We start from the raw sequence: 65,359 nt of genomic DNA, 5'->3' as shown, positions 1-65,359 counted from the left end.
GAGGGAAGATAAGGAAGACGGTCCATCTCATAAGATCAACTATGTTGATGGATTAGTTGATAAGAATCCTTCTTGTTTGGTGTCTACTAGACTCACAACTGTTAACCCTAACGTTCGGAAGAATCCTGATTTTACTAAGCAACTTGGTTTTGATGATGGTGAAAAGAGAAATAGGGGTGAAATATCTTGCCCTGATTTGAAAGAAGGAAGCCAGGGAATGTCACCAGATAAAGAACCTCTGGCTTTGTCGGAACCATTGAAGTTACTTGATGATGACACACATGAAGTTCCGGAAGATTCTTTTTCTGAACCAGTTATTGACAATGGTCTGCTTAATCATACATACAACAATGTTACAAACTTTAATGTTGGGTTCCCATTTGGTGCTCCTACTGACAAAGTGAATGTTGATTCGGAAAACCAGGCCCCAAATACCGTTTCCTGGGGTCAAAATGGCGACTTAGTAAGGCCGACACTGCTCAGTAACGGGAAAGTTACCAGTTTTTCAACTAACTTCAATAATTTCAAAAATTCCACAGAAGGTTTCACTAATGATGCGGAGCATTCATGCTCCCAACATAAGAGAAGGAAACTTGAAAAGCTAGTTGATTTTATGGGCCAAAGGCCTGCAAGTGGAACCTCAAGTATCAAAGAAGACAATCTTGAGGCTGTCATTGGAGTTCAACGTTCGGCATTTGATCAAGCAGACGATACAAGACAGGCACGTATGCCAGCAGATGCAATGGTAGACGCCAGGGAAATCCAAGAAAAGGAAGGGCCTTCATGGAAAGTGAGAAAAGAAGAGGTAAATCTATGTTGTTTTCATTCTAAAAATATTTTAATTGATGTGTTTTGAAAATATTTTTAAGCATTCAATAGTAGATACCCATTTTTTGTATATCTTGCACTAACGGAATTTATTAAATTCATTATTTGATGTCAAACTGTACTCCAAGAAGTTATGGTTAAATTGTGTCACAAAATCAATATTTAGTTTGTGTTATGGGATGCAAATGCAATGAGTTGGTTTCTATATGTCCAATATTGTTTCAGGCTTCCAGATCCGAAAAGTATAAAGCTGCAAGTAATTATTATTCCACCACATATACTGTGGATGAGCTTATGCAATCAAAGAGTATGAAGAAGGAATCATGCTCTAAGCTTAAGTGGGACTCAGGCACTAGACAATATGTGGATATGCTAGTTGATGCTATCAAAAAAGATCAGGCACAGAAAGACAAAAAAAAGGAAGGGCCTTCACCTACAGTGAAAAAAGAAGAGGTAAATCTATTTTGTTTTTATTCTAAAAATAATTCAATTCATATAAGGGTAATGACCATTTTACCCTAAATTCATTTTAAGGGTATTTTTGTCATTTCAAGCCATATTAGTGACATGGTAGAGTTTAAGTGGGAGAGAGACGAAATTTTAAATGATTAAATTTTGCAGGAACAAAATATTAGGATTAGCAAATTCATTAACCAAATTTTAAATGACCCATATTTGCAGGGACTAAACACATAAAAGCCTTTATGTAATAAAGGACATTGAAAATGAAGTAAAATCATCTGAGTTAAGTAAAACCGATTCCAATTATTATAAGTGGAAGACAAATTAAATGTTGAATGATGTAAATAATAAAGCAAATTTAGTGACTTTCTTCAAAAAAAGCAAATTTAGTGACAACTTATTATTACGACTTTACAACTTTTTATTAACATATAACTACAACCTTTTTAACGTGAATTGTCTTGTGTTTTTTTTCTTTCTTTCTTCAGGATATGGAGAATACGAGGCCATGAGTCACAAATTTATGATATTTTTTTTATGTTTACATACAAATTTTGAATTTTCTTATTTGGTTAAATACAACTATTTGTCGTTTTTTATGTGTTGATTTGAAATATTCTGGATCATATTTAAATTCAATTGGGATGTTTTTTTTTTTATTGTTTTTCATTGTTAAAGTGCGGGTACGAATATTTTGATGTTCATATGGCATGAGGCCAAACACTAAAATTGTTGTTTGCATGGATATATTTGTTACCGGTATTTTTTACAAATGCGGATATAGGACGTCCATAAGGTGCCCATTGTCATTGATCAAATGACTATATTTCATATATAATAAGTTTGATTAATATTGTTCTATTTTGTGCTCTTTTATTGCTATGATTGTTCTATTTTGTACTCTTGTATTCCTATGTGTGAAGGATTGTTTGATAGAGGGTAATCCAGGTGATGGGTTGGGTATCTCATATTTGTTTCTTTGTTTCAGCCTTTAGTTTGTTAAGATATTGTTGATCATATTAAACGACTTCCTCAATATATATAAATTCAAAACAACTTGAGTATTGACTTTATATAAATTCAATCCTTGTAATGAGATGTCATTTAAAAATTAGCCATTGTAATCGTTAATCCTGACAATTTATCCTTGCATTGTTTAATTATTTAAAATTTTGTTCTTTGACCAACTTAATCACTACCAAGTCATCAAATTCGCAAAATGGCATGGGAATGGACAAAAATATCCTCGTCTTTATTATGAGAAGAAGATGAAGACAGGGGTAAAAATGTCATTTCACGAATGGATGACGAGGATATTTTTGTCCATTACCATGGCATTTTGCTAATTTAATTTAATGACGTGGTAGTGATTAAGTTGGTCAAAGACGAAATTTTAAATGATAAAAGATTAAACAATACAAGGGTAAATTGCCACGAATAACGATTGCAGGGACTAATTTTTAAATGACGCCTAATTGTAAGGACGAAACACATCATTAAGCCTAAATTCAATAACTTCTTCTCATTAGGTTTTTTTAATCTATCAATCATTTTTAAACAACTTTCAATGCAAAAATTACCACTTTTTGTTTCTTAAACAATGCGCATTTCTCAGAAAAATTACCTAATGACAAAATAAATTACACAACGAGAGTAAACAACAAATCTTCAAGATTCCTGAGGCAACCCTTCTTCAAGTTGACTCCACTTGTCACTGTTTGCAGGAAACCTGTCCTTGAGTTTCTCAACCAGCTTTTTAGCATCCTTAACCTTTGAAATAGAAACAAGTCCATTCACAAGGTTTTTTTATTGTAGTACCCAAAAATCCTCACCAATCACGTCCATTGCATAATTCAAAGCAGTTTCAAAGTCCTCAATCCGGCAAAAACAATCAACCAAAGAATAAAAACGATCACTCTCAAATTCCACGTTATGAAACAAATCTTCAAGTGGAGGTGGATTGGTTTCATGACATGATTGAGAGGATAGTGATGCAGCGCGGCAGATATCAACGGGTGTTTGTTGATTGGTTTCAGATTTGATCCGGAGACGGAGAGGATTGCAGTGGCGAGGAGAGGATTGATAAGTGTTGTATTGTTTTTATAGGAACGGGGGTGTAGATGATACAACGAAGAAGATGAGAAGCCATTGATGAAATCAGTGGAACTTGGCTGGTGACGGATTAGGGTTTCGAGGAATGGAGAAGAAGCAGATTTTACCTCTCAGCTTTATATAAACAAGTTAGGGTTTTGATTTTTTAAGGAAAATCAGGATGGGTTTGTTATGGATTAAAATAAAAATAATTTTGACATAAAATATTTTAGAGATTTTTTGAAAAAATCAGAGATTATTTTACGTTTGTTTACCGTAACAAATTCACTTTTTTAAAATAAATAATTTAGTTTGTTTGTATACAACTATATAAAATAGATTTTTTGTTAGAAAACTAGTTCAATCTTTTAAACCATATTTTATGTGCTCGTGAGCTTAGCTCAGTTGGTAGGGACAATGCATAATATATGCAAGGAAGAAGCTGCTCTTAATCGCTTCTTGTATGAAGTTGTTTTTAGATTCTGATTTTTTTTACAAAGTTGTACTAAACGGAAATAAAACTCTTAAAAGTGATTATTTCTTTTAAAAAAGTTAATTTTTTTTCTTAAAAAAGTTATAACAAGCGGGCTCTCAATTTTCTTTTGTGCATTCGTTTTCCGAGTTGCTTAAAATACAATATGATATAATTTTGACTTTAATTAGTATGTTGGTGTCTATTATTTTACACATCAACGTCGTCGTCTCAATTAATGAATATGAAAATTCATGTATTTTCATGTTCACTAATAAAATAATAGTGTATTTTTTAGGGAAAATAAAATAATAGTCACATATGAGTAAAGATTGGTGTAGCTATAGTCACACCAAGCTTTATGGTGCATCTGCCCATGTTATAACCTCTCCAAGGAAGGATGTGATTTGCAAGATACCCATTATCATCACGAACTATTGTCATTGTGCAAAATATGGTGTTCACCGAGGCATTTCGAAAAGGAATAATTCAGGTCATTCTGACACCAGATGCAAAATCTGCACCATTTTAAGTGAACCTTTCTTGCGCGCCACTTCATCTTCAATACGCGCCGTTAGTTTGTCAACATCAAGTTGTTGCATTAAAATGTCCATCCATTGACGTAGCAGTGGTCGATATCTCGAAATCGCGCATTGCAGTGTGGAACAACAATCAACTTCCTATCTATGAGCAAAATCTTGATTATGTAGTAAAGTAATGTCGCAGCAAGACCTTTTCTTCAGCACTGATGTTGAAAAACATGTCTATGAAGCTAAAATTGTGTTTGTATTTGTCAACATGCTGACTAAAACTCACAGTCTTGGAGCTGTCACAGCCGCAGATTTAACATATTGCGAGAGTGCGGCTTGGATGATCGCCAATGTTTCTAAATCTGAAAAAATTGTTGTAAAGAACTCAATTGTTCCTGTCAAATTTTGGGAAATTTCTACATGAAAAAAGGAAGGCCTACACAAACTGATACTTTGTGTGAGGCTTTTACGATTTTATTACTTCCTCTTTATTGATGTTATAGATCCATGTTTGCTGGTATTGGATCATAAATAATATTTTTGATTTCAAGTCATTTTGTTTTGTTATATGAGTAAAGATTTGTGTGGAGACAAAATCAAATTTTTTCTTTGAAGGAAGAGGAGACAAAATCATGTTCCTCTTTTTTTTTCTTTTCGATTCGAACCTCAGACCTTACATATATTATGCATTGTCTATGTCAATTGAATTAAACTCACGAGAACGACCATATTGCTCGTGAGGCCTCAATATGTTTGTAGATAATATTTAAAATAAAATAAATATATCTCAAAGAAGTGCATATCAATTTTTATTTTTTTTAGAATGAAGTTCTTTTAGCAATTTTTGTGACTATCGAACTATCCCTTTTCTTGACTTGTTGGAATGTTGTCATATTAGATTATGATTAAATCTTATATAGACATAAACACAAATAAAATTATTTGAGCACACACAATGATAAATAAATTAGTCACATCATTCAACATCATTAAACCAAAATCAATTTATCTTTTAAGAAATAAATATTTGTGTGAGTGTTTTGCATTTGTGTTTGTCCCTAAGCAAGACTTTCTCTTAAATTAGAGAGTGAACTTATTTTTCTTGATTTTTATATTTTATCGATAGGGTCAGAGGTAATATACTAGTTTATATTATAAAAAGACTAAAATCTAATGCAACCTAGTTTTTATTCTTTTTATAATATTCCAAACTAGAATTTTTAATTTTTAATTTTATTTATTTTTATACTAGTATTTTAGTTTTTGTTGAAAATATCTATTATTTCAGATATTTCAAACAAACAAAAAATGCTCTCAGTTATATATATATATATATATATATATATATATATATATATATATATATATATATATATATATATATATATATATATATATGGGAGTGTTTATGTGGAAGTACCCACTAGTTTTTATGTGGGAGTGTTTTAGCAAAGCTACATCTTAAGGTGTATTTAAACACTTTTTAGTTATTCACTTGCTAAAATACTCCTTCTAAAAACCAAGTGGGTGTATCCTAGCAAATGTCTATAGGATTTGTTAGAACACACCCACTTGTTTTTGTTAGAAGGTGTGTTATAGCAACATACATCTTAAGGTGTATTTATTAACTTTTTAGTTATAACTTGCTAAAACACTCCCACATAAAAACTAGTGTTATATATATATATATATATATATATATATATATATATATATATATATATATATATATTTTGTTTTTGTTGAAAATATCTATTACTTCAGATATTTCAAACAAGATAAATGCTCTCAGTTTAATATTTATATATAGCATAGATATTCATATATATTTTATGGGTAATGCTATCCAGTGTCGGGGTACTGATTAAGGAACAATAAAATCAATAGGCCCCACTTAATTTACTTCAATTAAAATTAAAAGTTGATCAACTTAATTAAAATAGGAAAGAATGTATTAAATACTATTTAAAAGACAACATTAATATACACGCGCTTCACATATGTTACGGATAATGGTACACAAGTGGTATCCCATATGTTACCGTTGCCCTTTTAACCTTCCTTCTCCTTTTTGCTTCTGAATTTCTTTAAGTAAATTCTCTGCCACCACTTTTCAACAAATTCCCATTTTATTCCTTGAGTAAAATTGCACGAAATTTTTTTATTAAAAAATGAAGGCATGAATACAATGAGAGTGGGACATTCCTGAAACTGGAATCACAAGAAGCGCGCGCGTTGTTGCTGTCTAGGTCCTTAAAGAAAAAGGAATTTGCACTATTAAATATAACTATTTCTTATTTTAATTAGTTGATTTATTTCCTATTTTAATTGAGGTAAATCAAGTCAGATCTATTCATTTATTGTCTATTTAATGTTCTTTATTCAACGCTCCAGGGGCACTGGTTAGCAGCACCCATATTATATATACCATAAAATTAAAAAAACTAATCGATATTAAAAAGTAATCATTCCATCAGAACATGATAACACACTCTATGAAGGAAGGAAATACTTTTTAATGACAAGAAGTCTTTTTCTTACTTACAATATAATTGTGTTGTAGGCTTTAATTATAATGTAGTTTGCCTCTCTAAGATTCTCAAATGTCCGATGTGGGACAAGAAGTCTGACAAACACATCAGTTTTCTTCTTTTTTCGAAGAGGCAAAGGAAATCTATATATATTCAAATAAGGCAAGAACCAAACATCCTAAAGCATAAGTTATGCTACAAGGATGCCGAAAACAGTACAGAGGAATACAAATGAAATGCAAAGCCATTATCTCCTAAATACTCCAAAATCCATGTTATTTGCCTTAAATTTCAACCAACTCCATGAATACCTCTTCACCAATTCGATAATATTTTCCATATACACTTCCTTGTTGTTGAAAAGCTTCTCATTCCTTGCCTTCCAAATACTCCAAATGCATGTGAACCAAATCACGTTCAATATGCCAACTGAAACTCTCCCACCGTTAATCAATCCTACAAATTGATCTAGGTGAGTCAAACATCGGACACTCAAAGAAGAGATGAGCTACCGATTCTTCAGCACCACACTCACCAATGAACCTCTGATCGATAACTCCTCTCTTGCTAAGATTGTCTTTTGTAGATATTTTGTTTTGGAGCATTCTCCAAACAAAACAAGATACTTTAGACGGAACAGCTTTATGCCAAGCCTTAGCCAAAGCGAATCAGACATAACTTGAGATCCTGGCATGATCTTCTTGTATGTACCTTTCACCGAGAACTCTTCTTGTATTTATCTTTCACCGAGAACTCATTAGATGCTTCCCTAATCCTAAGATCTAATTGACTAATTTCCTTCCACCATAATGAACAACAATTGACCCTGTCTTTAACTCCGTATCTATTAACAAGAGCTTTGTACCAAAGGCCTACACCCTAAAACTCTAATTTTTCAATTCCATTTGCTTAAAAGTGCACTGTTAAAGGCCCTCAAATAGATTCGAGTTTAGAAATGATACCTGATGGAACCCTAATAAACGAGAGAAAATAGTTGACAGGATGTGAGCCGTGTTGTAACAGATTTTTATGTTGTTAAAACTATATAACGGTTTTTTATGTTGAAACTACAATGCGATCATGATTGATGTGGCATCGGCCGCATTTGATCACAGTTCTCTACAATATACTAAGGATCAAAATGTAATCAAACTATCTTTTTGTTGCATTATTGTATTTACTAATACATTTGAACACCACTATGGATAGGTTAGGAAAGGAAAAATGGTGAGGGGCTCTACAGACTACAGTGATAAGTTTGTTGATGAAAACTTAATTTTTTAATCATTTATCATCAAAACCTTTCTCAAATCTCTCAACCTAACATTCTTCGATATATTTTTTTAAGGTTGGATGGATGCCATGATATAATCAGCAAATCTCTGGTATGGATGTTTTGTACAAGATTAATATCTATCTAATGTTGTCATATTAGATAGTAAACTTATTTTTCTTGATTTTTAAACTTTTACCAAAAGGGTTAGAGGTAGTTAGTATACTATTTTATATTATAAAAAGACTAAAATCTAATGCAATCTAGTTTTTATACTTTTTATAATCTTCCAAACTATAATTTTTATTGATTTTTATACTAAGTAATTTAGTTTTTGTTGAAAATATCTATTATTTCAGATATTTCAAACTAAAAAAACCTTATTGCTCTTAGTTTTACACTGTTATCATGTTTTAGAAATGACTACTTCTTAAAAAAAACTAATCGAAACTAATTAATATTAAGAATTAATCATTTTTCCAAAACATGATAACACATGTAAGACCTACTATGCATAGGAGTCTTTTTTTAACTTTCAATGAGAAAGTGTTGTAGGCATTATTTATAATGTAGTTTGCCTCTCTAAGATTGTTAAACGTCCGATGTGGGACATTTTGTGACAAACACATGTACATATCAGCTTTCTAATTCAATATGGCTTTGTATCCCTTTTGCACCTCTAGGCAAAAAAGTTAAGACTGTCAATTTCTGGAAGAAATTTCTGGAGGTAGTATTCTTCAAAGCATTAAATTTCGAAACACTTCACCAAGATATTAAAAAAGGTCAAAAATTAAACTTAGATGCCTGAATTTTGTAGCTCTTGAATTTTTTTTATTATTTTTAGTTTAACTGTATTGATGTTGAAGTAGTGTCAATTGTACTTTGAGATTAGTCCTTAGTGTAAAGTTTTTAACTTCAGGTCCTTGAATCGACGAAATACGGGTACGGAGGAGGAAGCAAAATCCTAAAACAAACCTCTGTCACCATCCAAGAGGTTAAGGCTTGAAGCACAAAGAGTATTGAAAGAAAGAGTCCAAGACATTGCAAATATGAATTTTGTCCCAGACGGAAAAATGTAGGGATACACTCTTCCTTGCAATTTCATATATTATTAGAGATATATGTTAGATACCAGTTTGTAGTAATATATATACTTGTAATAACCTCATTAGTGGGATAACTTCATCATTTGTAATATTCACTTTTATCATCAATACAAACATTATTTGAGTTTTCTCTCATTCTTTCCTTAACATATATTATTAGTTAGGCAGGGGTTTTGTGGAAGGCGAGGAACGAGAGAATCTTTAGCAATGGTATGGGGAGTGTTGATGATTTGGTGGAGGAAGTTAAGGTTCTTTCGTGGCAGTGGTAGTTGAGAAGAGTATACTTTCAGTCGTGCCTTTTCTATGAATGGTCGTGGAATCCAAGGGATTGTTTGTTACGCTAATTTCAGGTTTGGGCGGTTGGGATAGGTGATCCTGCGCATCTGTTTCTAGCAGTTTTGGTTGTTTTTCAGTTGTTTGGTGGTGTCGTAGTGCTGGCAGAATTTGATCTGTTGCGCGGCTTTGGCAAAATTGTGAATTTGACAGTTGTTGATGCTGCAGTTGTTGGTTTTCCGTTCTGGTCTGGTGGGGAGTTGCTGTTGCTACAGTTCTGCAGTGGCAGATTTCTGTTTCTGTTTTGGCCGATTTCTGTGCTCGGTTGTGATGCAGGGGTATGCTTTTGCCGGCATTTCACTTGTTGTATATTCCGGCATCATGACTGAGTGGTTTTGGTGTTTAGGTGTACCTCCTATATACGGCCCCTTTTGTATTTCTGCTGGTTTTTCGCAAGTAGTGGGTGTGTCTTACACCCTCTCGTCCATGAATAATATTTGCGGTTTTAAAAAAAATTAGTTAGGAAGGGGGCTAGGCATCATAAATAGTTTGTGTTGCAAGGAACTAGATTTCCATCATAACTGATGATACATGGATGCACTTAGTATGTTGCAATCACACAAGAGAGAACATGAGAACTGAAGTAACATGAAAGAAACTTTCTATTGTAAAATTGTGATTGATAAACACATACAGAAGTAGAAGTTGATGTATCATTGGTGACTTTCTCGAAAATCAATTTTGTCTCATTGTTTTGCTTGTTGTACTCGGTAACAGCATAATTACCAATATCAACCTCATGAGGATCATTGATGTCGATGGGGCTAGAATTAGATAATGGTATAGCTTGATTTGTGAGCAATGAGGCAAATAAAACAAAGAGGATAAAAGAAAAGAAAAGAATTAGAACAGAACAATGTAGGGTAGATGCAACGAAGGTTCCCACATAGTTGAGTCAGTTAATGTTGGAGGAAACAAATCACACAGTGAAGTGGAAAGTATTGTTGAGTCCTTAATCAATGTGGCCATTACAGCACCTATCCAATCCCATCTTGATAAGGGCTCTCATACAAAAGCGAAGACGTCTACCAAGGTTGCAAGGAAATGTCCAAGAAATATGAGTGTGTGAAAGGAAAAGTTTAGAACAATAGTAAGAGAAGTCAAGTTTTGCATTGAAAAAAATATTTTTTTTAAACTTTCAAAAAGTAGAATATATAATTCCAAGACAATATTTCTTTTCTTTTTATAATTCGTTAACCACCGTATGGATATCCACGTAAACCTCTGAATTTTCATATGAAAAAGTTTTTTTGCACAAGTCATATGAAAAAGTTGAGTGATGTAGTTGGATGTTGATTAAATTTGATGAATAGTTTATAAAGTCACAATAAGGCCCCCACTTCTAAACCAATTTTATTTTGGGGTTTGGTTTTACGCACATATTTGTTCTTTGTTTTTCTTCTTTATTAATATACTATTGTGGTGTCAACAATAGTTGAAATGTCAATAATTCATAATGATGTATTTGCATCTCAAATTTTTGTTTAAAAAAAAATAAGAAATAAATTATTTTTAAGTAAAAATCTTAAATATAATTAGATTTCATGACATATATTAAATTACGAACATTTGTCCTCAGGCGTTTAACTATGATTAACTGCGTTCAACTACAGAAGAGAAGCAAATGCAGTTACACGGGTTTTTGGTAGGTTTGATGGTTATTTTGGATGGGTTTTGCAACGGTTTGGCACAAGACTTGTTTCTGCCATTGCTCAAGCGTTTAGACTTTGATTTTTGGAGATGACTTTTTGGTTCTGGTGTTTAGTTTTTATTGGTTTTGAGGCCCTCAGTGGAGGGTGTTTTTGGTTTATTTGTAGAAGTTTGTATTTGCTGCATGAGTGTTTGTGTGTGTTCCGCATATATACGGCACACTTTTCCTTTGTACGTTCCTAGTCTCCTAGCCAAGCATTCCTTGTGCTTGCAAGGATATTTTGCGTTTTGAATTAACTTCATTTTAACTTCTTCAAAAAAAAAAAAAAAACTTATCCTCGTGAGTTTAGTTCAGTTGGTAAAGACAATGCATTGATATATGCAAAACCTGAGGTTCAAACCTTGACTGCCACAAAAAAAAATTACGTAAATAGTAAAAACGGTTATAATATAGACTTATACGGCACTATGATAGATTCTTATTCTCATTAATTGTTTTACATCGTCAATGTGTGCATCTCAACCTTCTTTTTTTTTTCAGCAAATGTGTGCATATCTATTAAACATTATGTACTACAATGTTTTGAAAAAGAAAAAAAATATATTTAATAAAACTAATTTTGAATTTGATTCTTAAAATTTTTGAACTGAAAAAAAAAAATAAAAAAAAAACACAACTTTTGAGTGTCCGTCATGTTTGGTCTGAAAAAAAACCGTTATTGATTTTAGTGCTGTTGGGTTACATTAACATTATCCAACTGTTGAGTGTCCGTCATGTTTGGTCTGACTGTTATTTAACTAACATAAAATAAAATAACAACGGTTGTGGGCCCCACTTTCTCACATTGACACAAGTTGTCTCATTTTTTCTTCCTTATTGAAGTTTCCTTCAAAGCCAAGATCTGTCCTCTCTGTCATTGCATTGCACTTGCATTTTGTGGGTCCCTTCTGTTTTGTCACACCAAGTAACTTACTTCAGATTTTTCAGAGATCTAATCTTAGTACCATTCTCATGCAAAGGTATTTTGTTACATTTTTTTCCAATGTTTTACATTTTTTTGACAAATTTTTCTCTTGTTATTTATAGTTTAGTATAGGTTTTCACATTTTAATTTTTCTTTTTTTACTATTTTGGATTTTATTATCTTGGTTCTTCTACATTTCTCCACTGAATATTGTAATTGCATACTAAATTTGCATTCTTTTGTTGTAACTTTAATTTTAGAGATTTTTACTATATGGATTTGATGCACTTTTGGATTATGCTATTTGGTTTCCTCTACATTTTCTCATAGCATAACCAAAAAAATTATTTATTTTCTTGTTATAATTACAAGGTTTCAAAGATTGGAGATTTACATGGTTTTTATCATTGTTGACTTAATTAATTAGTATATTTTCTGAAATTAAGCCACTTTTTTGTGGCCATTATGCTTTTTAATTTCAGTTTCTAATTATTTCATTAATAATGCTGTTACTGATTTTTTAGTAAATAATTTGATTATAGATCTGTTTCTTGTGTTTATGGTTTCTGTATTGAGGCAATATTGCAGTTTTTGTGGCAGTTTCTATTTTACAAAATATATGCATTGATTATGTTTTTTATTAACAGTTACTTGTAGTAACTACAATTTGCATTTGTTGAAATATGAGGTTTTTAAATGTATTAATGCAATTACTTTTAATCTTCTTTTTTTATATTAAGATCTAATTTGCTTGTTCTTGTTTTATCTTCAAAGTAACAGGAATTACAAATGGGAAAGAAAGGGAGTTGGTTTTCTGCAGTGAAGAAAGTTTTTAGTCATGATTCCAGAAAAGACAAGGTTTTTTAATTATTATTTGCTACAAATATATAATTTTTTAGAATTTAATTATTATACACTTTAGAAATTTTGATTTGTTTACACTTTACACTGTCAACCTATGAAGCACGGATACGGACACGACATGGACACTGACACGCCAACACAACTAATAATTTGAAAAAATCACATAATTCAGTGTAATTACAAGTGTCGGTGTCGTGTCAGACACGACACACGTGTCCGATGCCGGGACATGCCTAATCTGAGGAGTGTCCGTGCTTCATAGCTGTCAACGAATTAAATCATTCTTTAAAAGTAATTATGATTAAAGTCAATCAGCTTTTAGGATATGATGGTTATGATTGGTTGATGGTGTAAAAAAAATACACTGACGGTGTATATAAATTAATCTAAATTTTTAATTGATTTTATGTTCAAATCACAGCAGCCTCTAATTCAAACCATTTATGTATGTTCATTGGTAAAAAAAAAACAGAAAAGCAAGAAATCTAAGAAAAAAAGTACTGAAAAGGACTTAGAAGTGGAAACAGAAGAAGTACAAGTTGCTGTTCCACCAATAGAAGATGTTAAATTGACTGAGGCAGAGAATGAACAAAATAAACAAGCAGTGTCTCTTGCTTATGCCACTGCTGCGGCGGCAGGGGCTGCTGTTGCTGCTGCTCAGGCTGCTTTCGAGGTTGTTCGTCTCACGAGTATGCCTCATTACCCTACAAAGACTAAGGAAGAATTGGCGGCTATCAAGATTCAGACAGCGTTCCGCGGATATTTGGTATGATTGTCTTGTTTTTTAATTATTTATTTGGCCTAATGATAGTTAAGCTATTACTTACATTAATCAAATCATGCCCTTTTTCATGTAGCACCGACACTTCATATTGAAGGTGTATCTGGTGTCAGACACACATGGTTAAATTCAATTATATCATCTTTCTGAATTCTTACATGTGACATGACAGTGTAGTGTGTAGTGTTCGTGTCTATGTCAGTTATTCATAGCCTTTTCTGCGTTCATTTTAAGGACTTAGGACTTTCTTTTCAACTTTTGAACCATAGAATCTAATTGTATTATTATCAACAAAATAGAATGTCATGCAGTAATTTTATTCAAAGGTTTCAGAAAATTTCAGAAGGAAGTATATTTTATTCTGAATATAGTTTGTATTTATATATAGTTGTTTCCAATTGCCTGTAAGCATGTATAATGGTTTTCAGGCGAGAAGAGCGTTGCGCGCCTTGAGAGGTTTGGTGAGATTGAAGACAATGGTTCAAGGACAATCTGTAAAACGGCAAGCTGACAGCACCTTAAGATGCATGCAAACTCTAGCAAGATTGCAGTCACAGGTTCGCCAAAGGCGGATTCGAATGTCCGAGGATAATCAGGCTGTTCAACGCCAACTACAACAGAAACACGAAAAAGAACTTGTGAAGCTGCAAGCTGCCGTAAGCATTTTGTGCATATTTTCCTTTTCTACAATACATGATAAGAATTTATTTGATGTTACCTTGGTTAGTTTATGACAATTGTTATTTTTTATTTATATAAATGTGTAATTTGTAATGAAGTGGCGAAAATATTTGTACAACAGGTTGGAGAAGATTGGGATGCTAGCTTGCAGTCGAAGGAACAAATCCAAGCAAAACTATTGCAAAGGCAAGAAGCTGCCTTCAAAAGAGAGAGGGCTTTAGCCTATTCATTCTCACATCAGGTACCAATGCTAGCTCAAATTTTGGTTCAATATAAGTGATTTTGCATGTGTAAATAAATAACTATAATGTGTTACTCTAACAGCAAACATGGAAGAATTCTTCAAAATCTATAAACCAAACATTTATGGATCCAAACAATCCTCACTGGGGATGGAGTTGGTTAGAGAGATGGATGGCGACTCGACCTTGGGAAGCCGAAAACATCATTATGAATCACAATGATCATCCATCTATTAAGAGTTCATCAAAGCCAAATTATATTCTTCCTTATGATAACAAACCTTCCCCAGTTAGCCAAAAATCAAGAAGGCAAACCATTCACAATTCTCCTTCAACTTCCTCAAAGGCAAGACCATCAAACTCAAAGGGTGAAAGTAGTATCGATGACTCGAGAAGCATGTTTAGCGCTCAATCTGAACGGTATCGAAGATATAGTAGCATTGCAGGATCATCGGTAAGAGACGATGCAAGCGTTGAAAGCTCGCCGGTGTTTCCTAGTTACATGGCACTCACTAGTTCAGCAAAGGCAAAGTCTAGAGTAATGCAAAAAACTTCACCATCACCATCTTCAATTTCTGCAAGGAAGAGGCTTTCTTTCCCTGCTTCTCCGGTTGGTTCGAGACGGCACTCTGGTCCACCTAAGGTGGAAATATAAGAGTTAGCAAGTGTAGCAACCGACACTTCAGATTGAAGATGTCTCTGGTGTCAGACACCGACACATGTCAGTTTCGTGTTTGGCGCATGTATCAGTGTCAATACTTCATAGTTGACGATAAGCCTCTTTGAATTATCAATTAAAATTTAGTAAATTATAGGCTTTGATAGTTGTTTTTCATTTTGTTTTTAAGTTTTCATTTTGTTTGTGTATTAAGGAGTAAAGGTATAGAATAATAAAAATTGGCTTCTCACTGTTCATACAGTTAGTTCTCTTCATAATCAATGTACTCACAACTAGTTTAGGAGTTACACTAGTTTGTTTAATGAAAAACTCAGGTTTGTGTTTGATTTGTCATTACCATTTCCATGGTTATGCTCTTTGTATGTTTTTCTAATTTTTAATTTGTAGGTTCAAACTGACTAAATCAGTTGCATTCTATAGTTTTTTTTTAAAAATCACACAAATTGTAATTTTTGTTAGTAAAAAGAGTTAAAATCTAATTTAGAAAATAAATTAATTGGAGGAGTTTTTTTTAATCATATTCATCGTATTATTGAAATTTAAATGAATAGGCTAGTTGTGTTTGATTTTGTGATAATCAATCAACTTATTGTCGATATTTTTTGAAATAGTCAAATCGTTCTTCAATTTGTTGGATGACAACAAATGTGTCTCTCCATCACTTCCATGTGTTAGATACACATTGATGTGATTGTTAAACATTAATATATTCGTCAACATCCTTTTCACTAATACATAGATCAACTTAATAGGAAAGTTTACCAGTGGTTTAAGTGCTTTTCTTGGTTATTCAATTTTATTACTCCAAAATGGTTCTTCTTCTTTCAACTAAGTTCCACTTCTCTCAACACGAAGAAATAAATTTTAAGATTTGTTTAACCCACACTATATTTAAGGTCTTAGATTCTTAGTAGACTCGCCAAAGTAGCTTTGGTTTACGTCTTTTGAACCCGCTTTGAGACTAATCTTTAAGATAGTAGTGAGACGTCTTTTTATATATCATTTGAAAAAGGCACTTCCATTAGGAGCATGAACTTGACGGTTGGCACAAACCACTTTTCTAACTCTTCTTCTTCTTCGCTCCATTAGCAGCGCTTGATTGATCGATAATGAAACAACTAAATGTTTGTCACCAAATTGTTGTGCCGCTACTTTTTTTTTTTTTTTGCTTTAAGGGATATGAAATGAAATTAGGAAAAGGGTAGCACTTTTCAATCAAAATCACGAACACGATGAATGGCGTAAACCCTTTAAGGGATATGAAATGAAATTAGGAAAAGGGTAGCACTTTTCAATCAAAATCACGAACACGATGAATGGCGCAAACCCTTTTTTAACTCTTCTTCTTTGTGCCATTACAAGTAATGAGTGATCGTTGATGAAAATAAACAAAACAAGTAATGAATGTGTGTTTACTTGTTAGTGTGTGGTGAAGTTCCCAATTTGTTGTGTTGTTCAAATGAAATAAGAAAAAGGGTACTAACGTTTCCCATGAACCAAAACCTTCCGTGATCTCAAGTCTTGGGACATAACATAACTTGATGGGACACTTTTGTTTTTTTTTTTGTTTTCGAAAAGAAATTGAGTTAGGGGCACTAATTAAAGATTTTAGATAGTAAATTTTTATGAAATTTCATGTAACTAATGCATTGAAAATTGAAAACTTAACCAGACTAGATGTGACAATGGTCACATGTCCACTACCGTTCTTTATCCTTGGGGTAATTTTAGAACTTCGAGGTGCTTGTGAACAAACCTAGGTGCCTAAAGAGCAATTTCCCAAAAAATGAGATTCTAATACCAAGCCCAATTCAAAAAAAAATTAGTAAACCCAAAAAATAAACATTATTTTTTTCTTTACTAAAAAAAAACATTTTTTTTTCTTTGTAAAATTTTTATTTTATTTGTTTAAAACCCTAAAACCCTGAACAACAAAAATGCATTGTCTTTGGAACACAAGATTGTAGCAGTCACACACTGAACACGACAACATTACCTTGTTCTCTCAGAACTTCAATCAAAACCTTAAAATCACCAAATGGGAAAATTAGGGAAGAACGCACGAAAATTCGCAAAAAAAAATCTTCAATCAGTTGAAAGAAACCAAAGAAAATTAAAATCCAAATTCAAACGAAAAGCTTCTAAAGGTAGTGTTTTTCTCTTCTTCTTCTTCTTATTGCAAATTTTTTAATTATTATTTATTATTTGAAAATGGGTTTGAATTTTTGTTGTTGAATGTAACAACAGGTGATGGTCATGAAGTTGAAGAAATTGAAGAAACTGATGTTGTTGTGACAAATCCTTCAAAAACTGTTGTTGAAGAGATTCAAGATGTTTCACTTGATGCTGTTTTTAGTGATAATGATGAAACTGAGGTTCTTGGTGGTGATGATTCTGATAGTGATGGATTTCTTGAAGAGGTTTGGATTTTTTTTTATTTTGTAGGGTTAAATGTGTTTTTAGTCCAGTAAAAATACCGTTTTTAAGTAGTATTCGTATTAATTTTATTTTTTTAGACATATTTTTATTGATTTAGATATATTATTATTGATTTTATTTTTTTACAAAAAAATGAGTGTTTTTAGTGTTCTTGGATTTAGCCCGGTTAAAATTAGAATTAAAATTGAACAAAATTTATGTTGGAGTTCGGTAAGGCCTAATTGGCTTAGCTCATATTGCAAATGCTAATATTGTTAGGTTGGAAACCTTCACCTGGGTTTGACCTCGGACATTGCAGTTGTGTGTGTGAGTTTCCGGTGGTGATTGTCACTTTATCTATTGACCAAGAAGAAATAGTTAATGTGGGACTGAACTTGTGATGATGCGAAGTTTATAGGGACTAAAATAGATTTGAATGTGCTAGGCGATATCACTATACTCCCTATATTAACCAAAATCAGAAAAACATCATCGTTTGTGTTCTTCGTTAGCCAGTTTGGTTCTCGGATGTATTTTTCGTCAGTTAGCTTGGTCATTGAACGTGTCTTCCATTAGCCAGTTTACTCCATCAAATTACTAACAAAAAGATACACTCGAAGATGTTTTTGTAATTTTGATATATTCAGGGATTATAGTGACACTGACTCAGGCATTTAGGAACCTAAATGAGTGTTTCCTTCACTCTCTAATTTTTCATTAGGTTTAGTTATTCTATATTCAGTATATTGATTTTTGACTATATGGACAGGACTCTAGCTTTGCTGATGTTACCGGAAGTGATGATGAAAATAATATTGAAAGTAAGGACATTTCGAACTTTCCAGTTTAAACTAAATTGCAACATCCCTTTGTTGTATGTGTTTTATTAGATTAGATTCTGATGCAAGGCTTTTGCAGATGACAATGGTGGTAGTTCATTGTCAGCGAAAAACAGTGAAATGTTCGCAGAACTTTTGAAGAAAGAAAAGAAGTTGAACAAATTGAAAGAAAAGGTAGTTCCTTTGTGGCCTATGTTTTCTTGGTTGGTTTCCACCAGAATCTTATTTAGTACATAATGTTATTTTATATTCTTCACCTCGTTTGATTCTAATGAATGAAGTATTGGGTATTTTTTGCCATTCAGTGTTTCTTTCACAAATATCTGACTTCTCCTTTTGAAATCTACAGTTTCCAGGGTTTTCTAAATTCCTGGCAAATTATGATGATGAAGACACTGGACTATCTTCAGATGAAGAAACTGTGAGTATATTACACGGATATTTTCATGTTAGAATTCCCTGTGAATAATTGATTGACGTCTTCTAATAGTTAGTATTAGAATGGCAGATATACTTGGTTTAATATAGCTTCAAAATGTTTTCTTAAGCGGATATAATTATTCTACTAAGACCGAGGATTATGTATTTTAAGCATCTCTTAAGGAAGAGATGTAACTTAATATTTTTTTAAAAAAGTCTACTTTGTTGAATTCCAATCTGCTTGGTACTTTATAATGTACTATGCTTTATGCTTTGGATTGTTGCATTGTATTTCAATATTATTTTCTTTTTAGAGCTTATTTGATGATTAGTACTAGATAATGATAGAGTATGCGCTTGTTTAGTTGACAACAAGATAAAAAAGATTGAATAGGATGAAACATCACGAGGTTATGTCACAAGTTCGTCTTTTGAATGTGATTTATATCCTATTATACCTCTATTTTGTTCATCTCAAATACATAATAGGATACTCTAATAGCTAATTGAGCAACACATATTTGTATTTTTCTGTTTTCCTATTTATAATCCAGTAATTGGAGCTTTCTTATGTGCATCATTATGGATCAAAATCCATTTCAGCTTACTTTCATTATCAATCACTTTACTCTTTGGAAGTTCATTTGTGTTTCTGCCTGCGTTTGCATCAACCAACTGGCAGACTCACTCATCATGTATCTCTCTACCTTTGAAGCACGGACACACCTGACATGATACTGACATGAACATGTTGACACTGGTAAAAATTTGAAAAAATGAATTAATTGAACGTAATCGCATGTGTCAGTGATGGACATTGACATATATCGGACACCGGACACACCTTCCTCTAGAAGTGTCAGTGCTACAGAGCTCTCTACTACTAGCTTCTATGTTTGATTCACAACAGCGGTGGGGAATAGATGCATATGTATCTGCATTATAGTGAATTATTATGTTGTTAACAGAATATGCTGAATTCAGATATTCTGTTGTTAGTTAGATTGCGGTTACCTTGAGCCTCTTAAGGCTCAATTCCTATAGAAGTTCACAATGTTGAAACTCATTTGAATCATTTCAACATTTTAACTTGTCAGAGACTCCTCAATTTCCAACATGTAGCTTTAAACTTTCAACCTGACTAGCACTTTTGTTGATGAAAATTGACGCATTTGTTATTACGTGGTTCAGGGTTCAGATGACGAAACAATGAATGATGAAAATGCACAGACTCGGGTGGGTAAAACGTTGGCAAGTGCATCTGTTGATTCTTTGTGTAAACTGGTCAAAGAACAACAAAGTTTGCCTGCCCTTACTTGTCTCATAAATGCTTATAGAGCGGCATGCCACAGTGATTCTGAAACAACCAGTGTCATTGGCAGTGTCTTATCCAATGGCGTTCAGACGAGTGAAAAATTCTGCACGATATTAATGTTCATGCTGCATGAGGCTGATAATATGTTTAGGATGTTACTCTCAATACCAAGCTCAAGTTCAAAGAAGGAAGCTGTTTTGGATCTAAAGAATAAAGCTAAATGGTTATCTCTTAGACCTCTTATTAAGTCATACTTAAGGAATACCGTATTTCTCTTGAACCAGATCACCGACTCTGAGATATTATCCTTCTCTATTTGTCGACTCAGAGCTTCAATGATCTTTCTGGCTGCATTTCCATCTTTACTGCACAAGCTTGTCAAGGTAATCTTTAACTTCATCGTAGTTAAATATACTTGAAATTCATCATACGATATGTTTTACAGATGCTGGTATAGATGGCTTAAGAGAAAAAACAAAATATCATATTTTGATTTTCGTAAGTAATAGTAGCTTGGATTTCCAGTGTTACGTATTTTCTGTTAGCTACTTGTTGTTGGCATGAAGTATCGTTCATTTGGAAATTAGATTCTTAAACATATGCATTAACTTCCAGCCTTGTAATAATCAGAAATGATCTATTATTTTTGTTTTTTTTTTTTTGAAAAGTTGCTATTTCTATAATCAATTTTAAGGACTACAATTATTATTTAAAGAGAAATCAATGATTCTCCAGTTTGATCAAAATGTGTTGATGACTTAGTAGCCGTGACCAGATTCCCTTAATACTTAACTTTATGATTATTGTTTAACGTCCAACTGAGATCTCATGCATTTCCTGCCTTCTGGCTAAGATGTGTATAACGCAATAGTCTATTTTCCTTACGTTGCACTCAAATTCATTGCAGATTTGTGTTGATCTCTGGGTAACAGGTGATACATCTCTGTCATCACACTCCTTTCTTATGATACGAGATATAGCATCTATGTGTAGCTCTAAGTGGTTAGACATCTGTTTTGTCAAAACATACAAGGCCTTCATCGGTCGCCCTCAATCTGCACATACAAATTTTCTAAGGAACTCCTTTGTGGAGCTATGCTCTTTAGACGTGCAGAAGTCTTCAAACAAAGCAATGACATGCATAAGGCGTCTAGGTGACATATTGCTGAAGGGGTGGCAAACGAAAAAGAAGGTAAGCTTTAAACAATTTTAATATTTATTGCTATTTATTTTTTGCGTTAGGTAATATTGCTGATATTTTTCCTTTTATCTTTTGAGCAGGAGGTGGTTAATAAAATTTGTAGTTGGCAGTACATCAATTGTATTGATCTTTGGGTTGCGTTTATATCGGAAAACATACACGACTATGATCTTCAACCATTGTTGTATATGATTGCTCAAATTACAAATGGAGTTGCTCTCCTCTTTCCTGGGCCTAGATATTTGCCACTGAGAGTCAGATGTATCCAATGGCTTAATCGTCTTGCCGGTTCTAGTGGGATTTTCATCCCTGTTACATCATTCGTGCTGGATTTTCTCGAATACAATATTACCAAGGATGGTGGGAAACCTGGAAAAGATTTTGAATTTGAACCTTTGTCTACCGTGAAGGTAAGTTGAAAATGACAGCATATTTTTTCTTGTAAACTTTAGATTATTTCTAGAATTTTCAGTTATCTAATATTTCTTGGCCGATTAAATTTGTTTTCTCTACTGTTTTAATCGACTCTTGGTAATTTTTGCAGCTTCCAAAGCATTGGTTAAAATCACGTGAGTTCCAAGAAGAGTGTGTCTCATCTACCATTGAACTTCTTTCAGAGCATTTTTCACAATGGAGCTACCATGTATCTTTTCCCGAACTGGCAACAGCTCCACTTGTCTACCTTAAGAAGATAGTTGAAAAGACCTCTAATGAGAGTTTCAAACGAGTTATCAAGCGTTTCATTGATCAGGTACAAGTTCCAACTATACTTTTTCTATGATTAGCACCCAACAGCAATGTTTTTTTTTTTCTGCATGATTAACATCCAACAGTGCCGTCTATTTTGATACATTTGTTCCGCTATAATGATGTAAAACGCCGTATCTAGCATGATTCTAAATCGGGTGGAAATCCTAGAAATGTCCTCAAATGTTAGTGTTATAGGCAAGTGTTCAGGTATTTTAAGGGCGGCCCAAATGTATTTTTGTCTCTACATTTTTTTTTCTTAAAAATATTTTTGTGGTGATTACAAATTACTGGGAATTTCGACATTGAAATGAATGTGAACTGTGATAGGGCTTGCAATGAGAAAATGCTAGTTAGCACAGCGAAAAGCTTACTATTTGGAAAGTTTATTCAAGGAGTAAGAGTAAGAGGGCTTTGGGAACTTGGTAGTATTTCCATTCTGGTGATATAGGCCTTCTACTGAGTTTAACTATTAAAATTGGTGTTTTTTTTTACCGTTCTGTTATCTTTTTGTCTGACCTACTGGATTCCCGAAGTAGGAGAGGTTTTGGTTAGTACTATAGCATAGAAGGCATTTGCTCTTGCCACCTAAGATGTCCAACCAATTTGATATGTTGAACTTGACATTTAGCATTCATTGCTTTCAAATAAGCAACATGCTTAGGAAAATAGGAAAAGTTGATGGGTCTTCGTTTGCATCTATGAAGCACGGACACTGACACGTCGACACTGATAATAATTTGAGAAAATGACATATTGAATGTAATCACACGTGTCGATGTCGTGTTGGTGTCGGACGCCGGACACCCCTTCCATCAGATGTGTCGGTGCTACAGAGGTTTTCGTCCTATGACTCTTTAAAAGAATATCGCATATTGTGGTCCATTCACTCGATGGGTCTAACCAGATTGAGATTTACCAAGTGTTGAACAATACATCTGAGTAAGTTAAATCAAACTGCTCAGACTAAGGCATGGAAGGGGCCATAAGCCACTCGTTCAACGGGTTACCAGAGATACCATTTAATTGTTAATATTGCCAAAAAAAAAAATTGGTTCTTTTATGAAGCAAACAATGGATAATTAACATCTCACCCAACTCTTTTTTCTGGTTTTTCCCTTGCGTGGGAATTTAGGTGGAGTTGAATGTTGACCTTGTGCAAAAGAAAAGAGATGATGTGCCTTTCTCACCGAAGGACCAGCAGTCTGTCGAAACGTTTCTTCAGGTAATCTCACTTTTCTTCCCTCCCTGAATCTGGAAGGGATTGTCTCCCATGAAAGTTTTATCCACGGGACTTCCTCCTGTGAATATCTCACGGAAGAGGATCCATCCCCCCCCCTGAATCATGGTTCCAGTCCGTGGTGTAGCTAGACTAATTTATCGGTTTGATTTGACAGGCTGAGAAACGTAGTGGTAATAATTCATTTATGCAATACTACAAAAGCATCATGCGCAAGGCTGCTTCCAGGAAAGCGATTTCAAAGAGGAAGAAGGTATGATTGTCTTTATATCACCATAGAATAAGCTTCTCAGCAGTTACGTTATGAATGATGCTGAACCATGTAAAATTTGAGTGTACACAAAATTCATTTTTCTGGTCATCAATTTTCTCGAGAGGAATGAAGACACGTTTGACGATATAATTTTCTTAAGTTAGTATATCCTATAAATGTTGTGTTTCTGACATCATCCATGTCTCCATAATCTATGCTGCAGTCTCCAGGCAAAGGAAAGAAAAAGAGAAAGCAGCATCCAAATGGCGTTGTTGATGGCAACCCTACTGATTCTGGAAAGAAAAAGAAAACGCAACATCCCAATGGCGTTGTTGATGGCAACCCTACTGATTCTGTAAAGAATTGACACTTTTTGCTTTTATGATTTGGATCTTCTCAGATTGAAGAAAACATGTTATTTTCTTGTACACTTTGTTGTACCTTACTTTTTTAGGTTTTGAAATTTAACAGCGTTGAAGACTAATTTTGTTTCGCTCGTTGGACCTGATGAGCATCAATTTTGAAATATTTATTCTAGAGTTTTATGCAAGTCCTTAGGTTTGAAAGGGAATGTAATTCAAGAGGTCAAGATTTTGCAACTTTTTGGAGATGCTGATCAGTGCAAGGAATACTAATCTCACTACTAGGAATGTTTGACAAAAATTATCTTGTACCCATGTTTGACAAAAATGTTTGATTATTTTGCAATTTTGATGAGCTTTTGCAATTATTTATTCTTTAAGCTTCTTGAGATTCATTGACAATGTTAACAACCGATGTAAGCTTTTGTCAAGAATTCTCAATCACGTTTTTGTTTTATATGAGAATTTGATTCCATTCAAGAATGTTGATATTTGTCCTTCAAACACTCAAATATCGACATCATCAATGGATAAATGATCAGAAGTCTTAATCATTGTTAGAAGGTTTGTTATTATTAAAACGCCATATGACTGAGAATATGACTTAATAATCAAAATAAATGGTGATGTTTGTTTGAGATTTTGGTGTGTTCCTTTCAAAGTCTCTTGCTTTTCTTTGGTGTCAATTTCAGTGGACTGGCTTAACTAAAAAAAATCAATGAAATAACAAAAGCTAGGTCTAATCACTATTGACAAAAGTCATGGTAACACTTACACCGTGGAAACAATATTTAAAGACATGCTCGAATTGAAAGAAAAGATTAATTTTTCTTGTTTTCAATTTAGTTGTGTAAGTATTACTTTATAGGATTGTTGAAGAAGGTGATGTATTTATAAGAGGTATTGTGCAAAGTCCTGATTAATGTTGTTGCTATAATTCATAATGTTACTGAGGAAAAATGACAAAAATTACCATTTATGAGATACATTGGCATTGTTGGAATATGAGTGGTCCCGATAATTTTTTCTAGAAAATTCGCTGGTATTTTTGTTCTACCTATTGCGTTCGTGTTGTGCGCGCGTCAAGTAGTATGTGGCCTGTCGTTGGACGAAATGAACATAATGTTGATAGGTGGTCATGTGTAGTGTACAAGTCGTAAACAAGACATGCTTTATACGATCATTGATGTTCCTTTGTTCTGTGTCGATACACGCATCGCCAAGCATTGAGGTACGATTGTTTGTTGTTGTGACATGTGTTGTGCGAAGATAAATTTACCCGTGCGCATGGGTCGCACACTAGTTTAAAGAGATGCTCAATTTGAAAGAAAATATTAAATTTTCTTGTTTTCAATTTTAGTTGTATAAGTATTACTTCAATTTTAATTAATCTTTTATAGACAGAAAATAAAATAGAGAATAATATTTATAACCACAGTAAACATCAATAATTGTTTTGTAAAGAAGAGTACACAGAAATCACTAATAATTTTGAAGGATTTGAAATATCCCCCATAATTGAAGTTGCAAAAAATCACACAAATTTATTAATAAAACCTAAAGGGTTCATGCTATCATCAGAACAAAATTTATAAAATCTCAAAAGAGTAAAATTCCAAGTGCAGCCACATCTACACATGGCTAAAGCTTATACTCATGTCAGCAACATTTTTCAAATCACAAGTTCTTGAAAGCAGAATCATGAGTTTCCTTTTGTGGGGTGAGTCTAGCAAGAAGTGCCTTATTGTGACAGTGTTCTGTGTCCACAAAATAGAAATTCCCATTAGCCTTAAATGTCACGTAAGGCCTATTGGTGTCAGCTGGACGAATATCCGAAAACTTGATAGTCTTCGGGATATATGTTGCCAACCATGACAACATCTCAACCTCAAAGCTGTCTGAACCGGGTTCCCATCTGAGTTTGTGAACGTAAGGACTGACAAACCAGTGAAGGATAGCGGTTGTAGAAGCACTAAAGAATATCACTGATGATGCCACTGCACCCTTAAGGATGACATTACTGTCAGGGGATGTCATGAAGGTTATGACTGGACCGAGAGATACCGAGAGGCAGCAAGTTGAGAGAGATAGAAGTTTTACTTTTTTAATGGTACTTGAGATCGGACCGAAGTAGTAAACTCCAGTGTCCTTGTCTCCTTCCTCAGATTTTACTCCACTGGCGGGTCCAATGCTGATCTTGTCTTCTTCTGTTGTTGTGCCTTTAGATGTCCATCTTATTTGAGAAGCAGCAAATTGGGAAGACGGCTTGTATGCTGGAGTCGCATTGTTCCACGGTTTGATTGTTGGATTAGTAGTAATCGGCCGTCCACATGTGGAGGACCTAAAACACTGGTACACTGAACCATAGAGACAAATGCATCCAAATGAAAATATTAATGGTCAGAATATTTACAATAAATAAATAAAAATTAAAGGGGAAAAAAACCATGTTGGCATTCTAATCAGCTATCATTTCTTTCAGAAACAACATTCGAAACCGGTCTATAAATTCAGTTCAGGAACATAGCCTACTCAGCTTTGCTAACTTAGAATCATAAGATGTCATAATTCAAACTCAAATACTAAATGGAAAAAAGAGCAAGTACGTTAAGAAGACAATGGTGAACTAGCAATTAAAATTTTCAGAAGATATGAAACAAGATAAAAGAACGTTTCCTCAAGAGTAACTATTAAAAATAGTACATGAGTGATCATTGTTACACAAGCATAAGTTAACACCAACATTTTTTAACTTCAGAACATATGGGTTTCATAGGTTGTTCATAGCTATAGCTATTTGTTACATTTACATCTTAATTTGAAGTTCTGTGGTGAATTTTGATGTGTTTGTGTTATATAGTTCAATAGTTGAGAGACTATTAGCATTTGGCATGAACCATGTGTTAGAAGCAAATCAAACCAGGACCCATGATTCACTTTATTCAATTCCATAACATTCTGTGACTCAAGTTTTAATATGGCAGAAATTAAAACCAACTAGGGAGATAAACAACTCATCGGATCATTGAAGAACTGGGATAAATAAATTAGAAATGGGAAATTTAACATATTGCAAATACAAATTTAAAAGCAAAAGGGTTTCTTTTTTTTTGTGATAAAAAACAGTTAAGATATCTTTCTTAAGATTCTGTCAATGGCAGTATACATCTGTTTCAAAAAGTAACTTTAACAGAAGACTGCAAAAAGTCATCAAGCAGAGTCCATAATTGGTGTGAAGCAACTTGATTTCGCATTTTTGTGTGCAAAAAATTGGAAAGAAATAAAACAAAATTCAAGCGATGCGACATTTTTGTAAATAAAACTACTTCACAACAATAAGGTTCAGTTTGGTTTCAGAAAACATTGTGTTCCAGTTCTCTTTTTCAGCTTTATTTACAAAACATCACATTGTTTTGACACAGTTTTCAATTTTCAATGTTTCACACTTTTGTACAAAAAACAGTAACAGTCCGTATGAGTTTATAGCTGCTTCCATTCCATTACAGCCAAAGCTTATTTTTGGTTAAAAAATTGGCATGAACAAAACAAACATACACAGTTTTTCCCCACAATGGACATTTTAGAAGAGAAGAGACTAATTTTTAGTAACAAAGGGCTACACATCAAGTCACCACAACCCAAAGATGAAAGGGTTGTGGCATTACAGTCATACATTTTCCCACCAGTTATAATACCAAAGATACAACACTAAGTTCTTGGAGCTTAGATTCCGCACAAACTAAAACATCTTACTGCCATTAAATTTTATACTCCTATCTTTTCTTGTTGTCCACAGGAGGATTTCTCTCCCTCCAATTTATGGAATTTCCCATCACTTCTATACAGTATTGTTAATTGCATGTCGCGGAAAATAGTAATTAGTTCAAATTCTAATATTTCACAGCATTATATAGCTGCCATCAGTGTTCTCGTATGCCGGTTGTAACAGCGCCATTCCGACATAGCATAGCGGAATTTGGAGATAACTGCTATTAACATGCAATTCAGGAGAAAGTGATGTCAATTCAGCATTGTCAACCGTGTGTTGCAGAAAATAGCATTTGGTTCAAATTCAACTATGCAACATAACAGTGCTATAGCACCGCTTTTTCACAATATTTTCTACAAAAAGTGCATATCACAGAACAATAGCAATTTGTTCAAGTTCTGCTATGCAATAGCACCATAACCGCTATTTAACAACATCGGCTGCTATTTGACAACACTTTGCACTAAACCGCCATAATCAATTTTGGTCTAACACAAAACCAAAAATACATAAATGTATCCAAACATAAACCATTTACATTCAACCCATCTAAAAAAAGTCAAATTATTCAAAATCAATTTTTGTCACCGCAGAACCAAACATGCACATAGGGCCTGTTTGGATTGGCTTATTTTTTAGCTTATGCAAATAAATAAGCTTTTACGTATTATTCATAAGCTTGTCAAGGTAACTTATGAAAAAATAGCTTATGAAACAATTTTCGTTAGTAAGAACTTATGAATTAACATAAAAGCTTATTTATTTGCATAAACTATTTTTCAGAAGCTCAAAAATAAGTCAATCCAAAATAGGCACATAAACAAATTACGAACATGTCATAGGTTGTTCCATAAATCCTTTCAAACAGTCTCAAATGTGTTTGTGCCAAACAGACCCAAATTCACAAACAATATTAAACAACAAAAACATGTAATTTTTCAGTGAAACGTCATTCAAAAGGGAAAAAATTGAACATTGAGAAAATAAACAGAATGAATATATAAGGTAAGTTAAGATAATAGAACAACAACACAGTTTCATTGTATCATCAAAAACACAAAATGAAAAACCCTAAAAAAAACAATAAACCCTAGTTAGATAGTTCTGTAGAGAGAGAAAGAGAACCTGAAGGAGATGATAAAGAAGAAAATAAACGGTGGCGGGTTTGTGATCGGAGCAACTGAATCAAACTCATTGTTATGCTGCTAACTGAATGAATCTCTCTCACTCTTTCTGTGTGTTGTTTGTGAGATGTATATAGCGTATACTGATCAACAAAATGTAACGAGTGAGTTGTTATGTATTAAGGTTGAGGAAGGAAATGCATCAAAAAGGGCATTTGGTCTAGTGGTATGATTCTCGCTTAGGGTGCGAGAGGTCCCGAGTTCAATTCTCGGAATGCCCCTATTTTCATTTTTGCATACAAGTTTGGATTGGGAGATAATATCATACCATTAGCCTATTTTTATTTTTATTTTTTAACAAAAAAAACAAAGAATGAGAGAACATATTAGTAGTCTATTGGATTTATCCGTCTTAAATTATACGTCATTTTCCTAAAGAAAAATTGTATCATATTATAATGTCAAGAGAACATTAGTGTTAATTTTTTTTTATTTTTTTTTATCAAGTGAAGTATTGGTGTTTCTTTTTGTATTATACTTTTAATATTTTTTAATTAAGTACAAAAATAATATTTGGCCAAAAAAGAAAGATGCAAAAACAATTGAAGAAGAAAAACAAAATTACTTCACGGGTACAAGTCTTGTTAGTATCTTAGGAGCGAAGTAAATGTAAATATTTTACTTTATAAATGAGCTTTTAATTTGAAGGTCTTTCTTGCCTTGAACAGCAGCATTGTCCCTTAGAAAAACAAAAAAAAAAGCAAAATAGTTGGTTGAATTCATCTCTTTTAAATTATATGTCATTCAAAAAGCTATAAGCAATTTATATGTCATTTTATTTTAGCAACAGAAAATTGTATCGTTTTATTTCATTTTATAATCTCAATGAAACATTAATGTTTCTTTTTCTATTATACCTTTAATAGTATTTCTTAATTTGTGTGAAATTTTCAAAGTGACTTGTAATTTGAGTCAAAAAGTGTCTTCTTTTGTTTATCACGTTGAAATTATTGGTGTACTACGCCCATTGAAATTGTTTATTTTTAGAAGTTAGGAACATTTCTGAGTGGAAAGTGACTTGCAATCGGTTGATTCCTATTTCAAGTCTTTTTGCATTGTTTTTCGTTGGCATTTGAGAAATCATTGGCTTTATAGTTTAAATACTCCAATGATGTATTTGGTCTATATAGACCAAATACATCGATTACTCAATGAATATAAAAAGTCAACTTTTTCATATATGATCAGATGGAATATTATTAAAGATTTCTCTTTAATTGTGTTTCGTATATACGAGAAGGAAATCATTATGTGAATAAATTTGCTAACCATAATTTTCGAGTGCAACGCTTTGCTAATTAGTTGAATGCCATTCCTACTTTTATTAAAGATTACTTTTTTTAATTATCGAAAAAAGACAACTTTATTTTTGCAATAGATTCAATTTTTCTAACTTTTATTTGGGAAAATTTTGTTAGGTTTGGGATTTTACCTTCGTTGTTGGTGAGCTTATTGTTTATGTTAACGGTTTAATTTGTAGTTTATAGCATACAAGCTTATCATATAAGATGTTATAAGATGTTATGTATAAAATATTTATAAATTAAAAAAAAAAAAGTCAAATTGTTTTTGTATAAGGCTATAAGCTATACACAATTGTCATGAGTTATCCTGGAGAACTTAAGGAAATGTGTTAAAAATCGATTTTTCTTTCTACTAAACTAACACAAAACAACTTATGGTTTTTCTTAAGAATAATCTCTAAAAATTAATCTCTAAATTATTGAGTATTAAAATCACCTTTTTGATAATTCGTACCCAACGAGCCCTAAACTATAAAATATACTCAAAGGCTATTTACAACTACAAACTCCATGTATGTTTTAGTTCCACTTATGAAGGACCCAAAACTAATTCTATATAATGTAAAATTGATATTAACATGTTTGAGTGACACCGACTGTAACATCCCAATATTTTATATATGTACTTTTTTATAAATAATTTTCTTGACTTGCCACTTGGTTGTTCAGCAATTTGTTTTATGTGTGAGTAACTTTACAAAATCTTGACATTCTTTACTTTGATTTATTAATTGAATCTAATTTCATCTATTTCATTTTTATTAATCAATTTGGTGTGACAAAAAAATAGGATAATTATTTCTTAAATTATTTATATTTATTCTAATAAAATCCTTTACTGCGGCATCTTTATTTGTAACTTATTTTAAAGATAATTTTTGGTATTATATTAATTATTGTATAAGTTGGTTTTCAGTTTTGAGATATATACTATACGTTTTTTTTTTATCCTTGCCTAATTGATGCCACTACCACCATATTTTTCTCTCCCCTTATGCCACTATGGTTCCGTGAATTGCTAGGTCAATGAAATTGGTTATTTGGTTCCTAAAAACTAGGCACATATTAGCTACTCTACATATTTCAATTCCCTCACCCTCAGTTGGTTTTTCTCACTCATTCAATTACACGAGCCATTCATCTCAAATTTCATTTGCATCAGTTTTGCTCTGCATGAATTTACTTCACTGCTATTTCTCCCAATTCCTCTAAAGTGGTAACCGCCATCCATACACTTATTGTATGACTCAAACTTAACTATATTCTCACTTAATTTCTCCTTAGTATATCGGCATTAATATATCATATGCATGTATCACTAGTTACAAAGAAAGAGAAGTAGCAGAACCAAACCTCCAAGTTTTCACTTTAATCACTCTTACCTCTCTTTGAGACAATGAATTATTCTCCTTCATCTTCTATCAGTCACAAAGCAAAACCAGCGTACAAAGTTTGTTTACTTCACTAAGTCAAATGTCTGCCGTGGGTCCATAATTGTTGTATCAGGAAGATTGAAAAGAGATAAGTCATAGCATTTTCTTATAGTCCATTCTCATGTTTCCCAAGTCCATCGACCAATCTCTATGCTATCATCTTGTTAAATAATTTTTGTGCAAGTCCTTTTGCATATATGTTCTTCCATTTTATTTCTTGTCTCACTATGAAATTCTAATTCTAAGCCATTTCCGTTTTCACTAAACCTGTCCTTGGAGAACTGCGACTACGCCTTCGTTCATCGTCCGATCGTCAAAATAATTCCTGGAGTGACAGAAAACGTGTTTGAACAGTAGCTGTGAGTTTGAGGTAGTTTAGTGTTTGGCTAGGAATGAAAGCTTACGAGGTAAGGGCCTTTTCCCCATACATTCTTACTAAGTACTATGATAATGTTATGTGGAATGACATTTATTTTATTTTTCTATTCATATATGTTTTTGTGGTATTGTAAAGAAGTGTTAGACTTTGCTGATAAACTAAATAAATGAAAATATGAGTTTTATGAAAATATTTCAGTTTGGTCCATGTGGATGATGATGTGTTAATATCTGACTGTATTTGTCTATGAGTTTGCCTTAGTGGCAGGTTAATAATATATTTCTTTGTGGTGCCTTAGTGGCGGGATAACATCATATTGCATTATTGTGCCTTAGTGGCGGGTTTTAGTCTGCATTTTCATGATCATGCATGGCATATGCATCTGTGTGGTGCCTTAGTGGCGGGAATTACAATTATATTCTCTGTGGATGCCTTAGTGGCAGGAATTGCAATTATATTTCTGTGTGGTGCCTGTGTGGCGGGATATATCCGGATCATGTAGTATTTAAGAGCATGCATTTTGCACATCATTGCATTGGGTCTGTTATACATCTGCCTTAAATGTATTTTTCTTATTTCTTTTTTATTGAGAAGTTTTGATACTATCTATTATGTGGCATTGTTCTTGTGCTTTGAGTATGAACCAATTTGGATAAGGAAATTGACCCTTACACTAACATTTTAGGTACCAAAGAAGAGATGATCTATGCTTTGAAGTTTTTGCTTGAAGTGCGTACGGGGGACGAAATTGGGTTTTTGATTGAATTGTAACTTCAGTAGAAATTTTTGAATGATATTAGTTTAAGAGTTTTAATTAAATTATGTAAAGAATTTTGTATAAATTTTGCTAAGAATTTATTATTGATGATAAAAAGAAAATAGTAGTAATTTTCGAAAATGAGCATGAATTTGGAGTAATGTCTTGGATTAAAATTTGGGGCGTTACACCGACTATAATCGATTTTGCATCTAAAATCGAGTCTAACTTAAAGCTAGGATTTATTGCTTCTGACTCGAAATAAGATTTTCACACTCAAATTTATTGTAGAGGGGTAAATCATAATTAGGTGGTTGTGGATATATATATATATATATATATATATATATATATATATAGAGAGAGAGAGAGAGAGAGAGAGAGAGAGAGAGAGAGAGAGGATAAGTGGTGGCGGGTTTGTTATCGAACGAACTAAATCATACTCATTGTTATGCTTTCGAATGAATGAATCTCTCACTATTTCTCTCTTTATGTATGTGCTGTTGTTTTGTGAGGTGTATATAGTTTATCGATTCATCAAAATATAATGAATGCTTTTATGGGTTAATGTTGAGGATGAGAAATGTCAAAAAGGGCATTTGATCTAGTGGTATGATTCTCGCTTAGGGTGCAAGAGGTCCCGAGTTCAATTCTCGGAATGCCCCCATCCCTTTTTATTACATACAAAATGAATGCTTCATTTGTTCTATTTTTGGAAAGAAAAAAAACTAATATATTCATTTGTTCTATTTTTTGAAGATAAAAAATACTTCACGGGTTCAAGCTTCGTTAGTGGCCTAAGAGAGGGGTAGATGTAAATATTTTTCTTTGTAATTGCTCTTTTAATTTGAAGGTCTTCTCAAAAAACATAAAGTGGGAGAAAATATCTGAAAAGTCCGTTGAATTCATCCATTTCAAATTTTATGTCATTTTAACAACAAAAAATTGAATTATTTTATATGTCATTTTAGCAACATAAAATTGTATCCTTTTATATGTTGTTTTATAATGTCAATAAAACATTAATGTTTCTTTTTCTATTATAACTTTAAATGTGAAATTATCAATGTGAATTATAATTTGAGTCGAAAAGGTGACTTCTTTTGTTTATCACGTTGTGTTTATTGGTGCATTATGCTCACTGAAATTGTTTATTTTGGAGGTTGGAATCATTTCTGAGTGGAAACTGACTCGCAATCGGTTGTTTCAGATTTCAAGTCTTATCACCTTGTTTTTTGTTGGAGAAATCATTAGCTTTATAATTCAAATATTATTAAGGATTTCTCTTTAATTGTGTCTTGTATCCACAAGTAGAAAATCATTGTGCGAATAAACTTGCTAATTAATAATTATACTTTTCGAGTGCAAGGCTTTACCAATTAGTGGAGTGACATTCCTTCTTTTATTAAAGGTTACTTTTTTTAATTATTGAAAAAAGTTGACCTTTTTTAATAGATAATCTTTCTAACTTTTATTTGGGAAAATTTTGTTAGGTTTTGGATTTTACCTTCGTTGTTGGTGAGCTTATTGTTTGTGTTAACACCTTAATTTATAGCTTATATCATAAGCGTTTATCATATAAGATGTTATGTATAAGTATTTCTATAATAAAAGATAAAATAAAGTTAAATTATTTTCATATAAGGTTATAAGCTATAAGGATAAGCAAAATTGCCATGAGCTATTCTGGAGAACTTTAAGTTCAAAAGTTATTTTCGTTCTAGCAAACAAACACAAAACAACTTGTGATTTTACCTAAGAAAAATCTATAAAAATTAATTTCTAGATTATTGAGTATCAAAATCACATTTTTTATAATTCGTACCAAAAGAGCCCTAAACTATAAAATATACTCAAAGACCATCTACAACTACAAACTTCATGTATGTTTTGGTTCCACTTTTGAAGGACCAAAAACTAATTCTAAGTATGTAAAATTGATATTAACATGTTTTAGGGTTATTGATTTTGCAGAGGGATAAACCCTAGTTAGGCGGTTTGAGAACATAAGTGATGGCTGGGTTGTGATAGGAGAAACTGAATGACTCATTGTTATGCTTCTGAAGGAAAAAATCTCTCACTATTTCTCTCTTTATGTATGTGTTGTTGTTTTGTGAGGTGGATATAATGCTTAACGAAATATTATGAATGTTTTTATGTATTAATGTTGAGATGAGAAATATTGTAAAGGGCATTTGGTCTAGTGATATGATTCTCGTTTAGGGTGTGAGAGGTCTCGAGCTCAATTCTCGGAATGCCCCCAACTTCTTTTTTAATTCTTCATTTTTTTTTAAAAAAAAAATAAGTAAAGTACAAGATTAATATTATTAGTTTTTCAACAAAGAAATATGTAAAAGTTGAAGTAGAAAAAAATATTCTTGTTTTTACTTCACGAATTTGAGCATTGTCAATATCTTTGAAGGAAAAGTAAATGAAAAATGATATATTTTTGTTTTTACTTAATGAGTTCGAGTACCAAAGAATTTTTTTTGTTTTTAGAGGAAACTGAAGCTCAATACTTGTGTATGTGATTCTTTTAGTAAAAAGAAAAAAAATGATGAAAGAATATCTTAATAATAGTTCGTTGAATTTATTCATCTAAAATTATATGTGATTTTAGTAACAAAATAATGTATCATTTTATATGTAAGTCTATAATGTCAATGAAGCATTGGTATTTTTTTTTTCTTTCTATAATACATATTAATGTTTCTTAGTTTGAGTGAAATTATTAATGTGACATATGATTGTCAGTGGTTAAAATTTTGGGACCCGTATTAATTTGAAGTTGATTAGTTGGAAAAGTAAGTATCTTTTTTCGGTGGTCGTCTGATCCTTCAGAAATCTGTCATGTTTTTTCTTTCGGTCTACTTTCTTTCCTTCTTCAAGGTTCCCTTAGATACAATCTCTTTAGTGGAATCTATCTTTAAAAGTTTTTATTTTTTTTGGGGTGTTGTGAGGATTTTAGGAAAATCTCTTGGTTGAATTGGGATCTGTGTGTCGGAGTAAGGAGGAAGGTGAGTTAGGTGTCAACAGGTTACGAGAATTTAATTTATCATTATTATATAAATGGTGTTGGAGGATGTTGGTTGACAAGGAGAGGTTGTGGTATAGAGTCCTTAAGGCTCGTTACGTGGAAAAAGGGGAGGATGTTGGAGGATGTAGAATTGAGTGATTCACATCACAAATCTTATTATAATCAAAATTTAATGCAGCTTGAACAATTTGCAAAACTTAGACAATTTCAAAACCAAACCTATATGAAAATATAACAAGCTATCAATCAAAAACAAAATGCATATGAAATTGAACCTAATTGATCTAAGGTAAGTATTAAAACTTAATTCAACGAATTAGATGACAAACACTTCCACCAAGGTGAAACCGTCCTCCCACTCTCTTCCCTATCATCTTTACTTTCGATTATTGCATATGATTAATTGAATAATTGTTAAGATAGAAGCTTGTATTGATCTAAGTTGTTTTTCGTTAAAAGGTTGAATTAGGTTAACTTTTAACGAAAAACAATTTAGATCAATACAAGTTTTTATCCTAACAATTATTCTATTAATCATATGCAATAATCAAAAGTAAAGAGGATATGGAAGAGAGATAACACCGATATTTTTATAGTAGCGCTCTTTTCATCCTCACTAGAGCTACGTCTACTCTTCTTGATGAAGTACGGCTTCACCAAGGTCATCCACTAATAGTAACAATGTTGAATACAAATGTGTTTACAAGAGTTCCTTGAAATTAAACTAATTCTTCAACCCCTATGTAAACACTCCCCCAAACTTCAACTAACCTTTGAATTCGGTGCTCCTTGAATCTTTGAATCATTGATTACCCGTGCACCCCTTCGAACTCTTCACTTAAGTCTTCGATGCTACATCCGGTAAATGAATCCCCTTCGATTGCAAGAACGGTTAGAAAGACCCCCAAGACCTTTGGAGGTGGAATGAGATTATTCACTTAACTCTGGAGCCTTGATTAAGCCCAACCAATCTCCTTTAAAGAACCAACTTACAATCCCTACTGGAACCTTAGAAAATCAATGTGACTCAATGTACAAAGTGATTTTAAGGAAATCTGTTTAATCTTGAAGAATTTATGAACAATGAGTTTTTGAGACCTGGAGAGAATAAATGCAAATGATTCAATATTTTGGAAGTTATAAGAGAGGGAGTATATATAGAAAATGAGGGATAGTGCAAACTTTCGTGCAAAAGAACTACGTGAATCGATTCAGACAGTAAAAATACAAGCCAGAGACATATGAAGATTGATACGATTCATTATAAATATGAATCGATTCAAGTGAACCCATGATGAAGAATGATGCAATTCAGACTTTTATGAATCGATTCAGTGCAAGTCAGAGAGAAACCATGATACGACTCAAACAAACATGAATCGGATCACAAGTGATACAATTCAAAATATTATGAATTGATCCATTGGAAGATAGAAACTTTTATGATACGATTCACATATTAATGAATCGATTTAGTGACCCAAAACATGAAATATGACTAAGACTTCAACGATGCAAGTAGACTCAAGACACAAAAGAATCTAGGACAACGAGGCATTGATACTAGGTTCTTCTAACAAGACTATTCCTTAGAAAAGACAAGTAAATCCATAATCATCAAATGAGTAAACTAGAACATCATCAAAAAACACATGAAGTCTAAAACTATGTGCTTCATGATGCTCCTTTGAGTGATAGCTTCATCCGCTTATTTAAATTGGTGGAAAACCCTTTGTGTACGGTAGCAGAGATGCATTATTTAGGGTGGGATGAGGGAGGAGAGGCGTGGAAGTGGCGTAGAAGGTTGTTTGCATGGGAGGCGGACCTTCTTAGGAACTGTTGCTTTTTGTTACATAACATTGTTTTGCAGGTTGATATCCCTGACCACTAGGTTTGGTTACTCGACCCAATCAAAGGATACTCAGTTAGGGACGTTTACCATGTGTTCACATAATCAGATCCCAACTTTGAGAGGACTCCTACAACAAATATTTGGCTTAAACATGTTCCCCTAAAAGTTACTCTCTTCGCGTGGCACCTCTTTTGCAACCGTCTCCCAACAAAGTATAACCTTCTTATGCGGGGTATCATTCCACCATTTGTATTGGTGGTTGCGGGGTTCAGGAGTCAATGAATCATCTTTTCATCACTTGTAGTCATTTTCGGCCAACTTTGGATGCATATTCAGAGTTGGATCAGTCTCTCTTTGGTCGATACATATGGTGCTCAGGATCAATTTCACCAGTTTTCCCACTTGGGAGGGTTTCCTCATCAAACTCATCAGGTTCTGAGACTCATTTGGCTCTCTTTATGCTTGGACGATTTGGATGGAAAGAAACAATCAAATTTTCAACAACAACGTCTTACCTTTACATCAGTTGCTCGATCAAGTTAAGTTACTTTCTTTTAATTGACTCAGGGCTAAATCGATTAACTCCGCCTGCACTTACCATGAGTGGTGGCAACATCCTTTATTGTGCATGGGCATCTCTATGTAATTTTTCATTTTTTGTACGGCAACTTGCATCTGTTTTGGTTTTTGTGACACTGTAACAACTCTAGTTGGCCTCCTTTAGCACACCTTGTGCTGGGGGTCACTTTCATTGTGTTAATAATCTCATTTAGACTTGTTAAAAAAAACGTATCTTCTTTTGCTTTTCATGTTGAACTTATTTGTTTTGTCAAAAAAATGTTGAACTTATTGGTGTTATTAAGTCCCCTGGAATTGCTTATATTAAAGGTCGGTATCATTTTCTAACTAGAACATGACTCTAAATTGGTCGTTTCAGCTTTCAAGTCTCCTCACATTGTTGTTCTTTGGCATTTGAGAAATCATTGACTTTATACTTAAAATATTAATTTCTCTTTTATTTTTTGACAAAAATAAATTATATTCATTCATTCAAATTGGTAGAGTACATCGATACAATTGAAATTCGTTAAAAACAAAAAGGATGAATTTGTGAACAAACTCACATCATCCATGCTAATAGCATAAAACGGCAAAGTACTAAAGCCTACACATATGACTATATTTAAGTCTCCGGAATACCCTTGTCTCCGGATTTGCAACGTTGACGACTCCAAAGTCATTAATTTGATTGCACCGGATCGAAGCTGATCTGACAATCTGAACCGAACAAATACCTAAACGAACCAAGAAAGGCAAACAACGTCGCACAAAGACGACGAACAAAACAAGGTCGCACTAAGACGACGAAATCACAAAAAAAAAAGAAACAAAATAGATGTGTAAACCACTTATTTCAATAAAAAGAAAATAGAAAAAACAAGTTAGAGGAGTGATTTTGGGTCAAAAGTTGACCCTAAATCACCCATCTTTGGTGGATGAAGGTGAAGAAACTAGAAGGTTTAATGTTATAGCCCTTCAAAAAAAGTTACGCAAAATATTAATTTCTCTTTTATTGTGTCTCATATCTATTAGGAAGGAACTCATTGTGCGGATAAGCTTGTAGACTATACTTTTCGAGTGCAAGTCATTGCTCAGTGGAATGACATTCCTTCTTTTATTAAAGATGACTTTTTTTTTTTTTTTTTTTAAATAAAACCACAATTAATATATGATCAATTTTAAATAAAAAAGCAGTTTTGAACAATAGATAAATCACGCACAATTGGTTTTTTTTCTTCCATTTCTCATGAATTAAACATGACTCTTGGAGTCATGCATTTCAATCACAAACAATAACACAAACTATATACACAAACAACAAATATATCTTGCAAAGAATCCATATCTCGTTCAGTCTTCATGTATTAAATACAATTTTACGAGTCATGCATGTCATGTAAGAATTAATATTATAATATAGAAATACGTAGCGATTATTGATTTTAACTTTGATCCCATTTATGTACTATGTATCTAAACAATAGTTAATTTTTCGATAAATAATCACATAAAATTTTGCATCGTTATGTTATTTTTTGGACAAATAGACTATATCAGTTATTTTGCTTTATTTTGTGTATGTGTGCAAAAAAAATAAAATTTAACATAACAATATGTATTGTTATGTTAATTTTTTTTTTTTTGCACACATACACAAAATAAAGCAAATTTTGTAAATGCAAAAATAATCACTCTCTAAAAAAAATTAATGTCCATTATTTCAAAAAAATAATTAATGTCCATGTTACTATCTACATTTTCTTCTTCATTCTTTATCTTCAATAAAATAATAGTGTGGATACCCGTACAATGCACGGGGTAAATTATGTGTAGAAGTGACACAAACTTTTATTTAGAAACAAATTTGAAATTTAAACAGTAAAAAATAAACAACTTATATTTTTTTTTTGACAAATCAACTATAAAATATATTTAAAAGAACATATTAATTTTATAGAGCAAACCATTTTTCTTTGAAATTAATATAAAGATTGTGTGCTGATGCATACCACAATATGAAAATAAATACAACTTACAACAACACAATAAAAATAAAATTCTCAATCCTTCCAAAAAAAAAAAATTGTCACTATTCTATACTTGTTTTTTTCTATTAGCGTTCAAGATTAGCGATTCATAATGTATTATACTAATTGAAAAGGTAATAGAATAATTCAAAAGCAAAATAAAGAAAAACAAATTATTGTCCTTTTCCACTCTGCGTTATTATAAAAAAACAGAATTTATCTACCAAAACATCATACTATCAAGTAAAAATTAATATTATATTTTTTGTAATGACATATTTTCACATAATTGTTACAGCACAATATGGTTACTAATTCATTTTTTAATAGAAATATATCAATGGTTAGTACATTAAAGTAAGAAGAAAATGCTCACTTTTAGGATGTCATTTTGCAAAAATGAAGAAAAAAATTGTTAATAGTTTGTAAGGTCAAACTCAATATAAGAGCTGTCTTTTTATTTTCTTTTTCTGTCTCTATTTCTTTCTTCTCTCTTTCCTATTTTTATGGGTATCCAAGAGTATAATACAGATGCAATTGCAGACAAAAAAAAAAAAAAAAAAAAAAAACACCATGCCAAGACATAGAACAAGAGGGAGCAAGGCTAAAATAACTAACCAAGAGTTATATGAATAAAAAGAGTATCAAAAGGAAAACATGTTCCAATTGCATCAGTTTGACACAAATCTGAACGCATGAGTCAACGCCTAAAGCCATAGACCCAAATCTTAGTAATGAATTAAATTGCCTAGTTTTACAGTCTTCGCAACAAAAGCACAATATAATTCAATTTGTAATGCAAAATTTTGACATGTCAATATAATTGACTATTATAGTAAACCTGTTCATAGAGACTGATACCATCATAATTTAAATGCAATACATATCATACTATATAAGCACCAATCCGAGTTTATCAATATCTCACATATAAATACACTAGTCATCTTGTGACATTCAAAAGGAACACACTTACATTATATTTTTAAAAGACAAGTTACCTATGTCAACGTGGTCATGAATTTTAGAAACACATTAATATTATGTAATGTAGACGGTAGACAAAACAAAAAGAAGGAACAATGCTAATGCTAAAAGAACAAACCAAAGGCCATACACATAAAAGAAGCTCAAAGCTGTTAAATGTGTTTGGATCTCATCCCAAAAGCTAAATCAAATGATTAGGGTACCCAAACATATTTATACATTCAACAACTCGGGGAACCTGAACAATGTGGGATAAATAACAAAATACAAACAACTTCAAAACTAACTTCAACACTCACCCTCACGCAACATGATTTGCAGAAGATCCATTATTAAAATTTATTTGAAGATGTGTGACCATTTCTTTGACAGAAAGTACCTAGTTTAAAATTGGACCATTGATTAAAATTCTTGTTTGTGCTACCTGAAAATTACCCTTGGACTTTCTAGATGTCACAACATTGATTAATGGTATAGAATCATCGGAAGTAGGTGCAAAATTACCCGTCTTTCTTGTTGTAGCTGTTAACAAAACTCATACAAAAGAAAGAGAGAATAAGAATAGCAACGGAGGCCAGGGTTTCAATAGAATATCAATTGCTTAATATTACAAAATGTTATGAGAGAATATATAATAAATCTAATGGACTCTAACTTTCTAATATAAAGACCCAATAACTTAAGCCCAATATTTTATTATCTAACATCTACCCTCAAACTCACAATGAGTCAACAAGAAGCATTGTAAGTTTGTCAAACAAAATACGAAAAACATAATATAAAGTTCTAACGCTACCCCTCAAGCTGAAGCTCACTATCACCATCAACCAATCAAAAAGAGAATCATCAAACAATAGAACCAACAGAGAGAAGAACCAATAGAGGAGCTTGAGAAGTGCAATGCAATTAGAAACCAAATTGTGAGTACTCGACTCACCGAACAACCAAAGTGCTCACACCTGACCCACCAAACAAACAAACAAATTGTGAACACTATCTTGACTCACCAAACAAACAAACGAAACCAAATCAAATTGAACCAAAGTAAACCGAATCAAATGAACAAAGACAAGCTGAACTAAATCAACCAAAGATAGACATAAACGAACAACCAATTAATCAAACACAAACACAAAGAAACACACGAAGATTCAAAAGAAACCTACAAACGGAGAAGTAGACTCAAATGAATAAATAAAACAAAAGAGAGAAAATTAAAGAGAAGAACAACCAAAAAAGAAACAATCAGGAGAGAGATCAACATATCAAACGAAATTGAACGCGAACAAACAAAACCGAAGTAGAGAGAGACCCAAGCTTTTTATTTTTTTAATTTAAAACCAACCAAAACCACAAACTAAATATACCACCGAAACCAAACAAAATTGTTGTTGACTCTAGATGCCAATGGCACTTGCAATTCCAAACATGACCGACAAATAACCAAACATAATGAACAATAAGAGGAACAAAGTGAGGATAAAGAACAAACTGAACAAAAATTGCAAACGGAGATGGAAAATGCAGTGAAGCCTAACCGTTCAACAAAATACCATATTCAATCAATTTCTTTCAAACATCCCTGGAACGAACCAACGAAAATACAAAAAACTAATACTAAGAATTAAACCAAATCAATCACACAACATTCCCAAACTTTTGGGAACTCAACTGCGGAAGCGACAGATCATTCAAGGAGGATCAAACCATGCTCTTGATACCATGTTAACAAAACTCATACAAAAGAAAGAGAGAATAAGAATAGCAACGGAGGCTAGGGTTTCAATAGAATATCAATAACTTAATATTACAAAATGTTATGAGAGAATATATAATAAACGTAATGGACTCTAATTTGCTAATATAAAGACAATAACTTAAGCCCAATATTTTATTATCTAACAGCAGCATCATAGAGAAAATCTTGTCCATAAGAGGAAGATGGTCCATGAGAAGAATTTGTGACTTTACAATGGAAAAGTTTTCGTTTACGCTAGTGAGAAATCTGATAGCATACAACAACATATGATTCTTCCTAGAAGTTCGCATTGATTCACAAACACATTGAATTCTACAACTGCAACTAAGCATATGAAGATAAATTTCCAACTCTTCCCATAAAACCTTCAATTTAGAATAGAAAGTAGTAACTGACTTTGAATCTTGTTGCAACCCATAAATTTCTTGCATTAATTCTTAAATTATTACCAAATTACCTTGAGCAAATCGTTTCTTAAGATCGTTCCTAACATCCATAGCATTTTCCATGAAAACGATGGACTGAGAAATCGAAGGAGAAACATAATTTAAGATCCATGAATGAATCAACATGTTGCAATGATTCCAAGCACGAAAAAGTAAGATCAAAATTATAATTAAGCGAAGGAATTGTACCATCAACGAACTCAAACTTCATTTTCCCTCCAAGAGCTCTGCGCATATAGCGAGCCTAGGAATGGTAATTGGAATCATTCAAGACCAGAGTAACTGCAACTGATGATGTACCATCACTAGGATGAATAAAAAAGCGACTAGATTGATCAAGAAAAACCTTGGTAGAGGATCCCGCACCATTGTTGTTGCGACGAGTCATAGAAAGAAAATCAGAGAAAGGAAAGGAAAACAAAGAAAATGTGCGGAAGAAGCACTCTTAGATCAAGATGCTCATGATGCCATGTTGATAAGCTAAAAATTGATAGAAAATTATGGAAAATAAGAGAAAAGGAGATAAAATGTAGAAGCTAGAATCAATATTATTATTGATTACTTGAGAATGAAGGTATTGCATGTATTTATAGTACTTCTATGATGGTATACACTAAGCTATTGTAAGTTCCATCTTATAAGATAACAACAAACTTCATAACAAACTAGAAAGTTAGTTATAACTGTTTTTGTTTACTAAAACTAATTGGAGCTTGTGTTGCAAGTAACTGAGGTTCACTATGTTCTTCTTCTTTATCTAGTAGCAAGCTTGATTCCAAGTCTTTTGTGTTATGCTTCAATACTCATTGTTAGAAAACATCCTCTTTATTTCTTGATGGACACATAACCCTTGCTCGATTCTCCCTCACTAGTATTTCACAGTACATTTAGAAAATTGTTTGTATCCCATTTTCCATCTGTTATGATGTTGAGAAAATTGTTGGGATTTTATTTTTGGAAGTATCAGTGACAATCACAAATGTCACAAATGCCATCCCTCAGTTACTAAAATATCTCTATACTTGCTATCTTCTTTAGCCTATGCCTCCATGATTAGTTACATTGGAATCTCTCTTTAAATGACACAATGTTTCTGTAACTGGCTAGATAAATTGTTTTCTTTGTTGTTATAGTTTGGAATTTGTGAAACGATATAAACAATCTTATTTTTTAGGGTAACACTATTATTGATAGCAATCTTCTTGAATCCTCCAATCATATGGTTCATCTTAGGGTTAATAGTGCTTTTCACCCCTGTAATATATGTCATTTCCGGTTTTCGCCCCTATAAAATTTTCGGTTTGATTTGCACCCTCGTAAAATTATTTTTTTCCGAAAAACACCCCTAATAGCCCATTTTCAGAATTTTTTTCAAGAAATTTTAGTTGTTGAATGGCCTTTTAAGAGTGTTTTCCAGAAAAAAAATATTTACGAGGGTGCAAATCAAACCGAAAATTTTATAGGGACGAAAACCGAAAATGACATATATTACAGGGGTGAAAAACACTATTATTCCTCTATGCTATGCCAACATAAGAACCGAGCTACATATTGCCTCACAACCTCTCCCTCTTTCTCATTATAAATTAAATTAGTCTAAAAATTTCCATCAATATTTCTGGTCTCTAAAATATTAAAAAAAATATCACAAGGACTTAAAAGTGTGATTTGGTTTTGTATATATTACAATTTGAATATTTATAGAGATCGTTTACTTAATTAACCCATTAAATTATGATGGATCTCATAATACCACCACTCGTTCCACGCCTTGCATTGGTTTAATTTTCAATTTGTTTGATAACTTCATTAGAGGATTTCATTATAATATTGAAACCTCTATTGGTATTTTTGCTAAACTTTGGAGGTCCTTTCTTGGGTTTTAAGCTTGCACATGATCATGATATTATTGCTCTTCTTGTGGAATGTGATTCTCAATCTGTTATTCAGATTACTTAGAGCATTTCAACTTATATTGTGGCTCTTCATCCCCTTTTATTTACTTGATATTCTTCGTCTTATCCATCTTCCTGATTAATTGGATCACCATGGTTCTTTCTCTTGGACGATTCTTCAATCTCCTTGTTCTTCTTTAACCCTCAAGCTTTAGTTTGATGTGATGGAAAGTAGTATATATATAGTTCCTTAGCCTTTTTATAACTTCATTCTCTTATTAAAAAAGGGGCAAAAATACACTTGTCTCTTAAGTTGTTTTTAGGTTTCATTTTGATTCTTATATGTTACATTTCATTTTAGTTCTTTAGATTGCAAGCATTATACTAGTTCATCACGTACGATTTTTTTCGTTTTATTTTGATCCCTTAAGTTAAGAATGTTTAACACTTTGGTCTCTTAAATGACAATTATTAATACATATTGGTCTCCTATAGGAAAGATTAAAATGTCTAAATTTTGTAAGTTAAATATCAAAATATCAAATATTTCTACATCAAGTGACCGAAATAAAACCGAATAAATTTAGAGTATGTTTGGATGGAGGAATGTTTCGAGGTAATATATTTTTTCGAGGGAATTTAAATTCTTTTAGGTAAATTTCATTGTTTTGATGATAGTTTGGAGAATTTTCAAAATGATAGAAATTTATTGGGTATTCTGCCAAAGGTAAATTTATAGAGTTTCAAATAAGACATAAAAGCTACAAATATCAAACTTCTCATTTCTTACAATTTTTTCAAATTTTGCATTTTGGTCATCATATTTTCAAAATTTAGAAATTGACTTCAATTTTTTTCTTTTTCAAATTGAACCCTAAAACTTCAAAATTTACAAAAGTAGTAAAAAATAATAACAATCAAATTATTTATTACTTTATCCAAACAACATTATTTAAAAAACCACACAATTCAATTGGATTATTTGAATCAATTATATTTCTGACTCTAAAATTTTAAAGGGTTTTGATAACTTGAACCCAAAAACACAAATAAAAAACTAAATATAAAAATTTAAAAATTTATCTTTTCAATTTTAAATTAATTTATCCAAATACACTGATTAATAGTTACAACCTAAAACGTGTATGAGAATCATCAACAAGTTGGAGAAACTTCCATTAAACTCAACACATCCGCCGTCACAAACGTTTTAGACACTCGTCCGTCCGCCTTTCTCTTCCGGCCGTGTCAATGGAGAGTTTCAACTTCAAGCACCGTGTTGATGAGTTAGTTTCAAAAGTTGATCAGGCAAGTATTCTTTGTTACCACTCAATTCTGTAACACCAACACTTCTAATCAAATGGGTGTTTGGTGTCCCACACCTGACACAACACCGACACATGTGTCTGGTGTTCGTGACTCTGTAACATTGACACTTCTGATTGAAAGCTTATTCTGTGTGGAAACATACACCTGACACAACACCAACACGTGTGTGATTTTGTAACACAAACACTTCTGATTGAAGACATGTTTGATGTAGAACACACCTACTTGACACAATGCTGACATGTGTGTGTCCGGTGGTGTCTGTGTGAGTGTTTCATAGTTTCAAATACTACTATTAGGATAAACAACTTAATTTGCAGGTTATAACATTAAAGCTTATGACTTATGATTTTGTCACATGTTTATCGTGTTTATTTATAGCCGTTATGACTTATGATATCGTCAATGCTGTCAAATTGAAGCTATAGCGGTGTTGTAGTGTAGTAGAATTTAACACTTAGTGAGATAAGACTCAATTGTTGTATAGTTTTGCAATATGCAATTTAGTTTTAAGTATTGTCAAATAGGCAATATAACAGCACTATAGCGTAGCGGAATTTGAAAAAGCATAACATTTCATGCTGGTCTCTAGGTCTTTTTGTTGTAAGTTGAACTGTAAATTTCGTTCTATTAAGAAAGTAAAGGACCACATAGAGCCGTACATAGTATCAGAGTCTCTTTTGATAATCGACATTTTGTCAGAGTCTCAACTATGAACCTGTGGATTCGTGTTGTGCACTTGATTTCTTGTTCCTGGTGGGTTCTTGATCTCGGTAGCCTTTTTGTCTTCATATTCACTGTTCGTGGTTTTTTGAAAAGGTATACTCCAATAAAGACAATATCGCAAAGAGATTTCAGCTTGAGTAGGAATTGGGTAACTTAACACAAGGGAATCTCTTAATTGAGGATAACAGCTCTGATTTTCAAAGCCTATGGACTGAATAGCGTGACATTTACATCACTGATGTCCGTAAATAAACACTTTCTGCTGTCAACAACATGGTCCATGAGACCAGCAGAAGATACTAGTTCTTGTTGAAATTGCGACGTGTTTGAGACAAGTCGTGCTAGTCTGATGAACCGTGTCCCTGTAGCTTATCTGGACAATTGCTCAAGTGAATTTCTTTGAGAAGATCAACACATGACTACTTAAGCAGCAATGGAACATAAAGCTAATACAAGTACTCCTATCGTCCTGTTGATTTGGCTTATTCTGCTCATGGTTGGAACACGTGCTGAGATATGCGTGCTTTGCAATGTTATAGTTGTAAAAGATTTGGCCGTATTGCAAAAGATTGTTCACTGAAATTTTGCAATTATTGCTAGCAGCAACATATCATATTAACCTGTCTGTGTGGTTTTAGCTTTTAAGAGGCTTTTATGAATTACGATTGTTTTATTTTGTATGGACAACCATTCGTGCTTCATTTGTGTGTCTGTTTATGATTTCTCTTCTTTAATTTTACATCCCAAGAAGTTATTTCTAGTAAGTAATATGCTTCTATTCCTGCAGCTTGAGCAGAAAGGGCATGAGATAGATAGTTTTTTCTCCAGCACGAATAAAAAGCAAACAGACACGTCAAAAGGTAACTCAACTTTGAAGGACAAAGATAAGGAGAAACATGTTCCAAGTATTAAGAAGCTACAGCAGGATGCATCACGTAGAGAAGCGGCTGCTCAGAAAAGAATGCAAGATCTTATACGCCAGTTTGGCCCAATATTACGCCAGGTAGCTATTTTCCATTTATTGTTTATGTTTGTGGGGGTGTGCTGTGGTCGTGGAAAATATGACATCTGTGTGCACCATTATCAATCCATTAATTGTCTATTCGTTTGAATATGTTTTTTTTGCTTATTTTGAGTCATATATAACCATGTTCTTTTACACATGGTCATGTAATTTTGAATTGCTTTTACACCATCTGTTTCAGTTCATGATAATAAAAGTTTCAATGACCAGTCTATGGTTATAAACTTTTTCTTTTTCCTTCATGTTTTGGCTTTTCCTTCTGTTCTTTGTAAGGACTTTTAGTGCATATAACAATATAATGATATGTAGCGCGGGCTATTTGTAACACCAAAGTGGTGGGCCCCCTTCCCGGACCCTGCGTATGCGGGAGCTTTAGTCCACCGGGCTGCCCTTTAACAACACAATGACATGAAGCACGAAAAGTTCCTTTCATAAGTACTTTGTGAAGTGGCGATTCCTCTTGCCCTGATATTCTCAAAATACTATTTGTATTAACTTTCATTATTTGAAAGATATAGATAGCTGCAAGTGCCTTATTTAGATCCACGAAAGGGGATTTGAACCAAGTATAACAGTTATAGATAATGCAATAGTGAATGGACCGCGGAAAAATGAGAAGCTTGCTATAGGACAAGTAGTAGTGACATTGGTATTACTGAATGGACTATAAAATATCTCAGGGGATCCCATTAAATTTTGATTGGGGATACTCAAATAGTCGAATGTTTGTATTGAGGCTCTTGTTTATTTATTTCTGTTTTATTTTTTGCATTTGAAAACCAAACCAACTTTCAGGTTTTTTTCTCTTCTTTTCCGCATTGATTTTTTACTGGCAATTGCCCTTTCAGTTAGAATTATGTGATAAATATGCAAAATGAAGTGCTTGGTGACTTTGACTTCGTTCTGTGTTTTTGGCTGACAAGATGGAGAAATGCGTTTTATTGTGCCTCTATTTCAAACCATTTTTGATCATTGATAAACCTCTATTTAAGAAGTTTTGTGTCGGTAGAACCGTCGTCATAAAATATTGTTAATATTTCATTTTGTGATGTCACATGGTGTGATTACTTGCATTTTCCCTCCTGATTCAGATCTAAATATTTTTTTTATGTACCCTTTGTACATTGATTGAGCCTGTACGCATTTAGGTGAAAGTTGTCCGAGTGGTAGATGACAGATGAGGTTAGGATAGTGAATGGCTCTGTATATTTTTGAATTATAAACTAAATCTCTGATGCTCTTTTTTCTATCAGATGACACAACACAAATGGGCTTGGCCTTTTATGCAACCAGTGGATGTAGAGGGCCTTGGCTTAAATGATTATTATGAGGTATGGTTCATATACGCATGCAAGTTTTCCAATGTTACATTTACATTAGAAGAAAACAACGTTGATTGATAGAAACTTCTCGAGACAACCTTGTGGACAATGCCTGCTACCAGGATCAGTTTAAATATGCAAAATAGTTCATGACTGATATGGGTTTTGCCCCCTCCCTTTTTATTCCCTAATGGCCGTCTTTTCTAGGATGCCCACCTTTTTTAGGCCATGTCGCATCTAATGTGAGACTCTCAATAAGAACCGTTGCTTCTCTTTTCTTCTATTTTTATCTTGACCTGAAACTCACTCTCTTCTAATAAATACTTGTTGGAAATTCCGCCTTAATTGCAGTCCGTCCCTAGTCGCCTAAATTGCGACCTTTGGTTAGCCTTCGTTGCAGCCTCCAACATCTTCATTGTGTTGGCTTTGAGGGGGTGGATTTAGTCCCACATTGGACAGATAACACTCTTGAGAAGAGTTTATAAAGAGGAGACACTCCTCACCTTACAAGCCGGTTTTGTAAGGATGAGTTAGGCCCCAAATTTCATAATACTATTGAAAGAAAGTAATTTTTTTTGAAATAATTGGCATATATTTTTTGTAGTATTGGATTAATTAATACACTTACGGTCCCTTTGTGCTGTTTATAAAACTAAAAGGCATATTTAATTAAAAGCTCTGATTTTTTTTGCGTAAACAAACATGCCCTTCATTAAGTGACTGAATCTTTCGATTTTTGATTGATCTGTTGTAATATGATGCATGCTAGATCATTGACAAGCCCATGGATTTCAACACCATTAAGAACCAAATAGAGGCTAATGACGGTACTGGATATAAGCATGTTCGTGAAGCATGTGCTGATGTAAGGTTGGTTTTCAAAAATGCTATGAAATATAATGACGAAAGAAGTGATGTTCATGTGATGGCAAAAACGTTACTGGAAAAGTTTGAGGAGAAATGGTTGCAATTCCTGCCTAGAGTTGGTGAAGAGGTAACTTAATTCCAACTATTTGTTTCCTTTAACCAACTGTTGTGTTGGATGGAATTTGATTACAAATTGATCAATATTGTGGTCCTATTTCATGTTCAAAATTTGTTAAATATTGTCTTAAAAACAACCTCTTGGCACTTACTTGTTATCATCTGGGGTTATTGAATTGTAGGAAACTAGACGAGAAGAGGAAGAAGCTGAAGCACGGTTAGCCATGCAATTTGCTCAAGAAGCAGTTCATGCTAAAATGGCTAGAGACTTGAGTAATGAGGTATTCGTTAGGGATTTACTACTTCATGAATTTGATAAAAAATCTATTGATTTTTTCATGCGTATTAAAGATGGTACTGCGTTTTATTTTGTTCAGCTGGATGAAGTTGATGTACATTTAGAAGAGCTCCGGGAGATGGTTGTTAAAAAATGCAGGTTAGCAGTTACACGGTGTTTCCTTATAAATTTATTAAAAAAAACCTATCATATATTTTTGCCTATACATATGAGTTCGTGTGCATGTTTTATTGTTCTAGGAAACACAGTATATTTTACTTGAATCTTAATATTTTACTAACATTTACTAGGTTTAAGTGCTAATTACTAAACGCAATTAACTTGTCGAATAGTTTTGCCCTTCATTTCGTACATTCCTCACTGCCTCTGTCTCGTCATCTAAAATACTGTCACTCCCGCTAAGCTAAATTTGAGAAAACTTGTTACAGAAAAATGTCAACTGAAGAAAAGAGAAATCTTGGAATTGCTCTCACCAAACTGTCTCCTGACGATCTTAGAAGAGCATTGGATATTGTTGCCCAAACTAATCCAAACTTCCAAGCAAATGCTGACGAGGTGGATCTTGACATCGACGCTCAGGTCGTAACACAAATAGAATTGTTGTTCCTTGGGTTGAATTACTTCGGTTTGTATCAAATTGATATCATAATGATTATATAATCCATATGTTAACGAGTATATCGTTTTTCTATGCAGAGTGAGTCTACCTTGTGGAGATTAAACTTTTTTGTCAGGGATGCTCTTGAAGTCCAGAGCAAGAATTCTGAAAGCATGGATGGCGATGAAAACCCGAACAACAAACGTAAAAGAGAATTATGCGATGCTATAGCAAGTGTTTCGAAGAAGAAGACCAAGAAGCCTACTTGAAGGTCATTTGGAGATAACATGCTACTCTTAGGTTGTCTTGAGTTAGTGATGATAGCCAACCACCTTGTTTGATGAAGACATCCTTATGTCAAACATAGTTTTTTTAAGGTGGCTCATTTTTGCTTTCAAAGAAATCCTTGAAATGTAACCTAGTTTTGAAGACATTTTTTTGGTTGTCCTTTGGTTTTTAATGTTTGACTGATAAAAGTGTACTCCCTCCGTTTCAAAATATAAGCAAATTTTACTTTTTAGGTTCATTCAATTAATGATGTATGTGGTTTATAATATAGATCACATACATCATTAAATGAATGAACCTAAAAAGTAAAATTTGCTTATATTTTGAAACGGAGGGAGTATTACATTATGGTAATTTGTTTCTTAGAAATCAGTGGATAATTGATGGTAATCATGTATATAATATATAAAGAAAACCATAGCAGCAGAAAGCAAACTTTGATTTAAGGGAACCGTTAAAAAGTCAAAAATAGCAATTTTATTTTAGAAATGGTAAGCAACTTTTTCTATGTAATACTTATGAATTGTTTCATTTTTTGAATTCTTAACAAGTGTTCTACTTGAATGATGATTGAGTGCATTGACATGAATCTTATTTATAGGTGAAGAACTACTAAGATGGTTAGATGCATGCAAGAAGACAAGTGTATTGCATGCAACTGTCCATAATTCTACTTGTCACTTTAAGCACATGCAACTTCCATTTGTCTCACATGCAATAAGGTTAAGAGCATCTCCAATGCATGGTTCCTTATTTTAGATTCTTAAATTTTTGAATGGGTCCCACATGACACACGTTTATTATGGCGGGAGTTAATTCCAAACTCAACTAATGATAGCTTAGATCCCATGGATTCTTCAAACCCAGTTAATTCCAAACTCATTTCTTGACGAATGAGCAATGCGCAATTGCGACGAATTTGCACCACCACCCATCATCATGTATACAATATAGGCATCATCAATATCTTAATAGTGGAAAATCACCCAAAAATTCTCCGAATGGTAAACCCATTTCGTACAGTAGTTCAATTGAAAAAATATAATTAAATGAGTCTATAAGCATCAACGATATATTCATGTCTACATCTACTTGAAACAATTAAAATCAATGAAGCATCACTAACACATATTGATATTACTATGTTGACACCAACAATAATTTAAAAAAATAAAATTAATTGATGTAACAAAACATATTTGTTAGAATCATGCTAGTGTCAGTCACCAAAACATCTTTGATCTGAAAGTGTTGGTGCTATGTATATTAAAATTTATTTTGTAATTTAAATGTTCAATGACTACGTATATAATAAAACTAAAGCTGGATTTTAATAGAAAAATATTAGTCAAAACAATACCCAAATCCCTAATAATCACATTCCTTAAAAAAAAAAAAAAAAAAAAAAAAAGTCCCTAGTAATAATCACATAGTTAACAAAAAAAATAAAAATTTCAAAGGCTATGCTTGAATTAGCTTATTTTAGAGTTTATGCAAATAAATATTTATGTATTATTTATAAACTTGTTAATGTAGTTTATGAAAAAACAGTTTATAAAAGTATAATTTTCTTTGTCAAAAAAAAAAAAAAGAGTATAATTTTTGTTAATAAGAACTTATGAATTAAGATAAAAACTTATTTATTTGTATAAGTCATTTTTCATAAAGCTCATTTGAAACGGGGCCAAAGTGTCATGGAGTAACTCAAATTTTAAAATATTAATATAATATAAATAAAAATAAAAATAAAAACTTAATTTAGTCCGTCACAATTTTCCTTAGGAGAAATGCTAGAAACACACATTTTAACACACTTTTCAACACGCTCTCTTTGATCGGTTAAAATTCATATAGGTCGCACCAAATCGGGTCCCGTATAAATTTGGTGGATGCGTTAAAATATGTGTTGCTAGCATTTCTATTTTTCTTAAATCTAATTTAGTCATGACAAAAAATAAACTCAACTGAGTCCGAATCGTTATTTTTGTTCTGCGTCGGATAAAAATAACGATTCGGTGAAGGACTAATTTGTCTTTTTCCCTATATAAATATAGAGTAATGATATTTTGACAACCAATTTCCAACAACTTTTAGTGACAACCTTTTTCCTCTCTTTTTACTGGACAATAACAACAATAGAGAGAGAAAAAAAAGAAGAGAGAGAATAAAAATACAATGAAAGTATGAGAGTGAGTTGTCACAAAAGTTGTTAAAAAATATCATTACTCATAAATATGCGAGAGGGACTGAAGGCTTAACATTGTATCTGAATATTACAGTAACGAGAAGAACGAACAAGAACGAATTTTGCGACAATGATAAAGAAGGAGGAACGGGTGGACGAATACGGCAGCGGCGGAACCAAAGAGAAAAACAACAGCGGCGGCGGTGGTGGCGGACGTGTCGGTGGTTACGTCGACACTTCAAAGGCAGATGCACCGGTTTGGTTGATGAAATGTCCGCCGGTTGTGGCTCAATCTTTGCGGGGACCATCTTCTTCTGACTCTTCTCTTCCTGTTGCTAAGGTCGTCGTCTCCATTGATCCTCTCAAGGATTCTGCTCAACCCGAGGTTTGCATTTTCGTCATCATCGTTGTTGTTGTTTTTGATTTTCATGCATGCATGCGTGTGTTTTTTCTTGTGTTGTTATGTTCATCACTTGTTCCCCTTTAATATCATATCAAAAGGGTGTTTCATAATGTACCATATCATATCAAAATTGTTAATTTTTAGGGTTCAGAATAATGTTAGCAATGGTAGCTCGGTTGGTAGCTGCATGAACATTATAATGTAGAGGTTTCAAACCTTAGATTCCCTACTTCTCCACACTAGTGTGTGAGTTTGGCTGCTAGGCTATCCCATGAAAATAATAGTTTGGTGGAGAGAATCATACATACATATTGAAGGTTCGAACCCACACCCCAACAAACCAATTGTCACTAGCTACACTGCGAGGTACAGTTACGATACATTTATAAAAAATCATTCTTTTTTATTGATTGAAATTTATTTATATGGGACGTTGTGATTTGGTTTGACCCATATGAATTTTAGCGTTGTTTAAATTGTTTTATTTGAGGTTATATACTGACATACGGTTTGTGAGACGGTTTCAAATAACTTATGAAAACAACTTGTTTTCATTAGTTCTTTGAGATAGCTTATGAATAACTTAATTCTCGTATGAAAACAATTTAACTTTATTTTATCTTTTGCTTTAGAAATAACTTATACTTGAGTGTTCATCATGATTTTTGCTATAAGCATCAAATAAGTTGTTTATCCAAATTGGGTCTTAATAAAAAAAAAGATATTGCGTTGAAATGTGTGTGTGTGTGTGTGTGTGTGTGTGTGTGTGTGTGTTAGCACTGCTCTTATGAGCTAAATAAGTTGATTTCAGTCTCCATAATCCCCATAACAATTACTCACCGTATTCCGACACGGATAAACCTTGCTAGGAGGAATGTCCTTCCGATTAATGCCTCTCGAATTTGTGTGTTGTGTGATACGGAGGAGGAAACAGATGGACATTTATTCATGCATTGCATTGTGGTGCGTAATGTGTGGTTAGGGTTACTATTATGGTTACAAGGGGAGATGATAATGCTGCCAAATTTGTTTAACCATTGGGAATGTTGGAAACATGGAATAGTATGTCGAGGAACAAAAAGGAAACAAAGGGGATGAGTCTCATTTAGCATTCAACGATTTGGGTCTTATGGAAAGCTAGAAACAATTTCATTTTCAACAATGGAGTGATTTCGATGCCGGAGCTAGTGGATGAAGTAAAAGTGTTGTCGTGGAGGTGGGGGTTAACTCGGCTAACAATTCCGACATGTTTGTTTTATGAATGATGTTGGAACCCAAGAGATTGCCTTTGTAGTTCTTGAGTGGGGCTGGTATAATGTGCACAGGTGCTTACTGGTGTTTTCTGTCTTCTGGTGTGAGGGTTCGGCTACTGTTTGTGCAGCGGTTCTGTTTGTGTGGTTGGAGCTGCTGTTTGTTAGACCGTAAAGCACACTGCCAGAGGCTTTTGGGCTAGTTAGTTTGGTTTATAGCAAGCTTAGGCTAGTTATGTTCCTTTTGTTTGGCTGTCTGTCTGTTTTGGCAGGGTAGTGTTGTGGTGTAGGCACATTTCCTTTGTATAGGTGGGTTAGGCTTGACCTTTGGGGTATGTTTTTGGCCTCTAGGTGTTCCGCCTTGTTTCGGCACCTTTGTTTTCGGTTGCGAGTGTTGGTAATAATTCAAAGTATACATAGTTTATCGGGACCAAAAACACAGTTAACCTTTATTTTTTTTAGGCATAATAGCAGTTTTAGCCCCCTAACTTTTCCAAAGTTGTGATTTTGGCCCCCTAAGAAAAAAAACTACAAAACCGCCCCCTAAGTTTTGCATCTGTGGCAGTTTTGGCCCCCAAGGCCAATTTTGACTTGATCTACGCTGACGTGGGACCCTAAGTGAGATGCCACATGTTTTTTTTTTTTTCTTCCAAAAATTGGCCTTGGGGGGCCAAAACTGCTACAGTTGCAAAACTTAGAGGGCAGTTTTGTAGTTTTTTTTCTTAGGAGTCCAAAATCACAACTTCGCTAAAGTTAGGAGGCGAAAACTGCTATTAAGCCTAAAAAGTATACATAGTTTCAAAGTATACATAGTTCTTTTATTAATAACACATTTCCCCTGTAATTTTCGTTTTGTTATTTTAAAAAAGTTTGATTGTTTAGTGAAATAATAAACTGGTCAGTTTACAATGGAGTTGGGTGGAAATCAAGTTGGAGATACACCAAGATGTTTTGATATGGATATGTCCAAAGCCTTCGTTCCTATGTCGGTCTTTTCCGACTCAACACAAGGTACCTACCTCAATATATTTTCCTTCTTTTCAACCATTACATGTGTTGAAATTTGTTTTATATGAAATGATAATATCAGACTTCAACAATCAACGATCCAAACAAATGAGAGATTCTGAGTTTAGAGTTTAAGATGAAAAGGTTAAACATTTTATTGTTGAATTGTGAAAGTCAGTTATAACTTTCATTCCTATTTTCATTTCTTTCCTGAAACAAAGGACTCTCTGTTTTAATGTTTTGTTCAATAGTTCTATGGTAGTGTTCCTTTGTAAGACATCAAAAAGAATTATTTATGTAATTTTTTTATGCTATACCAGTTCTAACAATGTACTATCCCAGATGACTAGCTAGCCCCCGTTTCATTCCTTCGTGTTATTTATGTACAATGTACAATATCCGCTAACTGTTTTTCATTTCGGTCTTAACCCCCCAGTTATTAGGGGAAATGGCCTTGGTAATTTGGAGTTAAGTCGGAAGATAAGTGAACTTGGATACTCTCAATCAATTCAACCTTAACCGAAGCTCATTGACACATAACTTAAAATTACTGAATAAGTTTCCTATGAGCAACCTGGAGTTGCGAACCTCTCTTCACCACAAAGTCGAGGGAAGGGTCGAATCCTTTAGGGGTCTACTGTAGATGGACATACTTTACTATACAAGAGGCTATCCTTTTTTTTTTTTTTTTTTTTTTATCGATTTATTTATGTGTTTCTTTCATATTTTATTGTTTGTTTAATGATATTTGATATTTTATTTTTAAATAGTAAACCATAGTAAGGATATAACTAGATAGGAAGTCTCTAATTCAGAAAAATGTAAATGAAGCCGTTGAGATATTTGGCATATTGTAGGAAAGGTATCTGTGGAGGGAAAAATAGTGAACAAGTTTGACATGAAGCCACATGATCAAAACCTTGAAGTCTACGGGAAACTCTGTCGCGAAAGGACAAAAAAGTATATGGTCAAAAACAGACAGATACAGGTTTTCTAATGGTTTTCATTCTCTTTATATGATTTGATCCAATGATTTTGGCAAACATTTTATTTACCTTTGACTTCACCTGAACTCTATTTTCAGGTTATTGGCAATGATAATGGAGCTCGTATGAGGCCAATGCCAGGGATCACTTTTTCAGTTTCTTCTGGACCTACTAAGGTAAATAAATTCCTTATTCTTCTTCATCTTCCTATTGTGACTGATTTCTGTCTCGATGATTGCATTTTCATGCCAAAAGAAACTTTCCTTCTTCTGGCATCATCATGTGCTTCACTTGAGAAGTTTTATAACTTACCATCATACCGTTGTTTTCAGTTTAATAATGAGCATGCTTCTAAATTTTGGTTGCAGTTGTGGTTCCTCTGTGAACTTTGATACTGCGACAAAATGCACGCAAATAGGGCTGCAATTGCAGCGATTTCCTTGCGGAGATCTCTAAAACCTTTATATTGCGGTTGCAATTGTGGTTGCGGATAACAATTTTAAACTATGATAATGAGATAAAAAGACTATAAAATATAGCTTAATTATGTTATCTTTTTTAATACTTGAGATGTAAAAGAAGTTGATTTGTTGCATTAGGATAATATTAAGAAGAAACCTCAAGGGCGAGGAACAGATACGAAGAGAACAAGAGGAAACCGTGGAGAAGTAGAAGAGTCTCTGTTTAAGAAATTTGAAAAACAGTCAAATTGGAGTTTGAGAAACCTCGTACAAGAAACTGACCAACCTGAAGTAAGTGCTACTACTGCTTTGACTAATATCTTTCTCTCAAAATCCAGCTTTAGTTTAATTATGTAGTCATTGAGCATTTAAATTACAAAATGAATTTTAATCTATGTAGCACCAACATTTCAGATCAAAGGTGTGTTCAGTGTCCGTCGCCGACATGACACTAAAAAATATCGTTGTTACATAAATCACTTTCATTTTCTCAAATTACTATTGGTGTCAACATATCAGTATCTATGTTTGTCTCGGTGTTTCATAGACTCCAATTGCTTCAAGTATACGTAAACATGAATCTATGGTTAATGCTCGTAGACCCATTTGATTATATTTATGCAATTGAGTAGATCTATCATTCAGAGAATTTTTGGGAGATTTTCAACTATTATAATATGATGATGGCTATTATAGTTTATACATATATGTATATACCTTACTGTATGACATACTTGGTTATTGAATATTTGTTTGTATATATCCAGTTGTGCCTGTGTTTAACTAGTAATGTGTTACATCTAACGGATTATACTTTTCTGTGCAGCAATTTCTGAAAGATATACTGAAAGATCTTTGTGTCTACAATAACAAAGGAACTAATCAAGGCACCTATGAGCTGAAGCCTGAATACAGAAAAACTGGCGATTAGCTGCAAATACCAATGCTCATAAAATACTAATTCAAATCATTTTTTCATTTACTTTGATCGAGTTGTGAAATGGAGCGGCGTGCATTTTATTGATGTTTTTAATGACTGTATCATCACAAGGTTTGAGTGAATGATAACACCCCGATAATGTTGGTTTTGCCGATTTTGCAACTTCATTATTTGCATCCTTTCCATCTTTAGTTGATAAAACTGATGGTGGCAAATTGTACAAGAAAAAGGACCAAATTGTGCTTATTTCATTTGAAAGTTTGAACATTTTCCCAAATGTAGATAATCTTTCTCAATCCCTTGTCAAGGCAATAGAAGAATTACTATACTACAGAAGGCACAAAATGAAAGTAATACAACTATTTTGTTGGTATATATGTAGGATTCCCTGCAGGATGATCTCAGCCATCTGATTTGTTTCACTTTCATAGTTTGTATTTATTGAGTTTTCAATAATTTTAGAACAAACATATAAATAAAAAATGCAACAATTAAAAAAATTCAGTAGTTGCATATGTTCGGGGTTGGGTACATAATTAGAAGTCCAAATTCAATTCAATTCTAGTCCTACTTGGTTGGTTGGGTCGGGTACCTTGTTTTGCCCCCTTAGCCTCGTTTGCATTAATTATTATCTTTAAAAAAAATATGGCATCCTTCTCAAGCACGGACTAATTTGAGGGGTCTAATCCCACCGTTCAATTGAGGGGAGCCTCATTTAAAGGCAAAACAAAATTTTGTATGTACTAACCCATCAAAATTAGCATTGTGGGAAATCGAGCTAAGGATATATCTTAAGAGGAGTGCACTCCAAGGTCTCAAGCTAAAACCACCCGACCAACTCAAATGAGTTAAAACCATCATCTTATTGATCTACATAGTTATAAATTTGGTTACAATTTTCTTCTATATGTTTCTTTTTTGTTAAATTGATTTCTTATTTTTCCATTAGATTCTATAATTTAATATTTGCGAATCCACAAAAATACATTTGATGAGTTATATGAAAGACAAGTAAAAAAATATCTACAAACACAATCATTTTATTGTTTACCGTCCACGCCTCCTTTATATGTTGACATCCCTTGCTTAATCCTAGATCCCTATCATATTTTTCTTTCAAACCCTAGATCCCTTTGTCACCCTACCTCGTTCCCTCCACCTTTCCACGCCGCTCACCATAAACCCTTCCCACTCCCATTTAAATTCAACTCAATCATCCGTCCTTTTTCAGCCACTACTCATGTTGTTCAGCACCACTCTCAACTACCTACTGCGATGTTAATCATTTAAACTCATCTACAGTCTTCATTCGGTCTGATCTTTACAAATTTTCGTATTGTATGACACATCAGCTACCTTGTTCAAATCAACGCCTCCAACGCTACTTGTAGGTATGCACAACAAAATCTATTTAATTCAATATGTTTACAACGATTTAACTGAATTTTAATAGAGTTTTATAATTCCGAAATTCCCAATTAATGATATCACCATAGGTTTATATGTTTGGATCGTCGATGAATCACTACGGATGTAGTTACGCATAAAATCTAAATGTTCGCATCGATCTCTTGTGCAATTCCAAAACAGATATGAACATGTGATTAATATTGGACAATTCAAATCCAAAGAATGATTTTCTTTATTTAAACCACTTTGAATCAAGACCGTCTAATCTTAATCAAAAGGTCAGATATACTTTGATTGCATGACTTCAAGTAGTTTTGGAAAGTTTACTAGATCCAAATGCTAGCATCGATCTCTTATGCAATTCCAAAGCAAATCTGGACATCTGATTATGATCAGACAATTCAGATTTAAAGCATGATTTTTCTTTATTTAATATGCTTTTAAATATAGACCATCTAATCTTAATGCGACGTCCAGATTAACTTTGATTTCCTGACCTCAGTAGTTTTGAAAAGTTTATTAGATCCAAATGGTAGCATTGATCTCTTGTGCAATTTCATTGTAGATCTAATCATCAAATTAAGATCAGACAATTCATATTTAAAGAATATTTTTCTTTATTTAAACTGTTTTAAATCTAGACCGTCTAATCTTAATCAAACAACCAAATATGTTTTGATTGCACGACTTCAAGCTATTTTGAGTGCATGTAACTTAGATTTGTGAATGTTTCTTGATAGATATCCCACTTTAAATGAAATTGAAATTCATAATTTTGACTTCATTGTAATAGTTTCGAACCATTTAACCTTTAAAAGGGTTAAATAAGTATTTGTTCTTAAAAAATTACCAAATTTCATTTGTAGTACTAAAAAAAAGTGTCATGCTATATTCCTTTGCAATTTTTCATAACACAATTTTAGTCTCCACGAAATTTAAATTTGTTTAATTTTTCCTGAAATTTTAAATTTTTAAATGATTTTTCCTAAGCATGTTTAGAATATTATAAAAATTCCTTTTACTAAAATTTATTATTTTTTAACTTGGAATGTGTCAAATATGATTTTTTTAAAATACAAAAATTTCGAGATAAATTGAAAAATTTAAGGATAATTAAGCTAATTTGAATTTGGTAGGAACCAACACCGCATGCTGGAAAACTTTGTATGGATGCAAGCATTCTACTTTTTTTATGAGTACGATAAACGAAATTTCAGTTTTTTTCTTGAAGAAAAACTTATTTAACCCTTTATAAATACACATCCACTGCAAAACCATAATGCAATTCTCAAGAATATTCGACACGACTATAAAACATTATTGTTTTTCTTGCAGGCATTGCTTCAGATTCTACTCTCTACATAGCAATCACAAGAGTGTTGCTTTATTTAAGGGAAATGAAGAAAATGGACGAGGTTAAATCTTTGGGAGTAAAAGAGGATTTGAATAGTTAGATGTGTTCAGCGGCAAACAATAATAGAAACAAAAGTAGTTAGATTTGGATAGAGGTATTATGGCTTTTCTTAGGCCTAAGAAAATAAAGCACTTTGTCATTGGTCAAGACAACACATACCACTTTTTCATTAGGCAAAACAATGCATACCTCTTTTATATTGGTGAAGACAACATATGTCTCTTTCTCGTTGGGGATAGCACCTTGTCTACCTCTTTCTTTCACAAAAGCAGTTTTATAAATTTATTTTCCATCAAAACCATATCACTCAAATGTTTCTCTCCGCAGACTCTCAAACCCATACCACTTTCGCCATCACTATCATCATCTTGTTCATAGTAGTGATGGTGAAAGTGGTATGGGTTTGAGAGTGTGCGAAGAGAAACATTTGAGTGATATGGGTTTGATGGAAAGTAAATATACAAAACTACTTTTGTGAAAGAAAGAGGTAGATGAGGTGGTGTCGCCAACGAGAAAGTGACATATGTTGTCTTGGCCAATAGAAAAGAGGCATGTATTGTCTTGGCTAATGAAAAAGAGGGTCTCTATTACCATCCCATAAGATGACTACGTGAATGGAATGGATGCATGCAAGCAGAATCTGCATGCAATAATCATCTACCCTAAAGGTTCTACGCCTCTTACTGTGTTCTCCTTGCGCGCTAAGCTTTCTACTCACTGGAAGCATCTAGGGTGTTGGGGGAGTTCAGAACATTGGTAAGGTTTTCTTTTTTGAATTTACCTTATTATTGTCAAGTTTTGATATCTGATTACCTCTGGAACCTATTTAGTTTTATTATAAATTTCATACAATCAAGTGTTTAATCAACTATTGATGGAAAACATGAATTTAGTCAACCTAGTTTTAGAATCATAAAAAAGTTGTAGAATCGTATTTAGCTTCATTATCTATATATTACTTACACTGATAATAATTTAGACATAAGGAAGAAGGCATGAAAATCTTTGGATCTTCTCAATCTAGAGTAAAAGAATGAGTGAAGATAATTCATCAATCTATGTGTTGAGTTTACGTTTGGTTAGTTTATGTTTGATTTTCAACAGAGTTTCGTTTGTTAATTTTGAGAAGTTGTTTCTTTCACTTCTTCCTTCACCTTCATGACCATGGTGAGTCTCCATGTTAGAACGGTTCATACAAGTGAGTCAAAACCAAACGTTACCTATGCTTCTCAAGCGTACTTCTATTTCACTCATGTCATTGTAGAAATAAGAAAGAAAAACACAAGATTTACAAAAGAGAGTAACTGAGAGAAAGAGATAGAGGAGTATGGAGAGAATACAGAACAAAAACAGAAGGGTGGAATTAAAAAATAGGAAAAGGCATTGAAGAAAAATGCAGTTAGCTAGAGAGGATATGATTGATAAAGGTTTTAATTTTCCAAACATTTTGTTTGAAATGTTAACCTTTATGTTATCTTCTTGTTGCATTGTATTCCTTCATGTTATATTTTGAGATTGTGCGAACCACAAATTTTGTTGCACAATTAGAGTTTAACAACATTCAGGTTTTCAAAGATTGTAATGGTGTTGCGACCAGACACATTGTCTCCGAAGACATGAGTCCAAGGCAACTAAGACTCATGCCAGGTCTTAAAGGATAAGTGTAAATGCGTCTTATTTTTCCTTAAATGAGAATGCAAGTTCCTTGGTCAAGTAGATGTATATTAGATGTAAACTATTTTAAATATAGACCGTCTAATCTTAATCGGACAACCAACCATGTTTTGATTGCATGACTTCAAGCTAATTTGACGTGTAACATATATTTGTGAATGTTTCTTAATAGATAGCCCATTGTAAATGAAATTGAAATTCATAATTTTGACTTAATTGCTAGAGTTTCGAACCATTTGAATTTATAAAAGGCTTAAATAAGTTTTTTCCCTAAAAATTACCAAATTTCATTGGTAGTACTAAAAAAAAAGTGACATGTTATTTCCCTATACAATTGTCCATAGCACAATTATAGTCTCCATTAAATTCAAATTTGTATATATTTTTTTAAATGTTAAATTTTTGAATGATTTTTTTCTAAGCATGTTTAAAATATTATAAAAATAACTTTTACAAAAATGAATTTTTTTTATGGATGAAAAAACTTATTTAACCTTTTATAAATACACTATAAAACCATAATGTCATTCTCAAGAAGATTCATCGACATTACTATAAAGTACTGATGAGTCATTTATTGTCTATTTTAATATGCTTTTTAGTTTAGTTTTATTTAGATTTTATATAATTTTATATTAGTATTATTTCCTTTTTGAGCTAGTTTACTACAAATTGCATTTTATTATATTTCAGGAACGAATATTGGATGGATTGAGTCTTGGAGCAAAAGAAATGGGTTTGGAGCTGATTCGGTACAAAAATATGAAGATTCGGAGACAAAAATACGTTTCCCTCAAGTCAGAATGTTGGCACGGCCTGTGCTAGGCTTGGCACGGCCGTGCCACCCTCCAGAACACCTTTTGCTTGGATTCTGAGCTATTCTATTTTGGCGCGCAATCTCTCGTGGAATATTCTTGGAATATACTTGCTTAGATTTTAAGTCGAATGTGTGCTATAAATAGAGTAGCTAGCCATCACAAATATTCATCTTTACTTGGAATACAATAAGTGACAATTGCTTTTCTAATTAAAGTTCTTTTCTTTTCCTTTACTTTCTTGTCATTTACTTTTATGCTCTCTCTCTTCTCCCCCATGTCTACGATGAACATGAGTGAGTAGACTTCTCCTTGTCTTGGGATTGTTGGATAAGTCTAAATGACACAATCCTAATCAAACCAAGCTCTAAGCTCTAATCTTATGTAACCCTAATTTCTTATCTGAATTCACCGTCTTAACATGGATCAACCATTATCAAACTGTGGAAACGAAAGTTGAGGGTTTGATAATTGTTTATCCATCATTCCAAATATCAATTCATAAAACGAAAGTGGAGCTTTGATATTCGAACAAGTGAATTCAGACAAGGATTGCAAAGTCAGCGAAATA

At 32.9% G+C, this 65,359-nt stretch overlaps 5 protein-coding genes and 2 non-coding genes across 8 annotated transcripts; 6 read left to right on the top strand and 1 right to left on the bottom strand.

Annotated features, from left to right (window-relative positions):
* The first annotated feature begins 12,115 nt into the window (after window positions 1-12,115).
* LOC25495926 (protein IQ-DOMAIN 1) lies at window positions 12,116-15,821 on the top strand. 2 transcript variants are annotated; one of them, XM_024785450.2, is made up of 6 exons: window positions 12,116-12,296; window positions 13,022-13,099; window positions 13,578-13,871; window positions 14,315-14,542; window positions 14,689-14,808; window positions 14,892-15,821. In XM_024785450.2, the coding sequence occupies exons 2-6, from the start codon at window positions 13,031-13,033 to the stop codon at window positions 15,462-15,464; spliced, it is 1,284 nt and encodes a 427-aa protein (XP_024641218.1). In that variant the 5' UTR covers window positions 12,116-12,296; window positions 13,022-13,030; the 3' UTR covers window positions 15,465-15,821. The 2 variants fall into 2 exon arrangements, with proteins under 2 accessions (XP_024641218.1, XP_013451638.1); XM_013596184.3 differs by having other exon boundaries at window positions 13,016-13,099.
* A 1,588-nt stretch (window positions 15,822-17,409) lies between these two features.
* LOC25495925 (nucleolar complex protein 2 homolog) lies at window positions 17,410-24,648 on the top strand. The gene is made up of 12 exons (XM_013596183.3): window positions 17,410-17,635; window positions 17,736-17,908; window positions 18,676-18,727; window positions 18,825-18,919; window positions 19,095-19,166; window positions 20,357-20,863; window positions 21,388-21,672; window positions 21,762-22,091; window positions 22,226-22,432; window positions 23,564-23,653; window positions 23,826-23,921; window positions 24,145-24,648. The coding sequence occupies exons 1-12, from the start codon at window positions 17,527-17,529 to the stop codon at window positions 24,286-24,288; spliced, it is 2,160 nt and encodes a 719-aa protein (XP_013451637.1). The 5' UTR covers window positions 17,410-17,526; the 3' UTR covers window positions 24,289-24,648.
* A 1,043-nt stretch (window positions 24,649-25,691) lies between these two features.
* Window positions 25,692-29,334, bottom strand: LOC25495924 (uncharacterized). Its single transcript, XM_024786327.2, has 2 exons — window positions 29,178-29,334; window positions 25,692-26,640 (listed from the first exon to the last, which is right to left on the bottom strand). Exons 1-2 carry the CDS (start codon window positions 29,245-29,247, stop codon window positions 25,961-25,963), a joined length of 750 nt encoding a protein of 249 aa, XP_024642095.1. The 5' UTR covers window positions 29,248-29,334; the 3' UTR covers window positions 25,692-25,960.
* A 51-nt stretch (window positions 29,335-29,385) lies between these two features.
* Window positions 29,386-29,457, top strand: TRNAP-AGG (transfer RNA proline (anticodon AGG)). Its single transcript has one exon. It is a non-coding gene; the product is annotated as a tRNA-Pro (tRNA).
* A 4,245-nt stretch (window positions 29,458-33,702) lies between these two features.
* Window positions 33,703-33,774, top strand: TRNAP-AGG (transfer RNA proline (anticodon AGG)). Its single transcript has one exon. It is a non-coding gene; the product is annotated as a tRNA-Pro (tRNA).
* A 13,021-nt stretch (window positions 33,775-46,795) lies between these two features.
* On the top strand, window positions 46,796-52,414 carry LOC25495920 (transcription factor GTE6). The gene is made up of 8 exons (XM_013596181.3): window positions 46,796-46,981; window positions 48,516-48,731; window positions 50,006-50,083; window positions 50,844-51,068; window positions 51,241-51,339; window positions 51,436-51,494; window positions 51,785-51,935; window positions 52,053-52,414. Exons 1-8 carry the CDS (start codon window positions 46,925-46,927, stop codon window positions 52,221-52,223), a joined length of 1,056 nt encoding a protein of 351 aa, XP_013451635.2. The 5' UTR covers window positions 46,796-46,924; the 3' UTR covers window positions 52,224-52,414.
* Window positions 52,415-56,995: 4,581 nt separating this feature from the next.
* On the top strand, window positions 56,996-59,787 carry LOC25495919 (general transcription factor IIF subunit 2). The gene is made up of 5 exons (XM_013596180.3): window positions 56,996-57,091; window positions 57,946-58,076; window positions 58,173-58,250; window positions 58,674-58,826; window positions 59,362-59,787. The coding sequence occupies exons 1-5, from the start codon at window positions 57,037-57,039 to the stop codon at window positions 59,464-59,466; spliced, it is 522 nt and encodes a 173-aa protein (XP_013451634.3). The 5' UTR covers window positions 56,996-57,036; the 3' UTR covers window positions 59,467-59,787.
* Window positions 59,788-65,359: the final 5,572 nt, after the last annotated feature.

The sequence above is a fragment of the Medicago truncatula genome, chromosome 6 (assembly GCF_003473485.1).
Source record: "Medicago truncatula cultivar Jemalong A17 chromosome 6, MtrunA17r5.0-ANR, whole genome shotgun sequence".
Lineage (NCBI taxonomy): Eukaryota > Viridiplantae > Streptophyta > Magnoliopsida > Fabales > Fabaceae > Medicago > Medicago truncatula.
The sequence above is the reverse complement of the archived record's forward strand: the minus strand, read 5'-3'. Positions and strand labels throughout refer to the sequence as shown.

What these genes read in the sequence shown, in the direction of transcription:
- LOC25495919 (XM_013596180.3), top strand. Translation starts at nt 57,037, where the DNA reads ATGGATATGTCCAAAGCCTTCGTTCCTATGTCGGTCTTTTCCGACTCA. An exon ending in TCAAAAACAGACAGATACAG is followed by an intron (nt 58,077 to 58,172) that starts GTTTTCTAATGG and finishes CTCTATTTTCAG; the next exon opens with GTTATTGGCAATGATAATGG. An exon ending in TTTCTTCTGGACCTACTAAG is followed by an intron (nt 58,251 to 58,673) that starts GTAAATAAATTC and finishes TTGTTGCATTAG; the next exon opens with GATAATATTAAGAAGAAACC.
- LOC25495925 (XM_013596183.3), top strand. Translation starts at nt 17,527, where the DNA reads ATGGGAAAATTAGGGAAGAACGCACGAAAATTCGCAAAAAAAAATCTT. An exon ending in GTGATGGATTTCTTGAAGAG is followed by an intron (nt 17,909 to 18,675) that starts GTTTGGATTTTT and finishes CTATATGGACAG; the next exon opens with GACTCTAGCTTTGCTGATGT. An exon ending in TCAAGCGTTTCATTGATCAG is followed by an intron (nt 22,433 to 23,563) that starts GTACAAGTTCCA and finishes GTGGGAATTTAG; the next exon opens with GTGGAGTTGAATGTTGACCT.
- LOC25495924 (XM_024786327.2), bottom strand. Translation starts at nt 29,247, where the DNA reads ATGAGTTTGATTCAGTTGCTCCGATCACAAACCCGCCACCGTTTATTT. An exon ending in TTCTTTATCATCTCCTTCAG is followed by an intron (nt 26,641 to 29,177) that starts GTTCTCTTTCTC and finishes TCTATGGTTCAG; the next exon opens with TGTACCAGTGTTTTAGGTCC.
- LOC25495920 (XM_013596181.3), top strand. Translation starts at nt 46,925, where the DNA reads ATGGAGAGTTTCAACTTCAAGCACCGTGTTGATGAGTTAGTTTCAAAA. An exon ending in TAGTTTCAAAAGTTGATCAG is followed by an intron (nt 46,982 to 48,515) that starts GCAAGTATTCTT and finishes CTATTCCTGCAG; the next exon opens with CTTGAGCAGAAAGGGCATGA. An exon ending in TTGGCCCAATATTACGCCAG is followed by an intron (nt 48,732 to 50,005) that starts GTAGCTATTTTC and finishes TTTTTCTATCAG; the next exon opens with ATGACACAACACAAATGGGC.
- LOC25495926 (XM_024785450.2), top strand. Translation starts at nt 13,031, where the DNA reads ATGGGAAAGAAAGGGAGTTGGTTTTCTGCAGTGAAGAAAGTTTTTAGT. An exon ending in CAGCGTTCCGCGGATATTTG is followed by an intron (nt 13,872 to 14,314) that starts GTATGATTGTCT and finishes AATGGTTTTCAG; the next exon opens with GCGAGAAGAGCGTTGCGCGC. An exon ending in CCTATTCATTCTCACATCAG is followed by an intron (nt 14,809 to 14,891) that starts GTACCAATGCTA and finishes TTACTCTAACAG; the next exon opens with CAAACATGGAAGAATTCTTC.